This window comes from Dioscorea cayenensis, chromosome 6 (assembly GCF_009730915.1).
Source record: "Dioscorea cayenensis subsp. rotundata cultivar TDr96_F1 chromosome 6, TDr96_F1_v2_PseudoChromosome.rev07_lg8_w22 25.fasta, whole genome shotgun sequence".
Classification (NCBI taxonomy): domain Eukaryota; kingdom Viridiplantae; phylum Streptophyta; class Magnoliopsida; order Dioscoreales; family Dioscoreaceae; genus Dioscorea; species Dioscorea cayenensis.
The window spans coordinates 8258883-8330971 of record NC_052476.1 but is presented as its reverse complement, the minus strand read 5'-3'; the positions used below and the strand labels follow the sequence as shown (position 1 = coordinate 8330971).

General features: G+C 32.8%; 5 protein-coding genes across 10 annotated transcripts; 2 read left to right on the top strand and 3 right to left on the bottom strand.

The window, feature by feature from the left end:
* Positions 1 to 33509: 33509 nt before the first annotated feature.
* Positions 33510 to 39264, bottom strand: LOC120263920 (zinc finger protein 830). 2 transcript variants are annotated; one of them, XM_039271901.1, is made up of 8 exons: positions 39025 to 39264; positions 38319 to 38418; positions 35652 to 35802; positions 35100 to 35191; positions 34774 to 35033; positions 34051 to 34126; positions 33901 to 33947; positions 33510 to 33803 (listed from the first exon to the last, which is right to left on the bottom strand). In XM_039271901.1, exons 1-8 carry the CDS (start codon positions 39117 to 39119, stop codon positions 33602 to 33604), a joined length of 1023 nt encoding a protein of 340 aa, XP_039127835.1. In that variant the 5' UTR covers positions 39120 to 39264; the 3' UTR covers positions 33510 to 33601. The 2 variants fall into 2 exon arrangements, with proteins under 2 accessions (XP_039127835.1, XP_039127834.1); XM_039271900.1 differs by having other exon boundaries at positions 34774 to 35191.
* Positions 39265 to 40196: 932 nt separating this feature from the next.
* LOC120263640 (elongation factor 1-beta-like) lies at positions 40197 to 44089 on the top strand. Its single transcript, XM_039271607.1, has 6 exons — positions 40197 to 40369; positions 40554 to 40670; positions 41313 to 41394; positions 43143 to 43257; positions 43407 to 43520; positions 43609 to 44089. The coding sequence occupies exons 1-6, from the start codon at positions 40284 to 40286 to the stop codon at positions 43770 to 43772; spliced, it is 678 nt and encodes a 225-aa protein (XP_039127541.1). The 5' UTR covers positions 40197 to 40283; the 3' UTR covers positions 43773 to 44089.
* Positions 44090 to 46916: 2827 nt separating this feature from the next.
* Positions 46917 to 48752, top strand: LOC120263902 (probable E3 ubiquitin-protein ligase RHC1A). Its single transcript, XM_039271880.1, has 2 exons — positions 46917 to 47066; positions 47417 to 48752. The coding sequence occupies exon 2, from the start codon at positions 47542 to 47544 to the stop codon at positions 48511 to 48513; it is 972 nt and encodes a 323-aa protein (XP_039127814.1). The 5' UTR covers positions 46917 to 47066; positions 47417 to 47541; the 3' UTR covers positions 48514 to 48752.
* A 2103-nt stretch (positions 48753 to 50855) lies between these two features.
* On the bottom strand, positions 50856 to 54177 carry LOC120263698 (nascent polypeptide-associated complex subunit alpha-like protein 1). The gene is made up of 4 exons (XM_039271664.1): positions 54029 to 54177; positions 52485 to 52569; positions 51457 to 51587; positions 50856 to 51376 (listed from the first exon to the last, which is right to left on the bottom strand). Exons 1-4 carry the CDS (start codon positions 54086 to 54088, stop codon positions 51047 to 51049), a joined length of 606 nt encoding a protein of 201 aa, XP_039127598.1. The 5' UTR covers positions 54089 to 54177; the 3' UTR covers positions 50856 to 51046.
* Positions 54178 to 55218: 1041 nt separating this feature from the next.
* LOC120262852 (KHG/KDPG aldolase-like) lies at positions 55219 to 61105 on the bottom strand. 5 transcript variants are annotated; one of them, XR_005537003.1, is made up of 11 exons: positions 60793 to 61105; positions 59790 to 59844; positions 59665 to 59700; positions 59528 to 59572; positions 59102 to 59185; positions 58111 to 58176; positions 57925 to 57963; positions 57006 to 57105; positions 55915 to 56076; positions 55457 to 55566; positions 55219 to 55346 (listed from the first exon to the last, which is right to left on the bottom strand). XR_005537003.1 is itself a non-coding variant. In XM_039270753.1 (10 exons), exons 1-10 carry the CDS (start codon positions 60996 to 60998, stop codon positions 55567 to 55569), a joined length of 861 nt encoding a protein of 286 aa, XP_039126687.1. In that variant the 5' UTR covers positions 60999 to 61105; the 3' UTR covers positions 55219 to 55566. The 5 variants fall into 5 exon arrangements, 4 of the variants coding, with proteins under 4 accessions (XP_039126687.1, XP_039126689.1, XP_039126688.1 ...); XM_039270753.1 differs by having other exon boundaries at positions 55219 to 55634; XM_039270755.1 differs by having other exon boundaries at positions 55219 to 55582.
* Between the last annotated feature and the right edge of the window lie 10984 nt (positions 61106 to 72089).

Below are 72089 nucleotides of genomic sequence, written 5' to 3'. Positions count from 1 at the left end.
AAAGAAAAGAAAGGATTAGTTTTTTGATTGAAAAATAGGAGACATACCAAAAACAAAACATAGCTTAGGGTTTTGATTCAAAACTGATAAATAGGAGACATTAAAAAAAGAAAACATAGGATTCGGGTTTTGATTGAAATATAGAAGACATTATAAAAAGAAGACATAGGATTATGGTTTTGATTAAAAAATATGAGACATTACTATAAGAAAACATAAGATTAGGATTTTAATTCAAAAGTAATTGCCATTGCGAAAAGAAAAACATAGGACAACGGTTTTCATTGAAAAATATGAGACATTTCCAAAAATACATAGGATTAGAGTTTTGATGAAAAAGTTGGAGACATTACTATAAGAAAATATAGGATTACGGTTTTGATTAAAAACCGACAAATAGGGGACATTCCCAAGATTAAAATATAGGATTAAGATTTTGATTCAAAAGTAATAGCCACTATGAAAAAAAAACTTAGGATTACAGTTTTGATTGAAAAATATGAGACATTACAAAAAAGAAAACATATGATTATTGTTTTGATTAAAATATAACAGACATTTCGAAAAGAAAACATAAGATTAGGGTTTTGATTCAAAAATTGGAGGCATTCCAAAAAGAAAACAAAGGATTAAGAATTTATTCAAAAATAGGAGGCATTACGAGTAGAAAACATATGATTAGGGTTTTCATTAAAAAAATTAGCATAGATTCCATAAATAAAAGATAGGATTAGGATTTTGATTCAAACAAATGAGAAATTCCAAAAAGAAAACAAAGATTTAGGGTTTTGATTCAAAACTAAAAAATAGGACACATTCTGAAAAGAAAACATAGGATTATGGTTTTCATTCAAAAAACTGACATTCCAAAAACAAAAGAAAGGATTAGGTTTTTTATTGAAAATAAAAGACATTGCGAAAAGAAAACGTAGGTTAGGGTTTTAATTTAAAACTGATAAATAGGTGACATTAAGAAAAGAAAACACAGGATTCTCGTTTTGGTTAGATAGGAGACATTGTGAAGAGAAAGCGTAAGATTAGGGTTTTGATTCAAATAGAGTAGACATTTCAAAAAGAAAACATAGGGTTAAGGTTTTGATTCCAAATTAAAAATAAGTATCCATTACCATAAGAAAACACAGGATGAGGTTTTTGATTCAAAAATAGTAGACATTCTATGAAGAAAAATATTGATTAGGGTTTTTATTCAAAATTGAAAAATAGGACACATTACTATAAGCTAAAATAGGATTAGGTTTTTTAATTCAAAAATTGTAGATATTTTGAAAAGAAAGAATAGGATTATGGTTTTGATTAAAAAATAACAGACATTCCCAAAAGAAAACATGAGATTAGGGTTTTGATTCAAAATAGGAGGCATTCCGAAAGGAAAATATAGGATAAGGGTTTCATTGAAAAATATGAGATATGTAAAGAAAAAATAGGAATATTGTTTTGATTAAAAAAAACATAAATTCTAAAAAGAAAAGAAAGGATTAGGTTTTTGAATCAAATCGTTAAATAAGATACATTAAGAAAAGAAAATATAGGATTCGCGTTATGATTGAAAGGTTAGAGACATTACTAAAACAAAACATAAGATTAAATTTTTATTCAAAAATAGGAGGCATTTTGAAAAGAAAACTTAGGGTTCAGGTTTTGATAAAAAAAATTACAAGAGATTACCATAACAAAAGATCGGACTAGGGTTTTGATTAAAAAAAATGAGACATTTCGAAAAGAAAATATAGTATTAGGGTTTTTGATTAAAAATAGTAGACATTCCAAAAATAAAACATAGGATTAGAGTTTTGATTCAAAAACAGGAACCATTCCAAACAAAAATATAGGATTTAGGCTTTGACTGAAAAATATAAGACATTACGAAAAGAAACATATGATTATTGCTTTGGCTCAAAAATAGCGGGCATTCCGAAAAGAAAATAAAATATTAGGTTTTTATATTAAAACTAACAAATATGAGACATTGTGAAAAAAAAACATAGGATTCGGGTTTTGATTAAAACTTAAGAGACATTCTGAAAAAAAAACAAAGGATTATTTTGATTCAAAAATCATAGGCTTAGGATTATGGTTTTGATTAAAAAAAAGAGAAATTTGGAAAAGAAAACATAAAATTAGGGTTTTGATTGAAAATATAGACATTGCTATAAGGAAACATAAGATTAGGCTTTTGATTAAAACCAAAAATAGGGAACATTTTCAAAGGAAAACATAGGATTAGGGTTTTGACTCAAAAAATAGGATCCATTAAGAAAAGAAAATATAGGATTAAGGTTCGATTTAAAAATAGGAGACATTCTGAAAGCAAAAGATAGGATTAGGGTTTTAATTGAAAAATAGGTGACATTAAGAAAATAAAATATAGGATTAGCATGTAGATAGAAAACCAATAAATAGGAGACATTCCAAAAAATCATAGAATTAGTGTTTTGATTTAAAAAGAGGAGACATTGCAAAAGAAAAACATGTGATTAGGGTTTTAATTCAAAAATAAGAGACATTCTAGAAATAAAATATAGAATTAGGGTTTTGATTCAAATATTGTAGGCATTTTGAATAGAAAACATTGGATGACATTAATATAAGAAAACTTAGGATTAAAGTTTTGATTAAAAAATAGGAGACATTACTAAGAAAACATAGGATTAGGGTTTTGATTGAAAAATATAAGATATTAAGAACGGAAAATATATGATTAGTGGTTTGGTTGAAAAATAATAGATATTACTATAATAAAACATAGGTTAGGGTTTTGATTAAAACCCGAAAAGTAGGGAGCATTTCCAAAAGAAAAACATAATATTATATTTTTATTGAAAAATAGGTGACATTCCAAAAAGGAAAGAAAGTATTAGGTGTTTGATTGAAAAATAGGAGACATTCCGAAAAAAAAACATATATTAGGGGTTTGGTTCAAAACTGATAAATTGGAGTCATTAAAAACAAAACATAGGATTCGGGTTTTGATTGAAAGATAGCAAACATTCTGAAAAGAAAATATAGGATTAGGGTTTTGATTCAAATATAGTAGCCGTTTCAAAAATAAAACATAGGATTATTGTTTTGATTTAAAAATTAAAAACACTAGGACACATTACTATCAATAAAATGTAGGATTACGATTTTGATTTAAAAATAGTAGACATTCCGAAAGGAAAACATAAGTTTAGGGTTTTCATGATAAAATAGCATACATTCTTAAAACAAAAACATACAATTAGTGTTTTGATTCAAAAATAGGAGTCATTCAGAAATAAAAATATAGGATTAGTGTTTTGATTGAAAAATATGACATTGAGAAAAAACATAGGATTATTATTTTGATTCAAAAATCGCAGATATTCTGAAAAGAAAATAAAGTATCAGGTTTTTTTTATTCAAAATTGATAAATATGAGGCATTAAGAAAAGAAAACATAGGAATCAAATTTTGATTGAAAGATAGGAGACATTCTAAAAAGAAAATATAGGTTGATGGTTGTTATTAAAAAATATGAGGCATTACAATAAAAATATAAGATTAGGATTTTGATTAAAAATTAGCAGAGATTCCCAAAACAAAAGATAGGATTAGGTTTTAATTAAAAAAATGAGACATCACTAAAAGAAAACAAAGGAATAGGGTTTTGATTCAAAATTGAAAAATATGACACAATAAGAGATATTAAGAAAAGAAAACATATAAATCGGGTTTTAATTGAAAGATAAGAGACATTATGAAAAGAGAACATATGATTAGGATTTTTATTCAAAAATGGGAGGCATTACGAAAAAGCAAAACATAGGATTTGGGTTACGATTAAAAAAAATGAGAAATTCCAAAAACAAAATATAGGATTATGATTTTGATTAAAAAAATTAGGACACATTGCTATAAGGAAACATAGGATTAGGGTTTTGATTAAAAACAAAAAATAGGGGGCATTTTCAAAAGAAAACATAGGATTAGAGTTTTATTCAAAGATAGTAGACATTCCCAAAACAAAATATAGGGTTAAGGGTTTTGATTCAAGAATAGGAGCCATTCCATAAAGAAAACATAGGATAAAGGTTTCGATTAAAAAATAGGAGACATTCTAAAAAGAAAACATAGAATTAGGGTTATAATGTAAAAATAGGAGACATTTCAAAAATAAAACATAGAATTAAGTTTTTGATTGAAAACCGATAAATAGGAGACAGAATGTAAAGAAAAAATAGAATTAGTGTTTTGATTGAAAATAGGAGACATTGTAGAAAATAAGACATAAGATAAGGTTTTTAATGCAAACATAGGAGACATTAAGAAAAAGAAAACATAGGATTATGGTTTTGATTCAAATATAGTAGGCATTCCACAAAAAAAAAAAAATAGGATTATGGTTTTGATGGAAAAATTTGAGACACTACTATAAGAAAACATAGTATTAGGCATTTGATTGAAAAATATGAGGCATTACTATAAGAAAACATAGGATTAATGTTCTGAATGAAAAATGGGAGACATTCCAAAAAGAAAACATAGAATTAGTTGTTGGATTGAAAAATTGGAGACATTACTATAATAAAATATAGGATTAGGGTTTTTGATTAAAAACAAAAAATAGGAAGCATTTCCAAAAGAAAATATAGGTTTATGGTTTTTATTAAAAAATAAGAGATATTAAGAAAATATAGGATTAAGATTTTGATTAAAAAATAGGAGACATTACTATAAGAAAATATAGGATTAGAGTTTTGATTCAAAAGGATGAGACATTAAGAAAACAACACAAAGGATTATAGTTTTGATTAAAAAATAGCAGACATTCCCAAAAATAATATAAGATTAGGGTTTTGATTAAAAAATATGAGAAATTACAAACAAAAAACATATGATTAGAGTTTTGATCGAAAAATATAACACATTTTGAAAAGAAAAAATAGGATCAATGTTTTGATTGAAAATAGGATACATTACTATGAGAAAACATAGGATATGGGTTTTGATTAAAAAATGATAAATAGTAGATATTCGAAAATGAAAACATTGGATTTGGGTTTTGATTCAAATATAGCAGATATTCCCAAAATAAAACATATGATTATTGTTTTAATAAAAAATATGAGGCATTCAAAAAAAACTTAGGATTAGGGTTTTTATTAAAAAAATATGAGACATTACAAAAAGAAAACATAAGATTATAGTTTTGATTTAAAAATAACAGACATTCCCAAAAGAAAACATACAATTAAAGTTTTGATTAAAAAATAGGAGGCATTCGCAAAAGAAATGATAGGTTAAGTTTTTGATTCAAAACAGATAAATAGGAAATATTAACAAAAGAAAATATAGGATTCAGGTTTTGATTGAAAGATTTGAGACATTCCGAAAAGAAAACATAAGATTAGGGTTTTGATTCAAATATAGGAGGCATTCCGAAAAGAATACATAGGATTAGGGTTTTGATTCAAAAATAGCAGACATTTTAAAAAAACGAACAAATTAGGGTTTTCATTCAAAATAGGAGTCATTCAAAAAACAGGATTTGGGTTTTGATAGAAAAACATGAGACATTACAAAAAAGAAACATAGCATTAGGGTTTTCATTCAAGAAAAAAGAGTCATTCTAAAAACAAAACATAGGATTAGGGTTTTGATTGAAAAATATAAAACATTACAAAAAAGAAACATAGGATTATTGTTTTGACTAAAAACTATCAGACAATCTGAAAAGAAAAATAAAAGATTAGGTTTTTTTAATCAAAACTAATAAATAGAAGAGATTATGAAAATAAAACATAGGATTCAACTTTTGATTGAAAGATCAGAGACATTCCTAAAAGAAAACATAGGATTAGAATTTTTATTCAAAAATAGAAGGCATTCTAAAAAGAAAAAATATAGGATTAGTGTTTTGATAAAAAACTAGTTGAGATTCCCAAACCAAAATATACAATTAGGGTTTTGATTAAATAAAATGAGTTACTCCTAGAAGAAAACAAAGGATTAGGGTTTTGATTCAAAACTAAAAGATAGGACATATTTAGAAAAGAAAACATAAGATTAGTGTTTTAATGCCAAAAATGAAAGACATTCTAAAAAGAAAAGAAAGGATTAGGTTTTTGGTTAAAATATAGGAGATGCCCCGAAAAGATAACATAGGTTTGGGTTTTCATTCAAAACTGATAAATAGAAGCTCATTAAGAAAAGAAAACCTTGGATTCAGGTTTTGATTGAAAGATAGGAGACATTTTGAAAAGATAAGCATTCTGATTTGTTTCAAGACCCAAAAAATACTTCATCAATACCAAATCTATCATCTCAAACTCCCCTCTTCATAGCCTCTTTAAATTCATTGACAACTATTGCTGATGATCCCAAGCAAATGAGATCATCCACATATACACACACCAGTAACACCTCAGAATGACTTCCCAACTTCTTGTACAATGTTTGTTCTATCAAACTTTTATGAAAACCTTGTGAATTAAACCAAGTGTCCAACCTAGCATACCAGGCAATTGGAGCTTGCTTTAGTCCATATAGGGCTTTGATTAGTCTATAAACCTGACCTCCTTCCCTTGCACTTCAAAGCCTCTTGGCTTAGAAATATATACTTCTTCCTTAAGCATTCCATTTAAGAATGTAGATTTCACATCCAATTGATAAATTGGTCAATTTCTCTAAGCTTTAATAGCTAAAATCATCGTAACTGTATCCATCCTTGCCACTACAGCAAACACCTCATCATAATCAATTCCATACTCTTGGAAGTATCCTTTTGCAACAAGCCTGGCTTTATACCTCTCAACTTCACTATTGAGCTTCAATTTTGTTTTGTACACCCATTTTACACCTATTTCCTTTTTCCCTACTAGTAACTCACAAAGCCTCCAAGTATCATTCTTTTGAATTGATTCAATCTCATCTATCATTGTCTACCTCCAATGTTTTGATTTGTCTGCCTCTTCGAAGCTTCTAGGATCTGTGACATTTAGGGCAAAAGAATAGCTTTCATATAAATCTTTTAGAGTTCTAACTTTCAGTGTTGGTGACTCATCAATACTAGAACCACCTACTGACTTCACTTGACCCATAGGAGAGTTATTTCCACTACTGCTGCTAGCTTTCTAACTCAGACCCATTTAATTCTCTACTTCCATAATTTCGTATCTACCCTCCTTTCTCGTAATACTACTGTTTTAGATGAAGCTTCATTCACTGTTGTCCATTGCCAATTCTCTGATTCAACAAACTTCACATCTCTACTAATCAAAACCTTCTCAGATTCAGGTAAATAAATTGTGTATACTTTTGCATCTGAACAATACCCAATGAAAATTCCCTTCACAGTTATATCATCCAATTTTTGTAAATTTTGCACATGCATATGAACCAAAGCCACACAACTAAATACCCTTAGATGTGTCACATTTGGTTTCACTCTAAACCTGACCTCATGTGGTGTTTACTGCCAAACAGCATAAGTTGGAGAGATATTAGACCATAGACAGCAGTTGCAATTGCCACTACCCAGAAATTCTTTGGCAATTCACTAGATTTTAGCATACTCTTGGTCTTCTCTACTAAGGTTCTATTCTTCCTCTCAGCAACTCCATTCTATTGAGGAGTAAAAGGGGCTATTAATTCATACATACTTCACTCCTCTTTGCTCATAGATTTACTAACATTCTCTAGACAAGAATTCACCACCTACTATCGGTTCTGATAATCTTCAATTGATTTCATGATTTATCTTTCCACCAATGACACAAATTTCTAAAAACAACTGAACACTTCATGCTTGAACTTCAATATATATACCCACCACATCCCTTGAAAAGTCATCTATAAACAAAAAAATACTTACCACCTCCATGAGATTCAGTCTGCATAGGTCCACACACATAAGCATGGACCAACTGAAGCTTCTGTCTTGCTCTCCAAGACCTTCCAGATTGAAATGAAAACCTTGCCAACTTTCCAAATACACATTCTTCACAATGATTTAATTTCTCAATATCAAGCAAACCTACAACAATATTCTTCTGTGCCAACACCTTCAAACCTTAAAAATTTAAATGCCCATACCTTTTATGCCATAGTGCTGCCAAATCTTCTTTCTTCATTGCTAAATTCATTTGCTCTTCACTAGAAAACTCAATTGGGAATAAATTACTACCATTTTTTTTAACCTTCAAGAGAATTCTGCCAGTGTCTACAGCTTGAATTACACACCCATACTTACTAAAATTCACATCATAACCTCCTTCATTGAGATGCCCTACACTGAGTAGATTATGTGCTAAAAATGGCACATACTAAACCCCATGAATCAACTTCACCCCCAAAAACTTTGATAGATACGGAACCTCTTCCACACACATCAACCTATTTGTTGTTACCTAATCTGACTTTATGTCTCAGTGTTTCATCCAACTTATGAAATAAGTCTTTTCTTCCAGTCATGTTACTAGATGCACCACTGTCTAGTAACCAAATAGAAGAATTGTGAACTACCTCTCCATTATGGACCATCAACAAGCTACCATACTCACTTAAACTTGGAGTATTAGAGGAGCCTCCCCATTCATTTGAAGTTTCATCTTAAGAAGACTAGCAGTGTGATTGATAATGCCCATATCTCTTACATCTGTAACACTAAACATTTTGTAAGTCACCTCTACTAGTCCTCTGCCCAAACTGTCTCTGGCCCCTTCCAAATCTCCCAAATGGCCTTAGACCACTTATGCTACCCTCATTTAAATACTGCTGCCTCTGCATACCTGATCTCCTTTGATCACTTCAGTTAAAATTTTTTTATAACGACATCACGCCTATGCCAACTATACCACCTATGAATAATAATACTTCAGCTTGTATAGAAGAGGAAGTATATCAACTACCAATTACACAAACCTGAGCTAAACAAATCCAAAACCAGGTGAACGCTAACTTAATCTTATTTTTAAATTATATTGATATGGTGGTGTTTCCAATTTCTTCTACCTTAGTTGTACTTAGGTGTACCGGAAGTAAGGACATAATTCCAGACTTTGTCAAACAAGAGGATAGCAAGAGAGAAGCATTTGGAGCTACGCCACATATGGGCCTCACACTCACATGCACGTCCAACAAGAAAACTATGCCTATCTTCATTGGCCCCACGCAAACAAAGGGAGATGTTTTCTTTATTGACAAATCAGGCCAAAATATCTCTTTCCTAAATCAACTCAATTTCTAAAAGGAAACAAAATCAAATCCCAATCAATCTAGAAATCAAATATTTCAAGATTAAGAGTGGAGAGATTCACCTGCCATCTTCACGTGCTACAATACCCGCGGGATACTATTCCCATATTCTGATTGATTTTTTTAACAATTTTTTTCTATTTTTAGATTATTTTCCTAGCAATTTTTCATTTTCTATTTTTAGATTGATTCCCTAGCCAATTTTAATAAGATAGTTTTTTTGTATCCCAAGTTTATGTCGGCTATAAATAGCCTTGTACCTTCTCTTTTGAAAGATAGAACTTTGATTATTATTCATGAAATAAGAATTATCTTACTACCATTGTTCTTGTGAGTTCTCCCGAATTCGCGAGAGGAAAGTTTCGGCTTTCTCCTAATTCGTGCTCTATGCTTCCAGCCGTTTTGTGTGGATTAGTTTTTGGTTTGTGGTTAATGTGTTCTCCGCAAGTGCACGGGTTGCACACAAGTAATATAGTGGTACCCCAAGAGGGGTAGGGTTGTCGAACCTCAGGGGTTGAACTAAAAATACTCGCTTAATACTGATCTCTAGTGAGGAATAAATTGGTGATAGGATTAATTCAAAGAAAAGGAAAAATCAAGAAGTAAAAGAAAAAGGAAACAGGTGAAGATAATAGGCAATTGGGTTGAGTGTCAACAACAAGAGAACAATGCCCCGGGATGATTCCTAAGCACTTAGTGATGCTTACTCTCTTTCAAGGTTTACCAGGTACATTCTTAGATTCTAATGTGTGCTCAAAAGCAATATTGCAACTAAGGCTCTCAATTACGTCGAGTTTTGCAAAGATAACTATGGATTCAAGCTCACCAAGTTATGCCATTACCCAGGGTAACAACAGCTGTGACAATCCACCATCAAGTTTTACCTAAGCAACTATGCAAATCAAGCACATAAGGTTTTGCAATACAAAATTTAACACAAGAACCAAAAAAACTCCGTAAATCAAGAGAAGTACAAGTGTTTAAAGTATACAAAGTGACAAAGTTCCTACCCCAGGGCATCGTGGCCGGCTAGCCCCTCATGGGTGGGTACAACATGGAGGAGATAACAGTAGATCTAAAGAAAGAAGACATGACTCCCTTCTCTTTGAGATTTGCCTCCAATGTCGATCTCCGTGTGCTAGCACCACTTCCCTTATGCCTCTGACTCTCTCCTTGATGTCCTATAAGGTGTGGATAAGCTTGATCTTCGCTCTCATCAATGTCCTCCCGGTGGAGAAGAAGATCCCTGAACAAAGATGATACGAAAACCCTAAAAACTGGAGTTAAGAAGGGTAGATTCGAGATCGACACGGTCTCCGCACGAGTGTGTCCAGACCGTGTCATATCGGGAAAGACTGAGTGAAATGGCATGCCCCTGCCTGGAAGATTCAATAGAAGGAACACGGTCATATCTTGACCGTGCAATGGTGTGACACGAGTGTATCAAGAGCAACCAGCGATGTCACCTATTCTTAAATAAAATTGCGTTCGGCCTGATCTTTTCAGTGGCATGGGCACGATCGTGTCCTGATTGTGTCAAGCTTGAGAACACCCTTCTACTAAAGATTTCATGCTATATCAACATTAGGCTGAGATATTCAGTGGCCATAACATGAGCGTGTCCAGCTTGAGTACTTGAACTCTTTTTAAGTATTTACTCATTTTCTTCCCGATTTCACTCTAAATTGCATCGAGCCCCTAATTCCTGGACATATAACAAAAATACCCATAATAGCACTACTCATGTATAATAGTGAACTTGAGAACAAGTAAAATGAAAGATTTAGGGCATGAAAACATATATACAAAGTGCACTCATTAGTGGTTTCTGTGATTGTTCGGGCAACGGATCGGAGTTCTTAAAAGCTTCATATCGTCTTTCCCCAAAGTACGGGTCACATCCATCCCCAACTATTCGGAGCTAGTTATCCCTCAACCTAGATCCTATGTCGTGAATATTGGGCCATCATCGAGACCTCCTTCTTCTACCAAGTTGGAGCCTATTAATTTTCTCTTCCTCTGGTTCTGAAAGTCCTACCTCTTCCTCTTCCACCATACCTGCCATCTCTTAAATCTCCTTGCACTACTAATGTCCGTTCATCATTCCTCTCAGAGAATCGATTGAATCTAGCTTCATGAGCTTGTAATGAGCCACTTAACTCATCTAATGACACCTTGGACATATCTCTTGCTTCTTCAATTGAAGTCACAGCATGCACAAATCTTGAAGACAAACTCCTCATTACTTTTAACACTACTTCAGCATCCTTTAGCTCTCACTTCCCATTCCTCGAATCTGATTAACCACAGCCAGCACCCTAGTAATGTAGTGTTGGATTGTCTCTTCTATTTTCATCTGCAACAAATCAAACCTTTGTCTCAATGTTGCTGTCTCACTGAAACCATCCTTGAAGTACCTTGATTTTCATTGTTAATGTGATTCCATGCTTCCTTTGCTGAGTCAAACCTGGCAATCCTATGAAGAATTATTTCATCCACAACCTGCTGCAGCAAAAACAAGGCTTTTGCATCATCTTCAAGTTCTTTTTCTGTTGGTTTATCTTTACTTATACCCTCTTCAACAACTTTCCACAATCTCTAAGATCAAAAAAGGTCTTCATCCTGTAATTCCAGTTCTCATAGAATTCTCCTTTGAAGATAGGTAACAAGGAATGTGAAATATTAGGTGTTGATGCAGATGATGAACTTGAGGCCATCTCTTTAGTAAATTTTAATTCCTCCTTACTCATACGCAACCATTAAAACACCTTTCTCAAGACACCACACCTCTCAAGAACAAACCCTAATTTTCATCACATATCAGTCACCAAGTCTTCACCACATGACACAAACATCTCCACCAACTCACACAACACCACAATTCAGTAAAAAACCATATACATCATGGAAAACTCACCACAAAACTCTGATACCACTGATAAACACTAGATAGGTACTAGATGACATAAGAAACAATTTTTGTATAACTCTAGCATAAGCAACATTTCTATTGTGCAGGATAATTCTTACAAAGGTGAAGAACCAAAGAAAAGCACAGAAAAACTCTCATTAACTAACTGCAAAGAAAGACATTTTATACTATACATGAACTTTGGTAACCAAATAGAAACAGACTCGCTAAGTCACTCTACTATGTGGTGAGCTCTGGTGCACCCAACCGCTTAACCTGATTGCCTCAAAGTTATGCTTATCCATCTAATGATGCAATCCTGATCATTCATATAAAGCACAATCTCAGCTGTGCCTCAAACTTAAACAACTCCTCTTGATGAGATCAATCCCAGTTGTTCACCTTTCCCCTCTCAACCTTCAACTGAATCAACTAACTTTCAAACATTTGAAAAGTCAAAGTTGCCCTTTCATCAAAAACTAATTACACCAGGACACCCTCTGCAACTCAAATTCACTTTACAATACAGTCAGCTTCAATCATTCTCAACAAGAAATCCTTGTTCAATCATCGTAACTATGAGTTGATTCTTTAGGCTTTCAAACCAAATATTAATTATGTTGTTTACCTTTGGTAACTAATTCCTATTGTGCCATATGGAGGAGCTACATCTATTAAAGGTCACACCTTAGCTCCTTATGGAGGTGTATGCATTGACTTGATATTAATGAAAGTAAGCAATACATCTTTATATGTTGATCTTGTGTAGGAGTGAAAATGTGACACAGATTTGAACTAGTTTTTCTATATGATTGTTACTCGATATCGCAAACTATTTGCATATTGTAAGGTATTGAAGTATTTATAATCAATTTAATAATTTAAAGATATTTGGATATGAAGTTTTAAGTTCTATCAATTTAAATTGGTGCATTTAGGTAGAATGCAATTTTGGAGCCACTTAAAGTCCTAAACTATAGAACTTCTTAGGTCATCATGCCTTGGAAGAATAGGAGAGAAATGAAGCTAGCAACTAAGCTTTTATTTTTGCAAATTCTAATGATTCTATATTGGCAATTCTTTCTATTAGAAAGTGTATTATTTAATTTGTCACTTTGCCAGTTTATATTTATTTTTGAGCATTCAGCTTGCTGTGGCATATTTACCTCTTACCCATTATCCTCACCAATGTCTAGTTTTATATTCCTTACATATGCTACTCATTTAATTGGTTTTAGCTTCTCAGAAAATCAAAGCATTACATGCTAGAGGCATGGATGTCATTATGGAGCCTGGAATAGGGTGGATTGAACTTAATGAGTATTTGAAGCCTTATGGTCTTTTCTTTCCACTTGATCCAGGTTAGTAAATGTCAAAATCATACTTCTCTATGGAGAACTTAATCTGTTTCCCATTTCAATCTTGCATCTGTTGCATATATGTATATATTTTCATATAAACATTTTCCAGAGTAATCATCTAAAATTTTTTAAATTGAGGCTTTCAGTTTTATTGGATTCTCTTTTTACAAGATGTGATAGTTTATAAGAAATGCATCAGAGTTTATGATGATTTCTTGCAAATGTTTGCTTTTCTTTCATTTCTATTTTAGCCATCTTTTCACCACCTGAATTTATGCGAAGGCATTTTGTTTTTGATGATGTTTTCTCAAGTTGTATTGGCAGACAAACTGAATTATGTTAAAATAGCTGTTAAAAACCTTTGATGGTGACAATATTTAATTTAAGTTAATTGATTTGATGGGCTTCAAAAACACCTAATATAGGATGCTAGAGAGTGAGTCATCTGACATTATACTTTAATTTTTTCATTGCATGTAAAAATTTATAATTTTTGAATTTTTTTATAAATCACACAGAAGTGAGAAGGGTCTCAGTTTGAGAAAGTCTTGTGAATAATCTGCCTTCAATTTACTAGATTCCAATTGTCATACAGTTCTTGTTATTTGTTTATTAGCTGCATCAAAAACTTAAATTTATTATAAGGGAAGAGCAGCAAAACCAAACTGTTAGCTATCATGGTTATCTGTTCATGGTATATTTTATTAGAATATAATTGCACATACTATCAAGGGTTGTTGATTTCTAAATTTCCTATCTGGTATTGTGAATGTGATTCCTATTCATTTACCATTTACCTCAACAGTCAGGGCCTGGTGTTACTATTGGAGGCATGTGTACAACTCGTTGTTCTGGTTCCTTGGCTGTTAAGTACTGTTGGCAATGGTTTTCTGTCACACCCACCCCTTCTACCGAGGTAAATGTGGCACCCATCAGTTAAAAATTCCTTTTAATCGGAAAACCCGACACCTCTCGAAACCAAACCGACTTACTAAAATTACAATTTACAACTTTACACCAACTCGTAGGATTCAAATACGTAAATACAACAAATATAATAACTCAAATTTGTGGGTACAAACCGCTACTAAGATCACGATACCAAACAAATATAAAAGAAAAGTATGGGACCCATGCAGTCTTGGACTTAACTCCCGACTAGCTCTAAACTTGAACAGTAATCTAGGGTCTTGCTCCCCGCAGTGATGCATAAGACATTCATTGGCTCAGTAGTGGCTTAATAATTTCAAATACTCAAATACAGTGATATATAAAAATATATAAATACCAACTTCTCAAAATAATTTTTCCAACTTTTCCAAAAATACCGTAATTCTAGCAAAAATACATTTTTAAAAGAACTTTTGAAACATAAATTCATCACAAAATCAATATCAAATCAATTTTCTAAGAAAATCCAAATTGTTGTGAGAGATCGCCCTCCCAAGAGCGGCAATGCGGGCTTCGCCCTCATCACAACCCAAAAATAACAAGTAATATAAAAATCCATTCTCAATTCCCATGTACTGAAAAACTCTCCCCACTTAGCCGCCGTCGCGACTTTGGAGTTGGGAGCCGCAAGGTCTTCATAACTCGACGCTGTGGCTCCACCGGTCCCGTGCTGGTGACTCCGGGATCCGATGTATCATCCAATCAGGGCTCTACGCTCCCACCTGATCTGGACAAATCAACACTCAGGTCCACCACGCCACCTCTAAAGGCCGGCCCTGTGGGACCCACTATGCGATGAGTCGGGCTTTAGCCCGCGTCACCATCCAAACCAACATGTAAATGCGAGCAACAATACAAATCAGATAAATCATATCACATGGTCCTTATCCGGGACATTCAGCGGTGACGATACATGCATAATATCAGTAAAATCCAAATACAAAATACCATTCCTATGCCAGGAATGAAAACCAGTCCCACAAATATTGTCGATAAAACATTTTAATACACGCACATGATTTCACAAATCATTCCAAATCAAAGCATATATAACCATCCAAAAATAAATTCATGAACCGAATAATTAAATCACATATACATGTATTTTCACTATTCACAAATACGTATAATTATACGAAAACTGATGTATCAATACGATTGTCAGGAACATCAACAGCAAGTAAATATACATTATACCTCAACATTATACGCCAATTAAACATGATAAAAAGAAATACTTAAACAATTATTTTCAAAATACTAGCCATTAAATAATTATTTCAAAAATAATAATAATTAATCAATTATTTAAAAATAATAGCCACTACTAACTCACCCGGTGTCCTCGGTTCCCTTCCTAGACACGAAACTCCCTCCCAAGGCTCAATAACACCTAACAAGAATAATATAATAAAAATAAATATCACATTTAAACCCAAAATAAAATACAATAAACAACAATAGACTCTCTATTGGGCCCACTCACTCCAATCGGTTAAAACCCGACCTTGCATTATCCAAGCTGGCTTTCAATTGCACTTAAACCAACTCAATTTAGACTCAAACACGGTTAAACCAATCGAACCAATCTCAATTCCATCAACTGAGTCTCAATTGCATGAACCAAGCGTTTTAACTTGCACCCGAACCAAAACTCAATCAAACTGAACCAACATGAACCAACTCAATTCTTATTCAAAATCCATTGAACCAACTTGGTTCAGCCCAAAAACCCTAAGCCCAAATCAACTGAACCCAAACCCAAAACCGATCTCAACTTGATTTGATCAAGCCCAACTTAACCAAATCAATTCAACTCAACCAAATCAATTTCAACTTGGTTTGATCCAACCAAATCAATTTGGTTAAACCCAACAAATCAATTCAACCATCTTCATTAACACCTTAATCATCATCATCATCAACTCAATTAATCAAACCAAACCCTAATCTCGGTGCTATCAGAATGGTGCTACAGTAATTCCATGACCTCATCTCCATTTCAAGCGATTTTTCAACTCGAATACTAGGTTTTCAAAACAATTTCATACACTCATCATCTACAATAATTAAACATGCTTTTTCAACCCAAATAAATCATTTTTCTTCATCAAATCCACCAAATACACACACACATACATTCAAGTATACCAATAAATAAATCATCACAATACTTTACCAAACAATACTTCATCCTATTCTCACTCCATCGCACAAAAGCTCCATCACTCCCATCTTTCTTTTGTTTTTAACTCACGGTTTCTCGTGAGTGAGAAAGAATGGTATGAGATGCAAGAAGCATGAACACTCAAGAGTCTAGATTTTTCTCCCAATGAAGTTTTCAGCCAAAATTTACATTTAGTCCCTCAAAACTTAACTTCTTACAAGTCAGTCCCTGCAAAACTCACAAATGGTCCCTGAATTATGAAATAGTATTCTCAAAAGGTCCTTTGGAAACTATCAAATGGTCCCTGAAGTATAACACAATATTTCAAAAGGTCCCTACCGCCTTACCTTTCAGTCCTTGGTTTCCAGAAATATTTTATATCAATCCTTTTTCTATTACTCTTTAACCCAAAATCTTTTAAAAACTTTTACACTTAAGTCCTTGTTCTGTCCACTTGGGGTTTCTCAACAAGATTACTGCAGAGAAAATTTTATCTGCAATCTGTAGTAATACCACTCAATATATTTTCCAATGATATATGTAAAAGGTGTTCAGTAGTATTACATTTTCCATCTAGCAATGAGTGCTTTCTTGTTGGATACATCTACAACATTGGCTTTTAGAACCAACTTCAACTAGCATTTTTCCATCTATTTATTGATTAGTCTACTATTAATTGCTGATTCACTTGTTATTATTTTTTATATATGGAACTATGCGAGAGAATGTCGTCAATCTTCAAGTATTTCATCACTCATATCTTTGGTATAAAACTTTTAGCTGCCTTAACCTCATGATCATATTAGAGAGGAACACCAACTAGTAAATATTTATACTATTGACAAGGTATGGTCTTCTCCTACAAATGATTTGTGGATAAGAAGTATTGCTTGTGGTAATTTTTACTGCTTCAGCTCTCTCCTGTAAGGATATAAGTTAATTTGCATTTTAAAAATTATGTATCACAAATTTTATCTGATGGTGTGTCATGTGAAAGACAAGAGTCACAAGACTAATGAACACAAAGCATAGAATAATTTTCCCATGTAGCTAGATATGTGGTATAATTAAGGATATGGCTACAGATAATGAATAACTATAAATGCATATTATGGAAAATATATTAGATTGGGTGAAAAAAATTGCATGCGTCTCATTATAAAAACAAATCTTCTAATGGGAATAGCCCTACCTACAAGAGCTTCCCCTTGCTCCATGTTTCAGGGGGGATGTTTAAAATCTTAATGATGTAGTATGGTATACTGCCCTTGAGGGAGTAATGATTGTGACATAAGTCTCAACGAGCAAGTGTGGAGAGAATGGAAGAGAATGGGGAAATATATGAAGTTTATTGAAATAAAAGACATGCGCCTGCGTAAGAAGCTTAAGAATCTTAGCACCTCACCTGAGACTACTTTACAGCCTACAACCTAGAATTGTCCAAATAGAGTGCACCTAACTCCGATACTTTTAATTTTAATATTTCTTTATAAAAAAATTATACTTTTATCAAATTATAATAATTTTAAGAAAACATAGGATTAGGGGTTTGTTTCAAAAATAGTAGACATTCCAAAAAGAAAATATAGGATTAGGGTTTTGATTGAAATATAGTTGGCATTCCAAAAAGAAAACATCGGATTATTGTTTTGATTGAAAAATAGTAGACATGACTATAAGAAAAGATAGTATTAGTGTTTTGATTCAAAAATAATAGACATTCCTAAAAGAAAACATAGGATTAGGGTTTTTATTGAAAAATATGAGACATTACAAAAAGAAAACATCGGATTATTGTTTTGATTAAAAAATAGTAGACATGACTATAAGAAAAGATAGTATTAGTGTTTTGATTCAAAAATAATAGACATTCCTAAAAGAAAACATAGGATTAGGGTTTTTATTGAAAAATATGAGACATTACAAAAAGAAAACATAGGAATATTGTTTTGATCCAAAAATAGCAAATATTCCCAAAAGAAAACATTAGATTAGGGTTTTGATTAAAAAAATATGAGGGATTCCTAAAAAAATATAGGATTATAATTTTGATTCAAAACTAGAAGATATTCTGAGAAGAAATATTAGGATTAAGTTTTTCATTGAAAACCGAAATTAAGTGACATTCCGAAAAGAAAACATAGGATTAGGTTTTTAGTTGAAAAATAGGAGAGATATCAAAAAGAAAACATAGGATTAGGGTTTAGATTAAAAAATATGAGACATTCCGAAAAGACAGCAATAGATTAGGGTTTTAATTCAAAACTAAAAAATAGGTGACATTCCGAAAAGAAAACAAAGAATTAGGGTTCGATTAAAAAATAGGAGATATTTTGAAAAGAAAACATACGATTAGGGGTTTGATTGAAAATCAGTGACATTCCAAAAATATAGGATTAGGGTTTTGATTCTAAAAATAGGAGACATTACGAAAAGAAAACATAGGATTTGGGTTTTAATCGAAAAAGAAGAGACATTCCGAAAAGAAAACATTGGATTGAGATTTTTATTCAAAAATAGAAGACATTTCGAAGAGAAAACATACGATTAGGGTTTTGATTAAAAATAGCAGACATTCCCAAAACAAAAGATAGGATTAGGGTTTAGATTCAAAAAATATGACATTCCGAAAAGAAAACAAAAGATTAGGGTTTTGATTCAAACCTTAAAAATATTACACGTTAAAAAAACATAGGATTTGGGTTTCGTTTCAAAAATAGCAGATATTTCAAGAAGAAAAGAAAGTATTAGGTTCTTTTATTGAAAAGTAGGAGACATTTCGAAAAGAAAAAAATAGGATTAGGATTTTGATTCAAATATACTAGGCATTCCGAAGAGAAAACATAGGATTAGAGTTTTGATTGAAAAGTGGGAGACGTTACTATAAGAAAAAAATATGATTAGGGTTTTGATTCAAAAATATTAGACATTCCAAAAAGAAAACATAGGATTAGGTCCTTTCATTGAAAAATATGAGACATTTCAAAAATAAAACATTGAATTAGGGTTTTGAGTAAAAAAAAATGAAACACTCATTTCGAAAATAAAACATTGATTTAGGGTTTTGAGTAAAAAAAATGAGACATTCTAAAAAAAACATAGAATTAGGGTTTTGATTCAAAAATAAGAGGCATTCTAAACTAAAGATAGGATTAGGGTTTTGATTAAAAAAAAATGAGACATTCCAAAATGAATACAAAGGATTAGGGTTTTGATTCAAAAATGAAAAGTATGACACATTCCGAAAAGAAAACATAGGATTCAAGTTTTGATTCAAAACTGAAAAGTAGGGACACATTTCGAAAAGAAAACATAGGATTAGAGTTTTGATTCAAAACTGAAAGTAGGACACATTCCGAAAGGAAAACATAGGATTAGATTTTTGATTCAAAATAGCAGACATTCCAAAAAGAAAAGAAAATATTAGGTTTTTTATTGAAAAATAGGAGACATTCCGGAAAAAAAATATATAGGTTAAGGTTTTGATTCAAAAGTGATAAATAACAAGCATTATGAAAAGAAAACAAAGGATTCTAATTTTGATTGAAAGATAGGAGGCATTCGGAAAAGAAAAACATAGGATTAGCATCTTGATTCAAATACTGGAGGCATTTCGAAAAGAAAATATAGGATTATGATTTTGATTGAAAAATAAGAGACAATACTCTAACAAAACATAGGATTAGTGGTTTGAGTCAAAAACAGGAGACATTACTATAAAAAAACCATAGGATTAGGATTTTGATTGAAAAATAAGAGACATTACTCTAACAAAATATAGGATTAGGGGTTTGAGTCAAAAACATGAGACATTACTATAAGAAAACATAGGATTAGAGGTTTGAGTCAAAAACAGGAGACATTACTATAAGAAAACATAGGATTAGGATTTTGAATGAAAAATAGGATGCATAACTATAAGAAAGCATAGGATTATTGTTTTGATTAAAAATAGTAGAGCTTTCAAAAAGAAAACCTAGGATTATGGTTTTGATTAAAAAATATTAATATGAGGCATTTCGAAAAAAACATAGGATTAGGGTTTTGATTGAAAAATAGGAGACATTACTATAATAAAACATTGGATTAGGGTTTTTATTATAGATCAAAAAATATGGGACATTTCCAAAAGAAAACATAGGATTAGGGTTTTTTTTCAAAAATAGGTGAAATTCAAAAAAGAAAATATAGAATTAGTCGTATGATTGAAAATTTGGAGGCATTCCAAAAAAACATAGGATTAGGGTTTTGATTGAAATATAGTAGGCGTTCAGAAAATAAAATATTGGTTTATGGTTTTCATTGAAAAATATGGGACATTACTATAAGAAAACATAGGATTAGGATTTTCAATAAAAAATACGAGACATTACCATGAGAAAATGTAGGATTAGGGTTTTGTTTCAAAAATAGTAGACATTCCAAAAAGAAAATATAGGATTAGGGTTTTGATTGAAATATAGTTGCAATTCCAAAAAGAAAACATAGGATTATTGTTTTAATTGAAAAATAGTAGACATTACTATAAGAAAGGATATAATTAGGGTTTGATTCAAAAATAATAGACATTCCAAAAAGAAAACATAGGATTAGGGTTTTTATTGAAAAATATGAGACATTACGAAAAGAAAACACAATATTATTAGTTTTGATTAAAAAATAGCAGATATTCTCAAAAGAAAACATAAGATTAGCGTTTTAATTATAAAGAGGGATTCCCAAAAATTATATATATATATATATATAGTATTAGGATTTTGATTCAAAACTAGAAGACATTCTGAGGAGAAATATTAGGATTAAGTTTTTGATTGAAAACCGAAATTTAGGTTTAGGTGACATTCCAAAAAGAAAATATAGGATTAGGTTTTTAGTTGAAAAATAGGAGACATTTCAAAATGAAAATATGAAATTAGTGTTTAGATTAAAAAAATAGGAGACATTCTGAAAAGAAAGCAAAGGATTAGGATTCAATTCAAAAATATGAGATATTCTGAAAAGAAAATATAGAATTAGGGTTTTGATTGAAAATCAGAGACATCCCAAAAATAAGACATAAGATTAGGGTTTTGATTTAAAAATCGGAGGCATTGCAAAAAGAAAACATGGGATTTGGGTTTTAATTATAAGAGACATTTAGAAAAGAAAACATAGGATAAGGATTTTTATTAAAAAATAGAAGACATTTCAAAAAGAAAACATACGATTAGGGTTTCGATTCAAAAATAGCAGACATTACCAAAACAAAAGATAGGATTAGGGTTTTGATTCAAAAAAATGTGACATTCTGAAACTAAAACAAAGGATTAGGGTTTTGATTCAAACCTTAAAATATTATACATTCTAAAAACATAGGATTAGGGTTTTGTTTCAAACCTTAAAAATATTATACATTCTAAAAAAAAACATAGGATTAGGGTTTTGTTTCAAAAATAGCAGGCATTTTGAGAAGAAAAGAAAGAATTAGGTTTTTTTGTTGAAAAGTAGGAGACATTTCGAAAAGAAAACATAGGATTAGGGTTTTGATTCAAATATACTAGGCATCCAGAAAAAGAAACATAGGATTAGAGTTTTGATTGAAAAGTAAGATACATTACAATAATAAAAAATAGGATTAGGGTTTTGATTCAAAAATGGTAGACATTCAAAAAAGAAAACTTATGATTATGGTTTTGATTGAAAAATATGAGACATTTCAAAAATAAAATATTGAATTAGGGTTTTGATTAAAAAAAGAGAAATTCCGAAAAGAACACATTGGATTATGGTTTTGATTTCAAAAATAGGAGGCATTTCGAAAAGAAAATATAGGATTAGGGTTTTAATTAAAAAAATGATACATGCCGAAATGAATATAAAGGATTAGGGTTTTGATTCAAAATAGAAAAATAGGACACATTTCGAAAAGAAAACAAAGGATTAGAGTTTTGATTAAAAATAACAGACATTCCAAAAAAAAAAAAAAGAAAGTATTAGGATTTTTATTGAAAAATAGGAGACATTCTGAAAAGAAAATATAGGTTAGAGTTTTGATTCAAAAATGATTAATAGCAGACATTACGAAAAGAAACAAAGGATTCTGGTTTTGACTGAAAGATAGGTGGCATTCGGAAAAGAAAATATAGGATTAGCGTCTTGATTCAAATATTGGAGGCATTCCGAAAAGAAAATTAGGATTAGGTTTTTGATTGAAAAATAAGAGACATTACTATATAAAAAAAAAAAAGATTAGGGTTTTAAGTCCAAAACAAGAGACATTACTATAAGAAAACATAGGATTGGTATTTTGAATGAAAAATACGATACACTAATATAAGAAAGCATATGATTATGGTTTTCATTAAAAATAGAAGACATTTTTAAAAAATAACCTAGAATTGGGGTTTTGATTGAAAAATATGAGATTAAAAAAAACATAGGATTAGGGTTTTGATTGAAAAATAGGAGACATTAAGATTATAAAACATAGATTAGGGTTTTGATTATAAACCAAATAATATGGGATATTTTCAAAAAAAAACATAAGATTAGGGTTTTTATTCAAAAATAGGTGACATTCAAAAAAAATATATAGAATTAGTGTTTTGATTAAAAAAAAAATAGGAGGCATTCCGAAAAGTAAACATAAGATTATTGTTTTGATTGAAAAATAGTAGACATTACTATAAGAAAGGATATGATTAGTGTTTTAATTCAAAAATAATAGACATTCCAAAAATAAAACATACGATTAGGGTTTTGATTGAGATATAGTTGATATTATGAAAAGAAAACATAGGATTATTGTTTTGATTGAAAATAGTATTATTATAGGAAAGGATAGGATTAGGATTTTAATTCGAAAATATTAGACAATTCATATAAGATTATGGTTTTTATTGAAAAATATAAGACATTACGAAATGAAAACATAGGATTATTGTTTTGATTCAAAAATAGCAAATATTCCCAAAAAGAAAACATAAGAGCGGAATTTGGGTGATCTGTGAAATGAGTAACTTTTGAATGGGTGTTGTGGAGCTTTGAAATCAGTGAACAATTGTTTGTATTAATTGAAAACAAATATTTTATTTTCTTTTAAATTGATTATCAACATTTGATTTTTGTCGTTGTATTATTGATTTATTAATTGTGTTATTAATGATCATCTCAATGTGTTCACTTAATTAATGAATTAGTAGATATAAAAGGGGGTGGGAGGGGAAGATGGTTGAGAAGGTAAAGGAAGGGGGAGGGGGAAATGGAAAGAAGGGTGTGTATTTGTTTTTGCTTTGAGGGAAAGGTTGGGATGACATGGAAGAATAAAGGATTAAGTAACTTTTATTCTAAGTAAAGCATTAGAAAAGGGAGGGAGATGAGAGTGAAACTATTTACCACTCTCAATGTGAAGAATAAAATATCTTTTATTAGTTCTTTGGATTTATAATGAAATGACAATGTGATCACTTAATCTCCACCATTCATTTACCACCCCCAATCCCAACCCTTTATAAAAAGGCAAGGCAGGTAGGGTGGTGTTCAATTCAATTTACTTTCTTGGGTTTTGAAGTTCCATGGTTAGTATATCTTCTTTTCCATTACTAGTTGTGTGTATTTGAGTTGTTTTTTATTATTATTATTATTATTTGTATTTGGGCATGTGGATTTATTTATTGGTTAGAGAGAAGTGAAGTGAAGTGAAGGGATTTGGGGATGATGTGGTATCTGGAGGAGAAGCTTCCATGGGTTTGGTATTCAGTCTTCTTTTAAAATGACGTGGATGATGTGTTGTGAGGAGATGAGGGGCTCGAAGTGGACCACCCGCAAGAGATGACGTGTTGTGACTGGAGGAGATTTATTGTTGGATGTTCTTCGGATTTGGGGTTTTATATATTGGTTAGAAAAGTGATGCGGATGATTTAATGTGTTTGATATGTCTGGAGACGTGTTTATTGGATGAGGTGATGTGTTTAATTTATTAGGAAACAGTGAAAGGGTTCTGATTTAAGAATTAATTTTAAGGAGGTGAAGGGATGAGTAGTGTTGTTGGGTATGTTAACAACGGCAGACAGACATCGGTGGTTGGTTTCTAGTTGTTGGTTGGAGTTTCACGAGCTATGTCAGTCAATTCATTCATCATCCTCTTATTTCCCATCCCCTGACGCCTTCATCCCCATAGCATTCTTAGCATTGTTTGCATCCCAAGGATCATCTCTGGTTCTCAAACCGTGAATCATCTAGTAATTCGAGTAAAAGATAATGTTGTTTGTTATTATTATTTTTCCAATTTTTGTTACTTAATTTTCACTTATTTCTGAAGCTATATATGTTTTTGATTTTGCATTGTGATTTACTATTGATTGTTCCAAAGCCAGTACAAAGATTTTTTATTTGTAAACTGGGGATGGAGATAGTATTGTGGAGTTACTTGTAAATCTAATAACCAAAATCAGAGGTTTTATATGTGGTAAATTAAATAGAATTACAATTTGGAGATCCCATGTCTTATTGTGCCCCAATTATAGAGTGCTTTTCATTTTTATCAGACGATGGTTGGTTCCTCCAAAATACACGGTATTAGCAAGAAAGAAAAAAAAACATGAATTTGAACAGGTTTAATTGTCGTACAGGTCCCTATAATTGTGTACTTTATGTCTTTTTAGTCCTTCTAATATTTTTAGGTACAATTAAGTCCTCATATTTGGTCGAGTTGGGTTGTTCTAGTCCACTCTAATATTTTTAGGTACAATTAAATCCTTACAATTTACACTTGCCCATTTACACTACAGACTAGAATGACCCAACTCGAGTAAATATGAGGACTTAATTGTACCTAAAAATATTGCAATGACTAAAAGGGCAGAAAGTACACAATTACAGGGACTTGTACATTAATTAAACCATTTGAACATGCAATCTTATCTTTTTCATTCATTTACTTATTTCATGGAGTATTTTGTTACACAAATTCATCTTGCTATTTACAGGAATGGTTTACTGGTTTTGCTGCAAATGGATTCTACTAAATCCTGAATAACAAATTCATATTTTGAAATCCATGTGTTTCTTAATATTACATTATGTCCACTCTGTTATAATTACATGGCCCATGGATTTAAAGGCTTATATACTCAAGCAGGATATATACCCATTGCAAGATGAATCTTCTCAGAATTTTTTGTTGTGGGATTCGTTCCATTTCAATAACAGGTTAACATTTATTAAACTCAAGTTGTTTTGTTGTGGCTTACAGGTTGCTAAACTCAATGATGCAAGGAAGTGGAGAAGTGGGCTCATAGTTCGTTTATCGCATAGATGAATGGTATGCAATACATTTCTCAATGTTCCTTACAAGACTATATTTTAATACACTTCATATGCAGCTCATCTACTTTCCTCTTTGGAAGCATGCTTTATCATTCCTCATATTTGTCACATCCTCTTATTTGCTAGACAAGTATTGAAACCTACGAGATATCATTTTTTATGTTGTATGCTTAGTTGGTTATGATTTCACCAGTTTGTTTTCTTGACTATGTTATATCAAATCTTGGAACTAATTCTGTTATCTTATGGTTTGCTTCCAGTTTCTCTAAATATATAATTAGAATCTGATGTTGGTGTCTTCCTCTATTTTTATGTTTCTATCTTTATTCTAATCAAGTATATAGTTCTGAACTGTCTGGTTTTTTGTTTGATCAGTTCCCTATCATCCTTGTAATATTTGGTTTGAGAACGTGTCTATATTATAGAATTCCTTTTGTTTTAACTAGATTATTATACATGTAGCAATGTGTTTTATGCTAAGGAGCCTTTGAAGAAATTAAAACATCAACGTATTTCACCAGCCAAAGTGATTGGGTGATACAGGTGGTTAAATGCTATTTTAATATTTGTTTGTTGGAAACTTATATTGTCCGTCTTTTTTCACTTTACCTTGTAGCATATGTGCTTTGAAGTTACTTTTTGGTTTCACAATATAGTTTCTCCACCAGAGGGCTTCTTCTAATTCGATGAGAAATTTTTTACTTTCATTAATGTAACTAATTCAAAAAACAATCTTTTGGAGCAAGTACCATTATCCCTTTTCGCTTGCAAGAACACAGACCATGCTAATTAGCTCAAAATAATCAGACTTCTGCTTTCTAAAGCATATATTGTATAAACTCTATCATTGTGATCAACAAGTTTTATTTCATTTCCATCTCAAAATATTCAAATCTATAAGATACAAAAGCATGCTAGCACAAGGAGATCAATATTACTCTTCTGGATTTTTTCAGCATGGAAAATGCTATAAAGAGAGCCAATTAAGCTATTTTAATTTTCTATTACATTGGCCTGTGATCAGTTTCCATTGGACTGAAAAGAAGATTATGGTGGAAATTACTGTTATTAGTTTTTTTGGAATACAGACTTTTCTGCAATCATCAAATACACACCCAAAGAAATAGAGAGATTGATTGTTCTTTGTTTATTTATTTATTTATTTATTTATTTTGTGGTCAAATTATGTGATTTATGATGGCAAATGTATTTTTTGCCCAGGGGTATCTGCAAGAGTAGCTCTACCTCTTTATTCTTCTCCTGGATTAGGAAGATTCCTTCATAGCACTAATGTAATTTCAAAAAAGTTTCCTGCTTATAGTGCTAGGGGCCATTTTTAGAATGTCAAGCAAGTTCAAAAAACTTTCCTGCTTATGGTGCGAGGAGGCCATTTTTAGCATGTCTAGCAAGTTCCAACAGCCATACAAGGAACCATGATTTCTCAAGGCAAAACAAAGGCATCTCTAAAGGCAGGGATGGAGGGGGGGGAGGGAGGAGGAGTTCCAAGGTTAAGATAGTTCTCAGAACGGTGAAGATAGTGATGTACTATCCTCCAAAAAGGGGAACTAATTTCTCTTTCTGGCAACCAAAGGTATCAAGCTATTGCTACTCTAGGTAAAAGGGATAGGGAGATTGTTGAGCTCTTCAGAAAAATCCAAGCGCAGTTACGTGAATGAGCAGCCATCAAAGAAGAGAAGAGAATTGATGCTACACAGCAAGGTCAAAGTGAGAGAGGGACTGTAGATTCCCTTCTCAAGTTATTGAGGAAGCACTCAGTTGATCAAGACAGAAAGACTTCTGAAGAAGAAGATGATGATAATGATCTTATAGACAAAAGCAATCCATTTGAGGATGAGCGAGTTCCAAGATTCTTTGATGCTAATAATATCAACATAGAAGTTAATGCACCAGAACCTGCTCCAAACCGCAGGACATCTTCAAATTTCAGGCGAAGATCTCCTACTCCAAGGGTGAAATTTTAACCAGTATTAGCAACAGATGAAGACATCAACTCGGAATGACCTGATCGAGTGTTTTAACAGTTCTAATTCATTCAAGACTATATTCCAGATTGTGGGAGTGCAGCAGGTGAACAATGAAAGGATGAGTGTTGGGACTGCAGGTTCTGATTTCCAGATTGGCAGATTTACGATTTTGATTTCCTTCAAGTATGTTTGGAATAATTATTTTATTTTACATCATGCATGTTAACAACACATCAGTTTCTTTCTAGTTGGTCAGTCCAGAACAAGTATAATTTGCAAAACAATACAAATCATGTCATAGTTATAAGTTTGGTTCGAATCCAAATCAAGAAGTGACAATTTGTAACCTTTTTTTCTGCATCCATGTTGCGGGTAGTTACAGCTGCTTAAGCTTGAAAGCACAATGAGAAAAAGGGAAAGCTATGGTGATTCTCTAATTATTGATCCATGGGGAAAAGTTATATAGGTTGATTACCTAGTGAGTTTCTGAATCTTTTTCTTCTAGTGGTGCAGTGTGATTATGTTTTTACAATGCTAATTTAATGGTGTGGCTCACAAATACAATTATAAATGTATCCAGAAAGAAACTTGACAATGCTACATGCTAAGTTTGTTGTCTTGAGGACAAATTCTTACTTCTTGGCTTTCCCTTCAAGATGAAAATTTAAAAGTTAGACCAATTAGATTACAACATTTGTCCTTTTTTTTTGAGATAGTTAATTAGATAGTAAAGTGAGAGTTGTATTTGAGTTGTAGGTTGGATTGATTTTTCTTCTATTGTAAATTAGAAAACTGAGTTTTGAAGTTTGGATTAAATATTGTCTATCTACTGCATATAATTGAGCATTTATTTTAATTAGTGTATATATGATCTAGATAATTTGTGTTTATGAAGGATTTTTTTGCTGCTATTATGGTTTTAATCCAATGTGATTGTGAAGTTAATCTTTCTTTGATGAGCTTCTGAGTTTTTTTTTCTTTTCTTTTCTAGGTTTGAGGTATTACTCCCTCCATTCCTTTTTATCTGTCGTGGTTAACAGAATCTCACATACTAAGAAACTTTTTTATTTCACAAAATTTTTAAAAAAATTAGATATTTTTCTAAAATTACCCCTAATTTATATCTTCACATTTCTCTCTCATATTTAATTCCAAGAAGAGAATCCAATAGAGTGTTAAGGGTAATTTTAGAAAAAAAAAATAATAAATGCTTCTTGATGTTAGAAAATGACAGATAAAAAGGAACATGGATTTGTGACAGATAAAAAGGAACAGAGGGAGTATATGATTTGGAGATCATATTATGCAAATTAGCCCACTGGTTTTACAATGTGATAATTTTAGTTATATTTGCCTGTTTATGTTAGCTATATTTGCATGATTAATTTTGTTTAGTTTATTGTTGGTATTTTGGAACTTCATGGTTGTGGCCAAATGCATGGCCAAAATCAGTCCATAGGGTTGATTACTACTAAAAAATGGTTATATGCCACTAAACAAAAGATGGTTTCATGATAAGTTGTTTTCTTGTTTTGGTTTATTTATTTTTTGTATTTTCAATTTTCCTATTTGTAGTTATCAATAAATCAGAACTAGGTGAACTAAAGCTCTGGAAGAGTCTTTTCTTGTTCCAAAGGGGTTTTGATATCACTACAAAACATTGAGTTCATTTCAGTGATTAATTTTTTTATTATGATATGTATTTTGTTGCCATTGAGTTCATCTCTATATTGTTGTCTATGAGGCAAAAGTTTGTTTCTGGAGCTTGTGTTCTATTAGCATGGAAGGTTTCTTAGTTCTACAGTTTAGTGTCTTCTAAGGGGGGTTTTATATCGCTAAGCAAAATTCCATTTTGCTGTGCTTGACTTTTTTTATTTTGATGTATTAATCATTGTTGGTATTTTGGAGTTCAGGAATCTAGTTTTGTCCTTTGCAGAATGTTGGCTTTAGGTGTAAAACTATTACTTGGAAAGCAATATGACCCGATTAAGTGAAGCTGATAGATATGATACTGGGACAACTTTGATTAAAATCTAGCGGATTTAACAAAAATGTGATCACCTCTCATTGTATGCTAGTACCAATCAAACCTGTTTAGCATCTGAATACCAACAACTTCCTTTTCATATACAAATTGTCTCAAAATAAAAATAAATGGTTTCCTTATGTGTCTTTTTTGTTGTCATGATGAAACCATGTGCCATGAATTTTTTTTGTTGTTGATGAGATAGTTGCATCTGTTGTAAGTATATCTCATAGCATTTTCTGATCAGTTATTTTTCATGTGAAGGGCAATTATTGTTATGAACCATATTTAGTTTAGCTCTTTGAAGTTCAAAATATTTCTTCTTGTAAACTGATTACCAATGTGAAGGGAAATTGGAATTGGTTTTCATTATTCCAGTGGCTTGAGAGAAGAGATAGCCTCTCAACTAAATCAAACATTTTCATGTGTCCTGTATCAGGAGGGGATTAGTATGTTAGGAAATGATTAACTTTGATCTTATTTGAAGTTCGTACTCAGCCTATTTTTACTGTTGTGCATGATTGATTACTAGTTGTATTTTATTTGATCTGGGTAGTTGTTTGTGTCTAAATAGTTTGTTGATATTACTTTGTGTTTACTACTGAAGGTAGTTGAGCTTGTCAGCAAATATAAGGCCCAAGATCAAAGTGCAGTGCTTTGGTCATTGGGATGATTAGTTTTTTGTTTTGTAATACTTCTGTTCATTGATTTCTTATGATTATGTCATCCTGCGTTATCTTCTGAAGGGCCTTTTTTCATTGATTCTTGTGATAATGTCATTCTGAGTTATTATCTTCTAAAGGGTCTACTATGATACAATTTCAGCTATTATATCACATCCAAGCTGTTTTTGTATTTTGATCTACGTATTATGAACTGTTGAACTTCAAGCTTTTTGCCACCAAAGGATTCAGAAGTTCGGTGTGTTGATGGATCTTGTGCTTTCTCAGAATTTGTTGGTTTTCCTTTTCCCATGTTAGTATAGTTTAAAGAGGGTTTCATATTATACTATTCAGAATATCACTGAAATTACTTATATATTTTTATTTATGTATTGTATTGTGAACTTCATAAAGTGGTTGATGGATTTTGTGCTTTTTTAGGCTTGGATTACTCTGTGTGTGTGTGTGTTTGAATCACTATTCACTAAAAAAATACCATCACGGAAATTGTTGTTGTATTTTGATTTATTTTTGTATTTGTGAACTTCGAGCTTGTGCTCTATCAAAATTTATTGAGCCTTCTTTCTTCAAAGCCGTTGTCCTTTCGATTTCTGTAAATATTTATTGTTAACGGTAGATGGCTTTGCAAGTTTTTTTTATGTCCCTAAATCATTAACTGCTTTATTTTATTTTATTTTTTTTATTCCTTAAATCCTTAGTTGCTTGATTTATCTTCTGGAATATTCAGTTGGATGCTGTTAATATAGTTGATACTCTCTCCGTTCTTTTTTATCTATCACAAATCCATATTCCTTTTTATCTGTCATTTCTAACATCAAGAAGCATTTATTAATTTTTTTCCCAAAATTACCCTTAATACTCTATTCAATTCTCTTCTTGAAATTAAATATGAGAAAGAAATGTGAAGATATAAATTAGGGGTAATTTTGGAAAGAATACAAAAGAATACTAATTTTGTATAAAATTTTGTGAAATAACTAAGTTTTTTGGTATGTGAGATTCTGTTAACCACGACTGATAAAAAGGAACGGAGGGAGTATCATAGTTTGATAGATGATTTTGATTTGATCAATTGCAACATTTGCTCATTGTTCTTAAATGAATTTCGTAGTTCCTATTGGAGGTTTGGGGCTATTTGCAGAATGATTTTTTGATACAAAGGGTGTATAAAACCATATATTTGTCTGATTTGCATTTGTATTTGGAATAATTCATTTCATTTTTTTCATAAGCAAGAGGATTATGAAAATTGGGGACAAGTGATTTTTTTTTAAGTGCATTGACAATTGCATGTTTGGATTTACTTTTAGGGAATTTTTTATATCATATTGATTCTTGCATCTTCCAGTTTTGAGTCCTTATTTCTGTTTCCCTAGCTAATGATGCGATAATTTGCTTTGCAGCAAAATTTGTCTTTGATGCATTATTAAAATGATCGTTATCAGAAAGAGATTCAGCTTGGCGTGTTGGGGAAGATGTGTGTGTGTGTGTGCCATGTCAAAAATTGAGGTTTGTTATCTTTAGAAAGAAAGTGGGTTTTGTATCATTGATCAAAGCATGATTTTAAATCCAAGCAGAGTTGATCTATTTATTTGTTGTATTTTTTTTATCTTCGGGCTTTGGATCTTGTGTTCCATCAAAATGGTGGAAATGGTTATGGCGGCCTAATTATTTCAGTAAATTAATTTATTTGAATGAATTTATTATTGATCTGTGATATTTGTACCTTATGAATCAAGTTTTCCTTTGGATAATTGTTTCAGCTTGTCCTGCCTTGCCGTCGCAGAGAACTGATATTTCAGAATTTGATTTCGAGGGGCAATTAAAATATTACCATAGAAGAGGCTGATTCTTCGGTGAGGAGCCTGTACTTGATTGAGCTTTTTGGAACTCAGGAGGCTCAGCATCTTGATTATTTACTTATTTATTTGTGAGTTGTTGCAGTACATTGCACGGGATTAAAAGTTGTAAGTTTGATTTTGTTATAAGGAAGCTATTGTTAACCTGAAGAATGGTTTGAATTGGAAAAATTCCAACGATTAATTAAGTATTTACTGGTGATGTTTTGGTCGGAATTTATTTTGCAACATGGGTTTTCAGCTGCTGAGAAGGTTAAGAGCTTCAGTATTCAGAAAATTTTCATTAAAAAAGCCAACTAATGCATGTTTCAACTCCAAAGATTACAATGATTTTATGAGAAGTGACAGAAAGAAATATTCATATAGAGAATGACATTTCTTCTAAGTTATATGAATGATAATAGGAACAACAGGCAATCTACATCAACCAACGAAAAAGAACATATACTTGAGTATGTTGTGGGAAAAAAGATTGTTACTTATTCAGTCTACATTTGGTATAGATAAGTATCAATGACATGCATAAGCAAATTTTTTTTTTTCTTTTTGCTTCAAAGAATGCCAGTCAGCAAGAAATGTTATTCATATTGATCGGTGAATAAAGGGGCTGAGATGATATTTTGGTATATTCCTAATAATAATAATAATAATAATAATCATAACAACAACTAATATTCATATAGAGAATGACATTTCTTCTAAGTTATATGAATGATAATAGGAACAACAGGCAATCTACATCAACCAACGAAAAAGAACATATACTTGAGTATGTTGTGGGAAAAAAGATTGTTACTTATTCAGTCTACATTTGGTATAGATAAGTATCAATGACATGCATAAGCAAATTTTTTTTTTTCTTTTTGCTTCAAAGAATGCCAGTCAGCAAGAAATGTTATTCATATTGATCGGTGAATAAAGGGGCTGAGATGATATTTTGGTATATTCCTAATAATAATAATAATAATAATAATAATCATAACAACAACTAATAACAATAACAAAGAAACATAATAATAATAATTCAAGATTCACAAGTTAGGATGTTTCTATCTTTTTATATTTTGATCACAGAATACCAAATAGAGAAGATAAAATTCTTAAGTAAAATCTTCTTACAAGTGTTGTGCTCTCCAATCCACAGAAAAATTGTCATCATCCTCCTCATCACCATCATCTTCTCCTTCACCAGAGGAATCGTCACTTGAATCCTTCTTGTCCATGGCAAAAGCTTGACGTTCTTGCTCCCTGGAACTATGTGCAGCTTTCGCCCTCAAGACCTGTATCTTCACCTTTTCTATTTGTTCCCTGTACGCCCTGGTATTTTTTCGATAATAGCAAAACAGTGCAAGAGTTCAAATACACAGAGATAATTAGACAGAACAGTAAATCATCAAAACACTCTGGAACTCACTGTTGCTCCAGTGACTCGATCTCTTCCCGAACATCAGCAGCATCAATCTGCAGAATTATGTTTTGCAATGTCAAAACCATTCATCAAGGTGAACTTCAAATAACCATGCATGATTATGAATGAAGACATGAAGTATATAATCACTGTTACCTCTTCCTCTTCAAGACGATCATCCACTTCTTGCAAATTGTCTTGGATTTCCTTCTCAAATTCTTTGTAGGCGTCACTGGATGCAAAAAAGGGGAATATAAATAAATAAATTCAGTCACAAATTGGAACTTCACCATTCAAGGTTGTGATAAATGTCGATTCAAGTACATGCAGCAGGGAATTAATTTATTCTGCCACCTCGAGCATTACTAGAAATTCCCTGGATTGTGTAGAGTGGCAATATGTATCTTGAACTCATGGCATCAATTAAAACACATGGCAAAGTTGTGCTTAATTTAATGCTTCAAATGAACCCCACCATACAACAGGCAAAATCTTCTATTCAGAGTCTAGTCAACTTTAAATCAGTATGTCATTGAGGCCTAAGGTGTATTTGAATATGACCTCTTACACACAAAACTAAATTTGGCACAAGAAATCTGTTGGCAGAGTTCTTTTCAAGTCACAAATTAATGAAGCTTTCTCATTCCTTGTAAAAACACTAAGTTCCAAAATTGAAACAAAATCATAGTGAGCTAAAAATTGGCCAATATTTTCCACGTGATATTATTTTTTGTCCATGTTCAGTAAAACCACCAGTGTTGAGTTAACTGATGTTCGGGCACCATAGAACAAATAAGCTGTAGTTAGTTTTCATCTAGGCTGACTAAAAGTTGCTCAAATCATACAGAGATAGTATGAAATAAATATGCACAGACTTACTCTATGTCAACCTTGACTGGTTCAATGCCACGAGCACGGAGGTCTGCATCCTTATTATCAAAGAATCCTTCAGGAAGGACTCCCATAACTTGTTTGGATTCAGCACCACCTCCTACACTTTTTGATGATTTGATAAGTTGGTTCGAGTGATCAGCGACACTCCTTCCTGTGCTTTCAAAGAAATCAACAGGAAGAGCTTTTTCTGTCTGCTTGATTTGCGTGTGGACAACATTGCCGGAAACCAGATCATCACTTCCTCCCTTGCTATCAAAGAAATTTTCAGAAAGGCCACCTTGTTTATTTGTCCCTGTCAAGAGATTAGATACCTTACTTGAGTTCTTGCCTGATTCTGGAACTTGTGCAACATGTACAGCAGGGAGACCTTCCTTGTTCCCATCGTCAACTGGTTTGCTTTCGTCTGAAATTTTGCATGTTTTCAAATTGGAGCAATGCAACAAAAAATGAAGAATGTTCCCAAGAAAATTTATATGACAGGGAACACATCTCAAGCTAAAAATACAGTAAGAAATGGAGAGGAATGCAATAATATGATTGGTGAGACAAATCAAAAACTTAGGGCACTAAGATAGAGCCTACACAACTAAACATGCAATCATAAGAAGCTGTCTGTCAACAAATTTAAGTGCCACGGAATAAACTTGCTCTTTAACTGGTTTCTTAGACCTAATATAACAAGCTCTTCAAATTTGTTCTCATAAATACCAGCCTAAGAAATTGTTTCTACAGGCTTGGACTCTTGAGTGTTTATGCTTTACACTCTACAGATGGTTAAGATATCAGTGAGTTTGGGAAGAATATAATTGTCTAGAGAACTAACATAAGTCGAACATGCTCAAGCAGAAATAAACAATTCTTACCCTTCTTTTGCTTCTTTGTCTGTTGATTATCAAAAAAATCAGCTGGAAGTGTTGATGATGCTCGAGCATTATGTTTTTCAACCGGTGGCTCAATGTTTGAACTTTTAGCACGGTTCACACCAGCAGCAGTAGCTTTGAAAATTTCAATAGCCTAAGAAAACATGGTCAAATAACTGACAGGACCTTCAGTGACATAAGCAGTACACATATACTGCATAAAAAGCTAACAAGCAAAATTGGGGCATATCGAGTGTAAAATGTGGAAATTTTATTTAGAAGAAATAATAATTACTAACCATAAAGATTATTGCACAATCATTCCAACATTTTAGGAAGTAAACAATTCTCATCCCCCAATATCTTTGTGATATCATTGATAAATTCAGAATTAAGTCCAAAAGAGGAAATTTTAACCAAGAACAGGCAACCATAAAGAATTCATGCCAGAAAATAATGGTGGTCATGAAGGTCAACAATTAACTTTCAAGAATTTTAAAAAGTACACCCAAAATGAAAGCATAATTATTTCTATTTAAAGTCAAGATCACTAAGCAAAACACTGAAGACCTGTCAGGCTATAATCCAAAGCAATATATTTAAACCTTGCTAACATCAAATACATAACCAACAGTGACTCTAGGTCACCCATGCAGCTATGCTAGTGCTATACATGTCAGGCATGTATGCATATATACATTTGAAAAGCCCAAGATAAAGTTCTTACGAGCTAAATAAGAAGAACATGCATGACAAAACATATAATAACTTTAGAAATATGTGAATAACTGTGGGAACGGATGCATAAACCTTGTATTCCCTATATAACTTTTTGGCCAGACTACCTAACCTCATGAATGAGTTATGAAAAGCATAAACATAGTATATCATGCTAAACTAGATAGGCAAACATCTATAATTTGGTCAACCTAACATAAAAAGCTAGTGTTGTACTATATGACATTGAAATACATAATCGCACCACAAAAGTTGGTAGAGGACTTCTTCATCAACCATGATCACTTTCATTTTGTTTAGAATATCATCAGAAAAACTATTCAAGGATGAAGTCATCTGTCCCAATTAACATAACAAATCTTAAGGCACTTATCTGTTCCAACATTTAATAATACATGATGAATTGATCATTATGTACTTGACATATGGAATCCCTCATCGATCCTACCAGATGGTTAATTTTATAGAGTGGTTTTTGACTGACTTTCTGAATTAATGATAGTTGGGGCACATTTGGGTTGACATATTTCCTGTTTTGACTGACTTTCTAAATTAATTATCCTTGGGGCACATTTGGATTGACATTTTTCTAGTTAGAAGCACTTACTTTATAAGTTACGCATTTCAAAACCTATTTTTTAGTATTTGAATTGCTTAGGGAAAACAACATAAGTAATGAAAACAGTGTTCTTTTTTTAACAAAAGATATTGGGCTAGCACTTTTGAAATGCACACCTTTAAAGGTCTAAAATAAACACTTGGATTACTTTTCTATGACAATAACTGTACGAAGTGCTTTTATAGTAAATCACACCAAAAAAGCTTAACTTAGAAAAGCTCTTAAGCAAGAAACACTCCCAAAAAACTTTAAATAAGCGTTTTTTCACAAGTCAACCAAACAATCCCTTTATATCACTACTATTCCCAAATCTTGATATTATCCACCTTTATCCTCATTATCTAGCCCACATAACACTCCTCACTTGAATTCCAACTTCCCCTAATGCCACAACAACAATCAAGCACCTTATACTTAATAGATATAATCCCTGTCAGTTAGCCTTCAAAATACATTTGCACTTCGCCAGCCAAACTATCTTCATCTCATGTATAGACAACAAGGTCACTTGAAACCAATAATCATTTAATTTAATCAAGCATTAGATACTTGATAATGACAAACCTAACTTCTTTTCTTTTAGAAGGAAAACAAAAGGATAAATTTCATTGTCAATGTAACGCCAATGGATAGCTAAATCAAGCCAATCTCGTCCAGCCTGCATCTAAGAATCTTTAACCCATCCTACAAAGAAATCTACATATCAATAGTTCAGTAGAATGTAAGGCTTCTAGTTTGACTGCTTCTAGTTTGACTGCTTCAAATAAAATTTCTTTTAATGATGATCATTTTAAGATTCATGGTACAAATCTTTAGCAACTAGACCATTTGCATAACTCAGCATACCCTACTACTATTTTACTATTACCATAGCAGATCTTTATATCTTAACTAAAATTGTCATTATGTGGACCAACAAGCATAAATCACTTAAAAATTTAAGCTTTGTTTTTTCTTTTTTCTTTAGTGAAAATTTCACTTTTTTTGGGGTCTTATGGGATAGTTGTTATTCTTTTAAAACATACTGACTTATATGTATACCACATGGTTTGCGAATTTGCTAGAACTCTAAGGAAAAGAAAGAAGTTCAGATAATCAACAATGGAAAATTCCAAATATTATATGCATAAATATGAAAACAAAGTGTGTGTAAAAAGTAATTCAAACTTTAGCCTATCTGGAAGATCAAACCATCCATAAATCGAAAAAATACATATAATATCAAGCTTTGTGACATTTGTACAGCAGTCGAGATGAAAAACACTACAGTACAGGTGCAATAAACCTAACATTGAAGGAAAAGAGAAGGTTACCTCATGGTGCTTTCGAGAAGCCTCATGTGCAGGCCAAAACAATTCAGATTTCACAACAACATTGCATACTCTGCAAACAGCTTGGTCATTTTCATTGTACCTTTCACATTCAAAAAAAAATAAGTGCCAATTAGCATAGTTCTTTTAAATTATAAGACAATATGCAGACCTTGAAAGTTCCAAACCAAGCCACTTTTCACCAACAGGACTGGAAAAAAAAAGGCAGCACATTGAGCTACATACATCCAATAATGGGAGGTTGCTTGGTGGTTCAACGTACAGCCAAAAAATATCAATACAATGGCCAAGATTAAGTGTCTAAAGTACAACTTTGAATTTTGTTGTGCTTATGGTAATATACCAGTAAAATTCAGCTATCGATTTCAAACTATCTCGTGATCATTGTCATGAATTCTCTCATTAAAGAGTGATAAGACACCAACAATTTCCAAGTAAACAACATGGGTAGCTACTTTGATGCTATATAATTCCCCTCAAATTAAGCAAATAAGATTCTGTAAAACAAATATCACAAATAGAATCCATTCCATTCCATGATGCAAAACATAAATACTATGAATAATCAATGGCATCACCACCCAAATCCAGATAGATATCTCTTGCAAGCTAGTGATCAACCACTATTAGAAAAGAGAAGCTTTGATTCTTTGTTGCCCTAAACGATGAGAAAGGGAATGGAGTATACCTGACAAGCGGGGAATCAATGCGCTTCTCGCGCTTCTGCGAAGATTCCTTCAGCTTCGCACGGTACAAGGCCTTCTTCTGCGCCTTCGCATCCATCGCCTCCTCCTTCTTCTACTTCTCAAGCCCAGAACCTTTCTATAGTGCAAGCTTCCTCATTGAAACCCTAGGATTTGGGGATCTTCGATTCCATCTTCCCTTCTCCCAAACAACTCGATTCAAACCAATCCAATAAAACCCTAATAATCCAATTCCATCCGCATTAAAACCAAAAAAAAATAATAATAATTTATTTTCTGAAATTTTTATTTTCTTTATAGATTTTTATTTTAAAATAACTCTATTTTGGAGTAGTTAATATACTAATTTGATTGTATTAAAAAAATTCAATATAATAATAAAATAATAAATTATTAATAAAATTAAGCAAATATAGTTTGGAGGTCAAATTGACAATTTTTCAAGAGCACAATATTGAAAAAAAAGTCCTTTTTTTTTTAAATTATGCAGCATACATAAAATACTCTTTTCATAATGTATTTGAATTAACTTTCAACTATAGAAATATATATACCCAAATACTGAGCCCTTATCTAATATATGTATATAATTATATATTTTAATAAAAAAATTGAATGATTTAATTTTAAAATGAAAATAGAATATTTAAAATTGTTGTTAAAACAGCCTATAAAGTAAAATGGGACGCTCATATTAAACCCCTCACGTCTTCCGGTGTTTTATTCGTTTAATATATGTAAAAAAAAAGTTAAATTTTTTTTAATTTCAATGGTGTTAATGAAATAAATCCGTGAAATTACTCTATGGTATGTTTTTTCATAACTCATTTCATGTAATAAAAAATAAAAGTAAAATCATATTAAATTTTAGAATTAATATTTAATTGTCTGCAGTCTGCCTATGTATTATGATTAACCTAGATTATTTATTTATACTTTTTTATTAATAAAAGAAAAGGAGATAAGAGCACAAATTGCAACAAAGTATATTCTCCAAATATGCTTAGAGTTTTTACGTATAACCCCTCCTTCACCTAAAGAGTACATGTAGAGACCTAAAAAGAAAATAGTTAACTTTACAGGGTTTTATGTGCAAAATAATAAGCTAAGATTTTATAACTTTTTCATATTTCATATAAATAGTTAATACATTTCCGCACACTTCTCCTCTTTGCTCCGTTCTAGGGTTAGGGTTTTGCGCTGCCGTTTTCGACCTTTCGATCCCTTCCCTCCCTAGATCCTAATGGCGATCTCCTTTTCCGATCTCCACACTGAGGCTGGCCTCAAGGCCCTTGACGAGTTCCTTTCGGGGAAGACGTATATCTCCGGGTACATCTTTAGCTTTTTTTGGTTTTTTTAGAGAACAATGGATTGGTAATGGGTTTCAATTTTTTTTTTCGTATTTTTTAATGTATGATTGCTAGTTATAGTGTTCTGGTTTGATTGAATTGTTTTTAATTTTTTTTTTTGGATAAAAATTAGATCTTGTAATTGAAATCTTGGGGTAATTCAGGGAGGAGATCAGTAGGGATGATATCAAGGTCTTTGCGGCAGTGACGAATAATCCTGGAGCAGGGTTCCCAAATGTTGCACGTTGGTACGAGAGTGTTTCTTCGGTTGTTGCTGCAAGGTTTGTTGGATGCATGATTTCTTTTTGGAAATTTGCATACATCGTGGCTTGTTTGTTTGGAATTAGACTGATTTGTTCATTCGTTTCGTTGGTTTATGGAGTTGTTGAAACTTTGGTATTTTGCTTATTTATTGGCCTGGTATTGAGTCTTCAATGTTGAACACCGGATGAAAACTACTACTTTGTTGAATGTTTAACAGTGGAAATAGTACATGGATATGTAGAGTATTTATTTTTGTGGGAGTGTACTTTTTACATCTTTCTTGTTAATTGAGAGTCTTTGATGTGAACTAGAGAGAGCAAGGAGTTGTTTGCGTTGCTGTCAGTTCCCTGCTTCACTATATGTTATAGTTTCGTAGTTGGTTAGTGTTATTTTTTTATTTTACTTTTATTTTTAAGGCACTGTGCTGTGAGAGCAAGGAGATGTTGTCACTGCTGCCAGTGCCCTGCTTGACTACATGTTACAGTTTGGTAGTTGGTTGGTGATTTTGTTTTTTTGTTTTTTTTTTTTTGGTCAGATTGTAGGCGCTAGAGTTCTTGATTAGTCATAAACCAGATTATTCTCTGTTGAACTTGTTTCATGTATACGATGCTAGAGACATTGAGATTTAGTGTAAATAGTTGGTTAAAGGGTTTTCTCAGATTTCCTGGTAAAGCTGTTGGAGTGAAAATTGTGGGCCAAGCTGCATCTTCAACTCCAGAACCACCTGTTGAAGCAGCAAAGGTTTGTTATTCTTAGATTCTGTGGTTCAAATTTAATAAGAACTTGTAACTATGTTATCAACCAGTAGCTTTGTGCATGCTGTATTTACTTGACGTTTTTCACTTCAATATTTGGACAATAATTACTCTATTCCCTAAATAATTGAATTTTGTGGATGATTTAGGATTACCATAGGGTATCAATGTATTTTGCAGTCTGTTAGTCTCGAAGTATTGTTCTAGATACATTTGTAGTTTGCCAATAAGTTCATACATCAATTATTCTATACATATGTTAGTAGAATGTAGGTCCTTGCTGAGTTGCTTTCTTACCTTTTTCCTGTAGTAGTAAGATTTTCAAAATTCCCTGTTTTTCAATCTTCAGTTCGGGTTGTTTGGTTGTCTGTAAGTGAAATTACAGTGTGTAAGTGAAAATGCTACATTTCAATTAACATCATTTCTGTTTGGTTTGCTGTAACTGGAAATGCTGCATTATTTTTTATTTGTTTGATTTGATGTAAATTATAAGATATAGTCACCATATAAACGGAAGAGATGAAATTACTTCCGGTATCCAGTATTATTATTAATTATTTCAAAAAAAATAATTTAAACTAAAAAAATTAATTTAATTTAAGTTTTAAATTAATTAATTAATTGATTTAATAAAGTATTTATTACATTTAAAAATAATAATCAGAAACTTAAATAACTAAGCCGAATATTAATCAGAAACTTAAATAATTACGCACTAACTCAAAATAATTAATTTAACTCTTCCTATCTACTATTAACACTCATGTAAGAAAAATAATTAATTAATTAATTAATTTAATGATAATTTTATTAAATTAAATTATTTAATATTCTTTAATTTTATACTAAAAAATATTTTTGTAATTAAAATTAAATATAAATTGGTATATTTTAAATAAAAGATTAAATTTAATAAAACATAAATAAGTATAAGTTTAATTATGTTAACAATTGATTACCTTATAAGTTTTCATTTCCTTTTAATGCATAATGTGGAGAGTGAAGAATAGTGATTTTAATCCAAATGTTTTGCTGCATTTCAACCTACAGCAAAAATTTGTTATAAGTTGAAATGCTGTAAAATTACTACAAAATTGCAAAACTTTTTACATGTAAAACCGATTTCACAGCAAACCAAACAACTTTTTACATATAAAACCAGTTATATTATAACTACTTACAGCTAGTTGCAGGTAATCAAACAGCCCCATGAATGTTGTAGTTGTAACTGTTCCAATTAACTCTTTGTTCTAAATACCTACTTAATGAATTTGTTGTTGTTTAGCAAGCCTTCCTTTTGTTTTTGGAAAGCAAAAGTATCAGGATAATTTGTATGCCTTAGAAATTTAGAATCTAATCTTCACACCATAATGGCATGTGTACTGTATTTGAATATTTCAAGCTTCTAATTTATCAGATACCGTTAACCCTACTCTGCAATTTCTAGTGGTCCCTTTGAAATTGTATTATCCACCATGTGAATTGTGACTTCTGTCTTCTCTAGCAGATACAAAAATTTCAAACTTCCAAAAACATTACTGTGTAAAAAGATAACACGGCATACCTTTTGTGTACTGAGTGATGGATTTCTTACTTCCATGAATGTAGTATGCGACATCAGTTGTTTTCTCACTTGGGTTTTGACATTGAATGATATTGAATATAATCATCTAATGAGCTCCAAGAGTTCTGAATACAACATTCATACAACTAAAATTTCTCTGGTGCTCACAGGAGGCTGCAGGAGATGATGATGATGATCTGGATCTATTTGGTGAAGAAACTGAAGAGGATAAGAAAGCAGCGGAAGCGCGTGAAGCTGCTAAAGCATCTTCCAAAAAGAAAGAAAGTGTGTACAATATGAAATGATTTTTCTATTTTTCTATTTTTCCTGGAGTAAAATAATAGCCACTGCTATTTTTCTGTCAATATTATCAAGCCTATATTTCCTCATCTAGTTTGCTAGCAACTAGGTAATGTCTTATATGTGGTTACCAGGTGGGAAGTCCTCAGTTCTTATGGATGTTAAGCCATGGGATGATGAGACAGACATGAAGAAACTAGAGGAGGCTGTCCGCAATGTTAAAATGGATGGTCTTTTGTGGGGAGCATGTGAGTCATCCTTACCTTCTCTTGTGTAGTTTACTATTTTATATCTAAATTTCCTTATGAGATTTATTTCCATGTAACTGTTATGCAGCAAAGCTTGTTCCTGTTGGTTTTGGCATAAAGAAGCTGCAGATTATGCTAACCATTGTAGATGACCTAGTTTCTGTGGATGAGCTAATTGAGGATCATCTCACTGCTGAACCCGCCAATGAACACATTCAAAGCTGTGACATTGTGGCATTCAACAAAATCTAGATCTCCGATAATTTTACCACACCTGCTGTAGTGCAAGCGGAGTAAAGTGACCTTCAGGTATAACGCCACGAGGTTCATATTGTTTAAATCCTGTACTTGCAATACTTGTAGTTAGGGGTACCCTCAGTTGGTCACCTTAAGAGTTTCTTTCAGCAGGTAGCAGCAATTGTGTCCAAGTTTCTTCTATCTTGCTTTGCTTTGCTTTCAGGCATGTTTTGTGTTTATCTAGTTTGAGTGAGATAATCCAGTCTTAAGTTTATTCAACTCAGTTTTGAGACCAAAAAATTTTATATTCTATGCTACAACCACTTGTTTCTGATTGTGCTGTTCTTGTGTATGCTAGTTCGATTTACTTTTAAACTGAAGTGAACAATGCCGTTAATTGTTATAATTTGGATATAATATGCATGTGATTGAATGGGGCAATAAGCGCACAACATGGGACCTTTGATGCTGTAGAACTCTTGCATGATTAATCGTCTATTCTTGAAGACATTGTTCTTCATGTACTATGCCACACTAGTGAGTTTTACTAAAATGATGGATATGTAAAGGTTATAGGAGTTGGTGGAATTGATCTGATAATTTCACTTGCATTTATTTTATTTTATATTTTGGTTCAACCATATACATCAATGATCGTTTCATGTGTTTGAAATGTAGTGAAGAAAATTGGAATTATGTCATTATTGTCTCATACAAATAGTGTTACCAGTTAGGGTTAGAGAAGGGCTTTTATAAAAAAAAATAAAAAAAATTAGAGCCACAATTTATGGGTCTACTCCTTCTTGCAAGTTGGTAACAATATTAAATGACGTTATTGTTTGAAACAAAGTTTTTTTTATTTCCCACCTCTAAAATAGCAAAATTACTTGTTGCTCCTTTTTCGTTTCTTAAAATATTATTTTTGATAATGTAACTTGGGTAGAAGAGATTTTTCTTTTATTTGGCTAATACATATTTTTAAATATTAAATATGTAATTCATTTTAGTAATATATTCAGGGTTTTTTTAAAAAGTAAAGTAGTATATGTCAGCTGGAAAAGTTTGAAGTGCTGTTATTTATATTTAATTTCCAGTATATGTGTTTTACAAACTAAATTTTATATCTATCTCGGTTCTTATCTGTATTTGTATTTGTATTGAGAGATTAAGTCCATAATTATAATATAAATAATAATAAATAAATAAATTTAGATCCTTTAAAAATGATTTTTTTTAAAAAAAAATTATGTAGTGTTTTAATATAAAAGAGGAAAGGAATGAAAAGAAAGTTAAAAATAGGTTATGGAAAGAAGGGTTGAAATTTTGTTTGTATAACTAAATTTTAATGAAAGCAAGGTTGTTAGATAAATCTTAGGTTAAAAAGGGTATTGATAGAAAAAGATGTATAATAATATAATTCATCAATGATATTTTTTTTATAATATGAAATTATAAAAAAGAATTAAAGGTATTATGGTTTTTTTGTTTAAATAATTATTATTATTTTAAGGTTCGTTTTCTGCCATTTCAAATCCGAAAACTGGGATTTTAGAGGTCAAAGTTAACTTTTTTTTTTCGTTTATTAATTAAAAAAATTTATTTAGAAGGGATGGGTTTTTTTTTCCTCCATAAAATTTCTATTTAATCACACTACCAAATACCAATGTGCTGTGCCGAGTCAGATTGTTAGACAATAAAGCTATTTTGCCACCTACTCTTATTAATTGATCACCACCTCCTCCTTAGATCCAGGAATTCATTATGGATTGACTATTGTGATGAGACTAATAGATATATATTTATATAAGTTAGTGTCACATGGTGATGTGCTCATTGGATGGGATACATCTCACTGTCATAATGTCATTGACACATCTTGGTTGGCCAGAAATAACACACATCATGTGTGGCCAGGAAATTAGTCTGCCAACCACATAATTTGGGATAAAAGTCTTGTGAACCATATAATTTGGTATAAATTAATGTATTTAATACAGTTTTTTTTTATTTTTTTTTAATATTAGTTAGAGCTAAATTTTAGCCAACTCAAATAAGATTTTTTACCTAAGCCAACATTTTTTATCTCCCAAGTAAATATTTATATATTATTAATGATTTTTTAGTCTATTAATTTATAACATATTGTGTTTGGTGTTTGTATCTTTATTAAAGAAACATATTTAAATCTTAATTTACATAAAAGATAATATTTTTTTTATATTAGAATAGCATTGAAAAGACATACGTTGTGATTTACTATTTATAAAAAAAATATTTTTTTATTTTTCTTTTATAAAACATTGTTTTTGTAAAAACAATTCTAATAAGCACATAGAAGTTTTTATAAAAATAAAAATAATAAGTTTTTTAAAAACATTTTCATATAAACACCCTCTAAAACTTTGAGGATGCAAGAGTTTTTCTTTTCTATTTATATTACTTTTTAAATATTTTGATATTAAATATAAAAGCATAAATCATATAATTTTTTTTTTAAAATATGAATAAGTCATTAGTTATGCATAAATATGAATTCAGTGTGAATTAAACATGTATAAATATGATTCCGTATGAATAGACTAATAAATCATTGACAACTGTAAAAAAATATTTTAAAATAAAAAAATACTAATAAATTATGATTGGCGCATCTGCGTTTGCTAACAATACGGGGAAATTAATGAGTTATTTAATCCTATTTATTATGAATTATTTTCCTAACACATTCATAGAGATGCTTGCATAGTTGCGTTTGTGTGTATCCCACACCCACGTGCGACTGGTCCGAGGTACAACATGGGTCCCACTATAACATGGAAGGACCGGGAACACAAGCCCATATAATAACATGTTATTTTACATATTTACTCCCGTGTACATCTAAAATGACATATATACCCCCACATAATTTCTTATTCGTTAGATTATATATAATTTAATATAATTCATGGTCCAATTAACTGGTTTTATTTTTTAATAAACAAAATATAAAATTCTTTTTTAAGATCTTTAAGTTATTTTCTAAAATATTAAATTTATATATTTTTAGATAAATAAAAAGATTTTTTATAAAAAAATTAATTAAATATAATTATTTACAATTAAATAACCCGAGAAAAAAATATATATATATATCCTAGTTTACATTCCACTGGCTTGCACTTTATCTTCTTCTTGCCCTAACCCTGGCCTTAACTCTCGTCTAGGGTTAGGGTTTGTTGCCCACTTTTCCCAATTTCTCAGCCCTTTGATGTTATTTAATGATTTCTCTTTGTTATCTCTCATTGTTGCTCTGTTTACCAGCTCGAGGTAGCTTCCCCTTCTCCTTTCTGTCTTCAATTTGTTAAATTTATTAGTGATTTCATGTTTTTTTCATTGTTCTCCCTTTTTTTCTTGGTATCTTTTTAGCTGAGAGAGTTCTGTCTTGATTTGTTGTTTTTCTGATTAGTTTTTTGTGTTTACTGGTGAAATTTAGTTTCTTGTTGATGGATTTGGTGTGGTTTTGATTTTTCTTGTATTGTTTGGCTGAATTCTGTGAAATACTAGTCCAGATCTACAACTTCAGTGTGAAATTTAGGATTTTTAACTCTAGTTCTTGTGCTTAGATATGGTTTTCAACATGGATTTATGCTTTTGTGAATTGCCTGTGTGTTAATCAGATCAGTACTCTGCAAAGTTGAGGACTTTTGGTGCTTGAATTGAGGGATTGGTGGTGGTAATCTCAGTCTCTTTGCGGAGTTGGAAGGTTGGTGAGTGAGTGTCGGTGGAGTACTGGTAGTGGAAAATGTCAAGTGGTGGGACGCACTGGTGCCACCAGTGTCAGCAGACAATCCGTCCTCGTGATCGGAATTTGGTCTGCCCAAACTGTGATGGGGGTTTCATAGAAGAACTCAATGAGATGCATGGTATTGGGAGCACATTCGATCTCCCCAGAATGTTCATGGACAGACGTAGGGGTAATCCTGTGGGACTCATGGAAGCATTAACAACGTTTATGAGCCATGGTATGGGAGCTAGAAATCGCGAGGTTGATGTTCGGGGCCGGACCAATAGTTTCCCTGACCCGAGGATGGGGTTTGGGGATGGTCCTTGGCTGATTTTTCAGGGGCATCTTCCTTCTCGAATGGGTGATAATGGAGGGTTTGATTTCCTCATCAATGGAGGTCATGGTTTTGGTATGAGACGGGCTGATGCCGCTGACTACTTTCTTGGACCGGGGTTGGATGAATTGATTGAGCAGCTGAGCAGAAATAATCGTCATGGACCACCTCCAGCTTCAAGATCTGCTATTGATGCTTTGCCTACAATAAAAATTAGTCAGAAGCATCTTCGACGTGATTCACATTGCCCCGTTTGCAAAGAGCAGTTTGAGCTGGGTTCTGAAGCTCGGGTGATGCCTTGTAAACATATATATCACTCTGATTGTATTGTTCCCTGGTTGGTGCAGCACAATACTTGCCCTGTTTGCCGCCTTGAGTTGCTTCATCCGGGCTCTGCTCGCAACGCAGGCACAAGATCAAGTAATAGTTCAGCTGGCAGTGGGAGTAGCAGCAGTGGTTTAAGAGGTAATTCCATGGGAACAGAAAGTGATGGTGATAGGAATGGGAGGCGGAACCCGTTCTCGTTTCTTTGGCCCTTCCGTACGTCCAATTCTAATCCTGGTTCTCACCAACATGAGTCGGGAGGGAGCAATTCTGCTTCTGTTCCCGAGGACAATAACCATCCAATGACCTATTCTGGATGGCCCTTTGACTGAAAAGCTCATCCCTGAAGTCATCTATTGTCTGGCTTTTCTCCCTGTAATCATAGTTCAGTTTTCACTATTCCTGCTCAAATGTGCTTGCACTTTACTTAGTGGCATGTAAGTTTTTAAGAACCTCATTCAAAGTAACAAAATAATTGCATCCTGTTTGTCTCATCTCAAGTTTCTTGTAGACACATGTTTTGCTACTCTTAATCTCTGAGAAGCTATAAATACTTTGGAATGTTTGCATCTTTGTTTCAATTCTCGATGGTAGCACATTGTCTTCAGTGACTGATACTGAAAGCCAAATAGCCAATTGCTTTGCAAGTATTTTTCAGCTGCAATGTAGTGTTTTCTATGGTAGACGCCTTGTTGTTTTTGTAGTGTCTGCATGTCATTATAGTAATAATACAAAATGGGACTTTCAATTCTCATTTCTTATGCATTTGCTTGAGGCAAATAGCCAATTGCTTTGCAAGTATTTTTCAGCTGCAATGTAGTGTTTTCTATGGTAGACGCCTTGTTGTTTTTGTAGTGTCTGCATGTCATTATAGTAATAATACAAAATGGGACTTTCAATTCTCATTTCTTATGCATTTGCTTGAGGTAAATATAAGTTCTGTTTTGCAATGTACTTTTCTTCACACAAGTTTGTTTGATGGTTTGTGATTTTGGACATGATTACTTGTACATTCAGCTACAATTTCCATCGCCCTGGAAAATGTTCAAAGCTCAGGGAGTAATGAATGTGAGATGTGATTCTTAGCATCTAATTGACAATGACTCACACAGTGCATGAATATTTTTTTTTGTTATATGTCTTAATCTTGTTTTCATATTGTGACTTATTATATTGTAGCATATGACATCTTCGACTTTGTAATATAGGGAGGTAATCACTCATCATTTGTCTCATGTTGTCGTTGTTTTTCTAATAATTCTTACATTCTCCGTTTATATACTTCTCTTAATCAAATTTTACCGGTTTAGATGGCCAGACCATGATTCTCCATTGTTTCTCTGCAAACTATTCATTGATCAATTTTTGCATCGATGCATATATATATATATATATATATATTGGTTCTAAATTATTCATTGGTGCGTGGTCTTTCTTATGTCCCTTTTTAATGAGAGGCAATGAATACCTTTCTTGGTTTCCCAGTGTAGGAAGTTTGGAACAAGTCCAAATGTTTGAGGAACTTTTGGAGATTCTTTGCATGTGCATTGTGTACTCAATTGGTAGTATTTTTCTGTTGAAATGTGCTGGATTTATGGCTCTTTTTCTTTAGTAGCATGGGATGCGATTAAAAGGATTGTGAAATTAGTGTGTGATTGGTTTGTATTTTGATCGACAGGCAACTTAAGTCTTTCCCTTTTTCAGCAAATGAAGTTTGTTTTCATTCAGATCATGTGGAATGTGCATTGAGTGATTTATTGTCTTTGCTTTCTTTAGTTTTCTTGATTGGGGTGGGTTCTGTTAAAGAAACCGACTCTTTGTTTCTTTGTGTTTGTTTATTACGTTTTATTTTATTTTATTTTATTTAGTTTTTGAACCAAATTAATTTGGAGCTTGGTTGGATTTTATTTGGGTGATGCTATTTTATAAAATAAACAGCTTTAGTGTATTTTGTTTTCTTTCAACAGAAAGTTAAACTGGTTTCTAATCATCATCAGCAGCAGCATTACTTTTGCCACAAAATCAAATCAATCGTAGGAATGTAAATATATAATTATAATTGAGAAGAAAGCAAAAATTTAGCAAGAGAACAAAACTAAATAATATTTACCAATTATTTGACAAAATGTATCAGGAATGCATATTATTTGAGGATAATTGCTTGTATGCCATCAAAGTGCATAACTGCTAATATGCCTCTGTAGTAGCATGTGTACCTTCACAAAAACACTACTATTGTATTTTCCAGAAGAAGACAATTCTTTTTAAAAAAAATTTATCATTACTATTCCTTATTTATTTATTTATCTTAGATTAGAGAGTAAGAGTTATATGATAAATATTGTTGATATGGTGAGATGCATATAGACAAATATAGATTTTACAGTTGAATAAAAGTCTATTGATTTCGTTACACATTTTTTGACTTGAATCATTTTAAATCTTTTCATGTTCTTAGTTGACCTAATTCTTCAAACTTTTTTTTTTTTTAAATCCTCATGAACTATCTACTTCCCATCTATTGGTATGTATTGAAAAATAACCAAATTAACACTTTCTAGTCAGAAAAGGTAATTGTCGATTTTAACCTGTCATTCTCACTGAGGAAAAGAAACTCATCACAACATTGAGAAGGAGCAGAAGAAACTATAGAACTTTGATTCTCAAAAAATTTTGTTAGAGTTAACAGCAACCACATCTAAATTTTTAAAATCATCCGATCTTTTCTTCAATCTTAGTATGTATGACATCAAAATCAACTTGGTTGTCACCAAAACTCCAAGAATACTCCAAGTTGTTAAAAACATATTACTAGCAACCATGGTGATATGTGGTTCGTATTTTCTGTAGGATAAATCACTCTTATCAGTTAGTGAGCTCCATGATGGCGGAAACAATGTCGCCGTCTGCTGCTTTGAGAGCTTTGATAGCGTTAGACTTTGAAACCCCGGCCTGTGTCATTACCAACTCAATGTCCTTCGGCTCAACCCCCGTCTCATCAACATCCTCATTGTCCTCAGCCATGGATGATGTCTCAGGCTTCGAGATCACATGGCTCAAATCAGGAACCTTAAATTTTTCTGCCGCATTCTGCAGCTGAGAGCTCAGGTCCTCAATCTTCGCTTCCCCAATGACAACATAAGTGTCAGTTTCTGGGCTTGCATAAACTTCTGGGTTGGAGATAACGAATATTATCTGCAGAGCACACAAGATATCTTGTTGATGGAAAAGGAAATTTAGTTATTGAGGGAGAAAAATAAGACAGGCAGGCTTACACTCTTGCTCTTTCGCACAGTGACCTGCTTGATGCCAGCCATGGGAACCATTCCAAGTTTTAGCATGGCTCTCCGACTCTTCTTCTCACGTCTGTTCTGCTTTGACCTTTCACTCGCATCACCATGTTGTCCTACAGTGTTTAGTAAACAGAAAGTTAAGCAAATCCAGTCATTGTGACAGCCTCTTTATGATAATTATTCTTGAAGTGATACAATTGTCTACACCAGACAGCTATTTAGGGATCCACAAGCAGCATTTGTCAATGCTTTTGTAATAAAACCCAGAAATGATGAGGACATTGAAGATATTGAACCAATTTAAATTTTGGATTAAAACAATTAGTGGCCTCTAAAGTTTGGACTATTGCTACATTTGACAGAGGCCAAAATGAACATTTTACCTTTAGAGGCCACTGGTGGCTTTAACCTTAAATTTCAACTATCTATGAACATCAATGCATGAGATACGAAAGCATCTTTCAGAAAAACTATTTGAAACAAACCAAAGAAGACGGTTTGGATGGTATATTGAACTTTGAATCAGAACATTAACCAGACAACAATCAGTAAGGATAACAACTTCCTCTGGTGTTGAATGCAGAATAAATTTGAAAATAATGATGTTAACACATCATCCTAACTCCAAAAAGTTCTTAAGATGTACAAAAATTCTTTAAAATATCTTACTAGATGTTCTTGTCTGTAGAAAACCCTTTCTTTAAAACATATTTACTTGCTAGAATATAACCATTATTTGGGAAAATCAATGCAAGTAACAAGGCAGATCAAATTAGTACAAACAAAAAAAAATATCATACTTTGAACTACTCAATTTAATAGATGAAAATTATGCCTTAAAAAAAAATCAGATTATGACGATTTGTTTGAAATAAGACATTCAATGACTTACTTTCATTCCTAAAATCAATCCCATCGCTCTTGTGAAAATAGCCCTCAACCATCCAAATTGTGGGAACATGCTAAAATTTAGAATGATTTGTTTACTAAGAGCAAGGTTATTTGCGTACCTTCAACATCATCCTCATCTTTATCATCATCTTCATTGTCATCATCATCCTCAGCTTCGTCATCTTCAACTACAGGTTCATCTGGCTGCAGAGAGGAATAATTTTTTAAAAAGTAATTCATACCTAAGAAAATCATTAAAAACTTTTAACTTAAAAAATGAGCAAGGAAAAGTAAAAAAGAATAAATCAATTCAAATGATAATCACAAAATCAACATATCAGAAATGACATTAAGAAAATGCCTCTGCGGATTATGAGCTTACCAATAAGAATATATGCAAACATTAACTTATGAGATGGACAAGTAAACACTTTACTGTCTAACAACAATTAAGGAAAGTCAGATGATTCTGCATAAGCAACACCAGTTTACCCAAATACTTTGTAAACAAAGTAAGAATTTGTAGACATCCAAAATAAGTCCAAGCCTAACAAATGATCATTTTTTTAAGGTATGGGAAAGATCTATATATACATACATATATGTTTTACCACAGAGTTTCTTGCTTTTCCACTGTTGTAACATCAGTCCCATGCCAAAAAACTCAAAAATTTACACAGATGAAACTCAAGGCATTTGCGAAAGAATAAACATGAGTGGACTTGCCGATGAGAAGTTAACATATAGACCAGCCAACAGACCCTTTTACTTATCTACATATTTTAGCAAATCCTGAGGAATACATCCCTCATCACAAGCTTCATAGATTAAAATCACGTGAGGCATACTTTATAGATTAAAATCCTGCACTTTGAACTATGCTCAAATTTGACGTAGTTCAAAATTGATCAAATCCATAAACCATTATAGTTAAAAATCCCTTGACTTTTTTCAAATCCATCTAAACAAATAAAGGATTTTCAATGATTTTGTAATTCTAATTACATGAAATTCCAAATCCGGTGAAACAAACACCACCTAAATGTCATGGCCAAAAAATGGATTGAGTTATATATTTTTAAACTGGTAATCATTGAGAGTTGATCCAGAATGCATAAAACCTCAGGCACAACATTGCATAAAGGGTCTTTTCACAGTTTTATAAGTATATATTCCCAGCTACACTTATGCTACAACTTAAACTAGCTTGACCACAAGTCCCAACAAAGACGCAAATTCAACAAGAATAAACCTAATTACACAAACCTCAGGAGCACTTAAAATAGACCGAATCCTGAGCTCATGATCTTGTATGCTAACTATACAAGGAATGTCAAGGAATGAGTATCAGTAACATTTAAGCCATCAAAGGATGCACTTACCAATCAAATATGACAAAGTTAGAATATATTTTAAATAAAAATTACTCGTTGAAACTATTCACCAGAAATCCAATCCAAATCACTACCCCGGAGACAATTACACCAACTCATCAATCAAATTCTATGTAAAACTAGAAATTCAGAACCAAATACTTAAATTACAAGCACACAGAAACTCTAATAATCAACATAAAATCACTGCCAAAACATCGAAACAGTGAAGAAACAAGCGTTAGAATAACCAGATTCAGAGGAAGAAGAAAAGCAAAATACGAGCTCACATTGAGCTTTTGCTGCTCGAGATGCGCAGCGAGAAGCTCTTCTTGGGATTTCCCAGCCATGGCAGCGATGTAGAGATGAAGATCAACGAGAACGATGGGAGATCGAGAAGAAGCCTGGGATAAACCCTAGCAAAAACCTTCTTAGTCTTCAGAGGAACGATGTAGATGGAGTATTTATAGGAAACTGGAATCGGGTTTCGGGTACGAATGTTAGCGGGTTTGTAGAATTAGATCCGATATGTATGGGTTTAATTAATTAATTAATTTAAACAAAAGTTTATTTGTTTATATGGATTGGAATGTGTTTTATTTAGGGTTTTTTTTCAGTTTGTAAAATAGTTTTAAAATCATTAAAAATCTCTAGTTGGTTTTTGGCTTTTTTTTATTAAAAATTAAAGATAATGAAAAGCTGAAATAAAGTGAAATAGGGTTTTTCTATTAATAAAAAAAATTAATTGAAGTTTTAACAATAAATTTTCAAAAACTTGTGTTTAGAAAATTAAATTTTCTGAATTTTCTATTATTTTGGAAGAAAAAAACAGCTCACAAGTGCAGTATTCAATCTTTCAACTCAAAACAAATTCAGGAAAAATAAATAAACAATAATTGAACTATAAAATGTTAAGCAATTTTCCTTGCATATAATCATTTTTTTAATGACCAAACTGAATTCCTTGTAAATTTTCTTTATAAAAAATATATATATTAGAATATATATTGCAATACATCTTTTGTGTACGTTTGTAGAGCGTTCACATGTAAAACAGAAATAAAAAAGAGAAAACAAAAGAGATAAGCGCAAGAGTGAAGAAAGAGGATGACCGACAATAAATTAAAATAGTGGCTAAAATTATACTGGATTTGGAAATGAGTGGTCGGCTCAATTTAAAAAAATCTCATGTGTTATATGAGTTATTATTATGATGATCAGACAGTTCTAATTAAAGTACTATAGATCCCACCTTACACTGTGTAACTATTAATATTGTTCATCTCACGTGTCACTGTTTCTGTTTATAATACTAAGTACTGTTCATGATACCTGTTGAATTGACTGTTCATCGGATTTAAATCTGATGGCTGAGAAACGGGCATCCATAAAATCCTTATCTAATGACGTTCGTAGAAAACTCACCCTCTTTCTCTCTATATATACCCTTACAACATTGACGGAACATCAACAAAACATATAACCTAATGTTCGAAATCATCCAACTTCTTTAAGATCAAACAATTCCATCGAATTGAGTATTATACACGCCATTTTTACAGACAAATACTGACATCAGTAACGGTATAAGAACAATTTAATTGTCGACTGTGACATTGAGCTCATTCACCAAAAGACCAGAGATACACAATCAGATCTTCATTAATTGGCCAATGAAACATGTGGTTATATAATACTATGGATAACAACTGGCAAACCTTTTGGTTTCTTTCCTCTGTGTGCTCATTTGTTAAGCTCTTTCAAGACGCTCAAGATTGCAGCAACTCTCGCCAAGATGAATGTTCAAATTCCTTTTTTAACTTCAAATCTACTCCAAGATGCAGCTTGAATTTGTTTTCATTAGCATAACAAGTAACTCATCATAGATGAATATATCTATTAAAACAAAAAATAAAAGGCCAGGATTCTTATTCAGAATTTTACATTTGAGTGCAGGAATAATCCGTATACTATGAAAAAAAAATAACAATTTTTCGTTTTCAAAGATCAAAATGAGATGTTAGGTATACCTTGAATGAAGAATGCCGAATTAAATAAGATCAATGAGCAAATGAAGGAAATTTGTATGTAGGAGTGTTTTTAATTCTGCTTGCTTCTTTTTATGTTGTTGTAAACACATTGTAAGTGATTTGATGAGGAAAGGGAAGTAAAATACCTTGGCCTTGATGTTTTCCAGCTCCAAGTCCTTGAAAAGAGGCAAGGCGAGCAAGTCTCTGTATTTCGTCAAAGTTTCTTTGCCTCATTGCTTCTTTCTCAAATATTGCATCCGACAACACCACCGCAGATGCTCCTTCCTGAATGTATCTCCCAATAGAATCTGTAGATAATCAAGAGCGAAAGCTTAAATACACCCCAAAATAACCCCTTAAAACTGATACAAGGTTATGCTTCAGGTCAATCCATGAAGATATATTTGTAATTCGTGCAAGTTCATAGTTTAGAATATGCAATGGACAGCAAAGGCTACAGGTCCACTAAGAAATTATCTATTTAAAACAATGAAAAATTAAATGACATATATACCACAATAATATGGTCAAAGAGACAATGGGAGAGAATTGTTAAATATCCTGCCATTGTCTAATCAGACAAGGAAACACAAGTCTTGAAAAGAAGCATTAGGAAACTTCTTATTGAATGAGCTTGCCTCAAACAAAAACATGCACATTATGTGCGCTTAAAATATTACAAAACGGTACTGCCTAAATCACCATCATGATTCACTCACCAATCATGGTATATCTTATACTTACCATTTGTTAATTAAACATCATCTATCATAATATTTCAACATGTATGGCACAACAAGTGATGTAAAATGCAGACAATTCATAAAAGTATTGATGGTAGATAATTCGACAATAATATTCTCACGAACATCAGGCAAATTAAGGTATATCTTATAATTTACATTTGTTAATAAAACATTATCTATCATAAAATTTCAACAGGTATGGCACAACAAGTGATGTATATAATGCAGAAAAAAAGGGATGAAGCAGGACGGAACACAATACTCTGGCAGAATGTCACCAATTGTGATGTAACATGACCAATGAGGAGAAGTCCGGTTCAACTGATATATTACCAATTAAATCATGTGATAGTTTCGTATACCGTCATATAGATAGAAGGATGAATGCTCACAAGAGGTGTAGCTGGAGTGATTAAAAGTTAACTTAGTTACGATTTATGGGCTAATACCAAATATTACCAAAGAAGTGTTCTTCATTTAAGATTCCGTACCCATTGCAATCCCTTGTGAAGCAACCATTGGAATATGAGGAAATGGTTTCTTGAGAGCTGATATGTATTTATGACCACCCAAAATGGAAACTGGATAAACCTAGAAAAGAGAAATAAAACATGAACAAGCAGATAAAACCAGAAAGCATGTTGGCGCTCAAGACAAAATATTCAGAAGTAGAATTCCCCCAATCCATGTGAAAACCATCGAGAAAGCAATGAACAACATCATAGATGACAATCACAATTATTTTCCAGAATGGCTAATGAGATCGCTGAATCATAATCTAGATGGCACACACATCTTGCTTACAAAAGCCTCAAAATTCATTATGTTATAGAAGGTTGAATATACAATATATAGGAAAGTTTACCAGTAACTTTATGCAACTGCATAAAAGAATTAAGCACACCCAGGAAGTCTAGCATTAATGGAATGTTGAATTCTCTCAAAATAGGCAAACGACAAGCAGTAGCTTTCTAAACATTACATTCTTCTACATCAAGTTTTTCTTCATTTGTTTTAACAGGCCAAGCAGAAATAAAAAGTCTATTTGTATGGCTTTTGTTTGGTTTGAAGATTGAATAAGTGGTCAGCCAGTGCTTAAATGACAGCATTCCAAGAAGCAACTTCCTATGGCATGGGATGGTCCCCTGTGATCTCATATATTTCATTTTTCCGACATCTTAGTTTATTTCCTCCTCACCTTTTAGGAAAAAACCTATGAGATTCATGATTGGCTTGACTATTTTCCCTCAGCAGCTTTATCTCATCATCTATGTTTCATGTCATTCGATAAAAATTAAAAATAAAATAAAATGATTCCTGCCAACATTCCAATATTGTCTGCATGCTAATAACATCATTTTCACAAAAATAAAAATTACTCAAGCAGAAACTATAAGTGATGGGGCTGACCTTGACAATTCTAGCACCTGATTTATAAGCAGATAATACCTGAAATTCCATCAGAAGGCTTCTATTAACTCAAGGGTTTGAGAGAGATCGGATAATCTTCCAAACAAAATAAAGAAATAGCATTTCATAAAACTGGATAAAACATCAACAGTAATTGAAAGAAATTAGTATAAAACTTATACATACTTCAGTAGGTGTCATTACTCCTGGAATATAAAGAACTTCATCATCTTGAACATCAAATAAGATATCCTAAATGAAGAAACACAAGTAAATAATTAATGGAGGCTCTTTGCAACAAAATGGTCATGTTTCTGCTATTTCAAGTAAATTTGATACAAAAACATGGATGACTACTGAAGAAACACCAAAACCAACCAATAAATTCACAACGATAATACTAAGAGGACTTGCTTTTGACTAGGGGTTATTTAAAAATCCATTTCCTATAACAAATCATAGCACAGCACATATAAATACAATCAGAGGCATATGATAACACCCTCCCATTATACTATAGAACTTTTCACTTGCTATTAATTAAAAAAAAAACCCTTGTGCATAAACAATTATATAAGAAATTAATAAAACATTCAGAAAAAATAGCTGAGCCACAGATACAATATGATGATTGATGCATATATATTTGACAGAAGAAGTGTAAATGTAGAATATATTTTATTTTCTAAAACTAAATGTTAATGTGCTATTACATGTGGTTTAATTTTATTAAGGAAAAAGCTAAAAAGGGAATTAATATTATATGTAGTCCAGAATTCTACTATGATTTTTTCTATTTCAAACAATAACTGCAAAATTTGAACTTTTTGCCGAAAAGAAATCTTCACATAGCAAGCGCTTCAGAATTTCATGATTTAGTATCTAACAAAGCATAACGAACATGATATAAAGTAATACGACTATTCAAATATCAAAATAAGTCATTAGGTTTAACAGAGTGGCATGCTTATTAAATTACCCAATTAAACATCAGATAAAAGAGAGAAATGCCCCAATGATGAAGAAAACTTAAGTGTTGATAACTTTTCTACAATAAATACTCCAACTTTGAGGGCAAAAGAGAATCAAGATCAAGAAAAGTGCCACTAACATAGACCAAATCAACATACAAAACACTATCAAGAAAAAGAAACAAATCTGAAGCAACCCAACATACCATCACTGTACATGGATTCATCAGGAACTTGGCACCAACATTTATTGCTTTCCTTGCGTCGGCAGCATCTAGCACTGTTCCGACCTACGTGATAAGAACAAGGTAAGCCTAACACTTGAAACAACCCATCATATATTATAAAAAGATTTAAAAATGAGCTCCCCATGCATCTTAAATATTACCATCAATTTAAAAGAATATACTATCATGTTGATAGTCTTAACATTCAATCCTCCATGTAGGACAGGTGTTTCCTTTATGTCAACTTAATATTTATATTTCATAAAATAATCATATCAGAATTAGGACAGTAATTACAACAAATAATACCAAGTTACTATTTCAGAAAGTCCCAGCCTCCCAAGTAATCTTCAAAAATAATCATCCAATTTATCATGAATTATAGGAACGTTTAATTTGCATTACCCCAATAACTGATGAAGGATGCTCATCGACAAGCTCCTTGATCACCTACAAAGATATTTGACTTTGTAAGTTCAGAGAAAACACCTAAAGTCCTAACTACGCACAATGCAGTAAGTTAATGCACAGATTAAGACAACCTCTAACACACCTGGAGTAGACATCACAATCTCAACCTATACAGAGGGACGAAAAAGAACAATCAGAAACACTCATCAATTTTTTACCAAATATACCAAGAGAAAATTAGGTGAATACTACTTACAACAGAGACACCACCTCTGAGAGCAGCCCGAGAAGCTTCCAATGCCAGTTGTCCTCTACAAAATAGAAACCATGCAATTCAAGTTCATCAACCAAAACTTAATAAAACAACAGCTTCCAAAAAATAAGTTGGCTGCACAAGCTAGCAATACAGACTAAACCAAACGACTCTCAACTAATCAACCAAAACAATAAACATAAGAAGGATATCATGATCAGCTGAGCAAATGCTTAAATCTGTACTTAACCCAATAAACAAGTAAAAGATATAAAAACAAACAAACAAACAAATTATTTCATCAATAAATGAGGAATCTCCAACTAGGTTCACCAAGCTGGACATGGAAATAGTTCCCCAACTCATCCAATGAATAAGAAAACTAAATATTCCAAATCCCAACAGAAAATACGAACATAATTCGTAACCTAGCAATGGCACCCATTGCAACGAATAAGAAATCAAGAAAACAGTCATAAGCAGAGACTCTAAACCTATTGAACACAGAGGAAGGCATCAAAACTATTTCCATGTGTCTACATTGCAATCATTCATGTAAATTCAAGGATTAATTTAAAAAATTTGAAATAAAATTTCAAGATGGAAAATTCCATCCCGAGCACAATTCAGCCGCCAAACTCGTATCAAAACCTAAACCATTTAAATACCACCCATCCCAACACGCACTAACCACAATAGCAAAAACGCAACACTAAATCACTAGAAACATGCATAAAACTCTTCTATTTTTCCCCTAAAATCAAACACAACGAGAAAAACCTAAATCATAACAACCAGCCATGACAATGCACAAACTGTACACTACCAAAAACAAGCATCAAAATCATTTCCATTCAAACAGATATTGGCCATGATTCTCAGTAAAACAAATCTATCTGACTTTCAACATCATCAACCAATAAAAACCCAAAATCCACATCAAGAGTACAACAAGGGAAATCCAAAGAACAAAAAGTATATGCGAAGCCGAAAATCATGGAATTACTCTGAGGTGCGGAGGCAGGCGATGATGCGAGACCTCTGGATCTCCAAGAGGGCTCTGGGAGGGGGAGGAGGAGGTGAAGAGCAAGGAGGATGAGAGGAGGGAGGAAGGGGACTGCTGAGAGAGAGCATGGTTGCCGCCATTGGAGAAGCGGGAGAAAAAGAGATGGATAAACACAGCGCGTGGTTTTTGTTGGGTATTCTGAGCATGAGTCTAGTTTAGGAATGTCAGTGGGGGTGGGGAATTCCCGTTTCCTGTGGGCGGGGAGCGGAGAAATATTTCCTCCCCGTCTAGCGGGGCGGGGGCGGAGAATGGTCTCCCCTCCTCACGGGGCACGGAATTCACCGTTCCCAAAATATATATTATATATTTTTAATATATTTATTAAAAATTATTTTAACATTAACATAATATTATATATATAATCAATAAATATTTATTTGTTAATATTTTTAGTTATTATTATAGAACTCACAATCATTTCATACACCTTATTAACTATTTAAATTTATATATTTCATTAAAACATATTTATTTAATAAAATCTTAAATTATTTTATTAAAATCATTATATAATATATTTACAAAATTAAAATTCAAACTTCTAATTTTTCAAATTTCTAATATTCATAAAAACTAATTATTTATCTTTAAAATAATCCCGATGGTTGTAACCCCGATGTTGTAACCCACATGTTATGTTTTGGACATAGCGGGGATTCCCCATGGAGCGGGGATCTCCGCGGGGGAGTTAGCGAGGGGGCTTTTTCCCCGCGGGGAATTTTAACCGGGGAATCCTTGCCCCGTGGAGAGCGGGGATGGGGACGGGGATCCCATTCCCCGCCCCGCCCCACCCCACTGACATTCCTAGTCTAGTTCGCGTCCATTTGGAGTTTGATTAAGTCTAGTTGGACCCGGTTAGCTTTTGTTTGTTTTTTTTCTTAGATTTAATTATTTAGTAGTGAAAGGAACCATTTTATGAAAAGTGGGATATACAGTATTTTAATCTGAACCATTTAATCAATCTCAGCACAGTCACTAGAACAAGCCACCAACCCAATTGACAGAAGTACCATGGTTGGGCATTGTTCACTGTACTGTTCATCAACCAAATTATCTCTATCTCTCTCCTCTCAACCCTCTCTCTCTTCCTTTATATTCTCTGGGGACGTTCCAAAGAACACTTTCTCACATATACATATATATATATATATATAAAGCATTAATCCTTAACAAATATGAATGTTAGCATTAATCCTTAACAAATATGAATGTTCTATGAATGTTCAACCCTATTTCTACTAGACCTATAGCAAATTTTTAAAAAAGAAAACCTAACTAATGGACCTAAACTAAACCTTAATCAACCCTCATTTGTGTATTGTACTCAACTACATTCGACAAATGTCCGCAATTGACATATTCATATATATATATATATATATAAATGGGAGAAGAATAATTTTTTTCGCAAAAGAAAAATAAATAAATTTGACCAACGAGGTTGGTCCAAGTTGTAAATGCTTGTGTTATTTTTTTAATTATATTTTTATGTATGTTAAAAAAACACATGTTTGAAAAATCTGCACTGTTATAGATCTCCCAGTATCCCTCTTTAATGGAATGATCAAAATAAATAAACAAATTTCAATGTAATTGGGTAACAACATTGGATAGAATGACGGAGTTTTTTTAAAAAAAATTTTAAATTCAATATATAATTTTTGAATATTTTAAATTCCATGAATTAATTAAGAAAATGGTTTGATTTTTTTAATTTACACATTCAAATTTTAATTGGCAAATGGTTAGGATGATAGGTGGAATTCGGTTTTATGATAAATGGAACGTGATCTTTAATATTTGGGTTTGAGCTTACTTTGTTTTTATTGAAATATTTCAATAAATATTAAATAAAACAATATTAACAATATAGGTAAATTGTTAAGGATATTTTCCAGGGAACGTAGGCTTACGGCAAGGTGATCTCGTTTCACCAATGTTATTTGTTCTGTGTATGGAATACTTAACTAGGCAATTCAACAAAATGAACATGAATGGATTCAAATATCATAGAAGGTGTGAGGAGCTTAAGTTGAATCATTTGTGTTTTGCTGCTGATTTATTTGTTTTTCCAATGGAGATATAAATTCTGTTGAGAAGGTTCACATAGCTTTGAAGTGCTTTCAAGAAGTATTAGGGCTGCAGCCTAATCTACAGAAAAGTGCAGTGTTTTTTTTCTGGGGTGGAACAAAATGTTAAAATGCATATCATAAAAAAACTGGGATTTGTAGAAGGAATATTACCTGTCAAATACTTGGGCCTCCCTTTAATTTTGACAAAGTTGAAGAAGGAGCATTGTCAAGACTTAATATCAAAGATAACTGCAAGAATCTCAGCATGGACTACAAAAACACTCTCCTATGCAAGCATATTATAATTGATTAATGCAGTTTTGTCAAGTATGCAATTCTATTGGTGCTCTGTCTTTATCATACCAAAGGTGGTTATCTATGAGATAGAAAGGAAATGCATGAATTTTTTGTGGCATGGATCTAAAGGGTAAAAAAAAGGTGGCCTAGTAGCTTAGGAATTAGTATGCAAATAGAAAGCCACAGGTGGTTTAGGAGTAAAGCCAATAGAAATGTGGAACCAGTCAGCACAGATAAAACATATATGGGAATTAATCCAAGAAAAACAAACACTGTGGGCTAAGTGGGTGGCAAGTACCAAATTGAAACGACTCAGTTTTTGGGGGATCACTAAAGCTACAGATAACAGTTGGAATTTGAAGAATTTATTGAAATTGAGGAAGACAGCAAAGCCATTGGTTAGTTATCAGCTTTGGGATGGGCAAAGCTTTTCTTTTTGGTTTGACCAACGGTGCAATGGCAAGTCTATAACTGATATCTTCCCTGATGTCAATTTTAGATAGCCATATATGTATAAATATGCTGTTGTGTATGACTTTTGGAGGAATAACTATTGGGTGATGCCAGCTAGATGGGACTATATAAGAATCTCTGAGTTCTTTAATGAACATTATGCTGTAAATGAGAGTAAGCAGGATTCCATTACTTGGAAAGTGGGAAAGCAAGGAATCTACAACATTAAGAGTGCTTTGAATATTTTAATTCAAACCCAATTGAAGGTCTGTTGGACTAAATTGGTGTGATCGGCAACAAATATTCCTAGATATGCTTTTGTATTATGGCTAACTTTGCAGAAGAGATTGCTCACAAAAGACAAATTGATGAAAAGGAACATTGTTAACTCAGATGTTTGTGTTTTCTGTAATATAGAAAGAGAACAGGTGGAACATTTATTTTTTGACTGCAAATTTTCTTGTGAAGTGTGGAATAAGGTGCTAGGTGTAATCAAGATGAGAAGGAAGCAGTTACTATGGGCGAGAGAAATTAGTTGGTTTATTCAAAAAGAGGGTGGGAAATCTTTATTAGCAAAGGTTAGAAGAACATCTTTGGCTGCTAGTGTTTACATCATTTGGAGAGCAAGGAATTGCCTCATTTTTCAGGGAAAAGAATTACTGTTGAAGAAGCTTTTGGACAAGTCAAGGAGATTGTGATGTTCAAATATAAAAAATATTTTTTGAAAGAATTATGTAGAACGGGGCAGCTGAACAAAGGTATATATATGAAGAATTAAGTGAAAAGCTGTGATAAAGAATAAATGATGAAAATGAAGGGCTTTAGTGGAGGTTGTTATAACGACCAAAGCAAGTGTATTGGCTGGTGGAAAAAAAGTGACTAGTGAGAAGTATAGTGGGATGCATGTATCATGAATGAGATTACCTTGTTTTAAAATATAGATGAGTTGGAAAGAATGATCTGGTTGGTTTAGGAAGTTTGATGTTTCAGGAAAATAAGAAATAGGTGGAGTTAAATATATATATATAGGTAAATTGAACCAAAATGAGTCTCCACATGTGATGACAAAAATAAGGATTAAAACATCAAAAAAAAAATCGGTGATTTTGAAATTGTTACAAAGAATAATAAATTTAAGGAAAATTTAATTTTTAGTCCCTGTAACTTTTTCGGTTTACCAAATAGTCCTTCTGACAAATTCAGTCTCCAAGATATCCCTCCTTTTTGAAACGTTTACTTCTTCGTCCCTGCTATTAAGAGCTCACGTTAAGTTTTTTCAAAATACCAGAAGTGCCCTTCAACATGGAGGGAAAGTTGGCGCCATATCACATCATTCTTTCGGCCGATCAAGATGTATATGTACGGAAACGTGCAGGAGAAGCAAGTACCATATATTTTTTTGTCTCTTCTCATGCTTTTCTCCTTGTTGCTGTCCACCTTGTTCGTCTAGCTTGAAGGAGAGAGATCAATTAAGGAGTTCATTTGAAGGCGAAGGAGAAGCTCTATTAGAGTTGGCCGACGTTTGTCATCTCAGGTTTACAACCTTTGCTTGGCATATTTAGGTTTCATGGTGTTTGTAATGAGTGACTTATGCATGCAAATGACGTAGTTATCTAAATGAGTTTGAATGTATGACTGACTCAGGTTTACATGTGCCGAAATGTATCACCTATTTTGCAGGGTGTGGATGGATTCTCTTCATTGCATCGTGAGGTATAAAGAATAGGGTTGTGTGTTGGACTTTTCTGTATTGTAGGGGTAGGAAGCAGTGATAGATGAGGTATGAAAGCGTTGTGGTCTTGAAGCTGATAATTTGATTTTAAAATATTTAATTCGGACGGGCATAAGACGATTTCTTGTATTGGATCACAAAATGATTTCCAACGAATGTGTAATATACACTAGATGTTCAAGAAAAATGTCATCACGATGATAGTGGATGTCACTATTAACATGGTAGAGGCAGAGGGTCCATTTGATTCTTCCATTGGCCCATACGTAACTTATGTGCTTATTATGCCATTTGTTGTCAGTTGTGACCTATATTCAAGTTTCATGTTTAATATCTTGCATTTGTTATTGTTATATATAGTTAATAATTAATAAGCAGTATTACCGTTTAATATTTAGCTTTTCTATTCAAATTTTGGAATAACTCTTTATTTCTTTCCCCATATGCAGGGATTCATTATCGCAAACAGTTTCCTTTGACCCATACCCCATGCTACCTTCAGGGTTATCTGGGGGGTCTTAGCAATATCAAGCTCTTCAACAAATATTGATGCAGAAATCACTACAATTGGTAGACATTATGATAGTGCACAACACTTTAAAGAAGCATTATGTGATTTGGCGATCAAACGCAACTTAGATTTTTATTTCATTAAAAATGATACACAAAGGGTTACTGTTAGATGCGCCAAATCTAGTTGTCAGTGGCGTGTTCATGCTTCAAGAGAAGGTAAGCTTCCCACTTTCAAAAATCAAAACTGCTAATGGAACACACACTTGCGGTGGTGGTATTGGCACGACATTTCATCTAAAGGCTTCAAAAAAATGGGTCAGTAGACAAGTAATTCAGAAACTCCGTGATCGTCCTTTTATATCGTGTAGTTGATATACAATGAGATATATTATGTGATTATGGTGTTCATTTGCCCTACAAACAAGCTTGGATGGGCAAAGAGTACACAAGAGAGATTCTTCATGAGTGTGATGTGGCAAGCTATGACTTACTTATATGGTACACTAATAAAGTGTCTATAACCAACTTCGGCAGTATTTTCATTATCGACAGAGACGGCGAGCATTTTAGGCTTGGGTTTTTTTGTTTTCATGCATCTCTTGAAGGGTTTAAGAGGGGTTGCAAAACTTTACTATTCTTTGGTGGGACTCATTTATTAGGGAGATATGGTGGAATCTTATTAGGTGCAACTGGAAAAGATGGTAATGAAGGTTTCTTTCATTTAGCTTTCGCAATTGTCGACAATGAGACGGAGGAAAATTGGACTTGGTTCATGTTGACATTGGGTGATGCACTGTATGGCAAAGATGACTATGACAAGATTATAACATTCATTTCAAATAGATCCAAGGGGCTTGTAAACGCAGTTATGAAGGTGTTTCCTTCATCACCACATGCGTATTGCTTACGGCATCTGCAGGCAAACTTTTACAAAATTGGTAGCGGCCTAGGGTAAGCATTGAAAGATGAATGCTGGTCTTTGATTGTCAAGGTTGCATATTACACATCCGCAGAGTATGAAGATGTTGTGCATGCACTTTCATTTGCATTAGTTTAGGCGCATAACTGGTTATTTCATAAATTAGACATGGCCCACTGGTGCAATTATTTGTTTAAAGGACCAAGATGGGGTGAGATGTATTCTAACGTTGCCGAGTCATTCAATGCTTGGGTGAAGGATGCACGCCATCTTCCGGTGTCTAACATGGTAGACTCCATTAGGTACAAGATTTTGGAACGAAACATTATATTTCATAACTAATTCTTTATTTTTTGGTGCACCTGTTCAATTAACACTTTATGTGATGTTGATAAGGTCTACCAATTTAGGTTCCCTCTTTCATGTTCGAGATTCTTAGTTCACATTTAACATTCGTGTCAATTGTTTCAGGATTGTTATTTATTAGTGTTATTTGTTAATAATCAATTACTTTCTTCTACTTGTGTTCAACATTAATCATTTAAGTTTAAAATGTTACATTACCACCTAATATTTACGATTTGTACTTATGTTCGAACACACACTTGTATCATGTTCAAATTGATGAATATGATGTATGATCGATGTGAACGCTGTAAAAAGTGGGAAACACATCTATGTCCTGAGATCCACAAAGTCCTCGAGGAAACAGTAGAGGAGAGCGGTCTTTAGTTGTTGGCCGCTCAGACGGGGAATGGTTTGAAGTGCTTGACCATCAAAGTTATTCTGTCAACCTACCTAGGAGAACATGTTCCTGTAGGCGCTGGGAGGTATCCGGCCTCCCATGTAAACATGCGTGTGCAACAATTATGCAACATGATACCAATGCCCATCGGTATGCAGATAACTACCACACTGTTGATTTTTATAGAGCAACTTACGCAGATCCTATATTTCTCATCCCTGATGATGATAAGCTGATGGACATCTCTCGCATTCTCCGTATACGATAGCCCATTACAAAGAAAAGACCAAGTCGGCCTAGACGAACACGAATTGAGTTACAAGCATTTGGTGTGCGAGATATTCACTGTACTCGTTGTCATAACATTGGACACAATCGGGTAACTTGTAATGCTGTGATTGAGGATTGATTTGGATGTTATCTATACAAACTATAGTTTTTGAATGAAGTTGTTCTTGAAAAGTTTTGCAATTATTAAGATGCAAACATTTTATTTAGATCGTAAACTGCTAAGGGAAATACTGAACCGGAAGTAGTAAACATACAAAGGAAATTGAAATTATATGTACATATGTTCACTCAATACTTTGCTCAATTACATCCTAACTCGCAGTCAAATTTTTTAAACATTGAACATTGGATATAAATAGTATTGTATGAAATGGCACATATATGATAGATGTTAATACGCAAACATGTTCTTTAAATGGCAATTCAAAAACGTAAAGTGAAAACTTCAATAGTAACCGGCAAAGGCCAGACATGTAACGTATTACAGATATTAGCACAAATATAGTAGATTTTAATTCCCAAAAAGAGTTTTTAACCAATTATCCGACAACGTAAACTAAAAACTGCAAAATAAAGGCAGATTGTCTATTTGATAACTGCACATGCAGCATAAAAGAAAATCATGCAAGAGTATCAACTGGGTCTTCATTTGATGATGCTAGAGGCACAGCTACCGTGGTCTCCGGTTTGGGAGCGGCACATTCTTCTGTTGGGGGTTTAGGAGCCTCACCTTGCTCCACCACAACTTTATCAGCAACAACTTGGTTTTTTCTCGTACGACGGCCATTTGCTTTGTGGTGTTGGGGGTTTTGTGGAGGCCATCTGTATATATTTTGTTAGCATACACTAAACGCAACCATGGGACATCAATTTCAGGCAAATGGAGTTGTTCTCCATTCAGGATTTGTTCTAAAAATAGCATTACGTATATTGAACAATCGACACTGTCTATCTTCTGTTGTGGACAATCTCGAACATGTGTTAATGGGTATCCACTCGTCTCACTAACATCAAGTTTACCTTTCGAGATACTTCTCCAACACTTTCCACTGTTAAAAAAAATGACATGATGGTAGTTAGTTCCAATTTCCAACTTCAACCCATAAAAACATATGAACTTACCATCTTATTTGCAGCTACGTCGTGTAAGGGGCTTGACATCGAGCTATAATGCAGGTACTCTTTCTTATCTTTCTCTAAAACAAGCAGGTGGTAGTGGTTGTTCATTATTACCCGCATAAGTATGACTTCCACCATGGAGTACTCATCGAGACAGGGGCCTAATAGGTTGTCTAACCCATCTGCAGAACGGGGCTTCCTGGATAGTGCAAGCGCCATTGGCCTAACAATACTCGCAGACCTTTAAACTCACATGGAGACTTCTTCATATCTTCTCTCAATATGAGGACATACACATCCATGACGTCATCCGGCACTAAGCTCTTTCCATCAACCAATGCATACAAGTGATCACGTGTTGTGTAACCCCATTCACTAGTCCATACTCTTGTGCTGTGAATATATAGCATAATTGAACAATAACTACTAATGTCAAGTACGACATTTAGATCATGAATAACAGGATTAGTTTATGAATATTTAAACAAGACTATAAACTATAACTTCTAATCTTAATCGTAAACATGAAATTGATGATCAAAAGTATTAAATACGCAGTATTATATGAGGTCTTTAAACAAGTAAGACACTTACTTATCTATACGGAGGTTCAAAAACACTAAGAGTGAAAACTGCTGCATGTTGTCTAGCCATGCAAACCCGGGTGGTTGTTTTTTGTTTGGGATGAAGTTTGTTTGAGACTTGCGAACATTGGAAACTTTGTTTAATGTGTCTTGGATAGCAACAACATCAACTGGTAATATTGGCTCTGTGCACTCATTCAAGTTCATCGGTACAAAGGTCTCCAGGCTTCATCGATGTCAGAGACTCAATTGCACGGCTGACATCCTCTAATGTTTTCAGCTCGACAACTCCCATCTCTGATGGGATGTTACAATTTTTTTTTCCTTTCCTTGGAGCTCTATGCTTGCCATTAGGAACCGCTGCAATCCCTAAGGTTAACACTTTTGTGGCGGTTGTGGCAGCAAAGGTAACTGGTTTCTCGTAGTTACTCTCTTGGGAGGGCAGATCCTACGTCGACATCTGATGCTTTCGTGCCTTCACTGCAACCATCTTCGTCTTTTTCGGTGCAGGTACTGTGGCTTCATGTTCAGGTAAGTCACAAATTGTGTCCTTTTTTTGGCAACAAATGTGTTTCTTTCTCCTCAAGTGCATATATCCTCCCCTGAAGTATAACAACCTCTGATCTGAGTGAGTGCTCTTATCTCGTCCCACAATTTATCATATTTTTCATCACCGCCACGATCTTTATCAGAGATGGAAGATGATGATTCCTTGCTATGTTTTTCCCTCACAACCATTTTGGTCGGACGACTCTTCTTTGTTGGTGGCCTTCAATCTTTTTCCTTAAATCAACTTTTGTTCTTACAAATTTCGATGAGTGCACTGCAAGGGATGTCTCAACGGCACCCTTCCATGTGTTCCTACCTTCAACTGTTGTAGAACCAAGTAGATCCACTTCGTATTGGTTCACAGGGTTCAAATTGGCAAACTGGTTCAGGGGAAACAAAAATTTAAACAAAGCAATAATTAGTGATTGAGTAATATGATAAACAATTAACACATGTTTGTAAACAGAAGAAACATAATATGAATTGTTTTGCCTTGTATGGAAGTGTTTGCCATAATACAAGTGCGTTACACCTAATTGTGAACAATAAAGCATAATATTAACAAGTCAACAATGTATCATGAATGACAGCCAAAATAGACTTACCTCTTTTCCTTCGAGGGAATCAATCAGAGTAGCAACAGAGCCTTGCTTTTTATAACTATATTCACCATAGCATAGAATCCTTGGTCTTCTTCCAAAGTGGGCTTTCCTCCCTGTCTTGGTTACCTCATAAAACCAAAGATTTAACACAACTGTACATCCCCTTAAATACCCTATGCTTACTTCTTTCCCTGCACATCTATCATTTACTCTAGTGGCAACACCTGGTATTGAATCCATGATCCATTTATGTACAGCTTGAGCCCACGCATATTTATCCAATGATGACAAGTCATCAACATATACAGCCAACCATAGTGGTGTTAAACACGATGTGTTTGTAAACAACAATGACCCTAAGAGATAAATCAGTAACAACTTCACAAAGTTTTCCTCACTGTCCGTTTTATTCTTCTCTACTAAACTAAATAATGTCTTGCTCAAACCATCTCTGTTTCAGTCTATTGCTTTCTGAAGAAAGTTTTTCTCTAATGCAATTTTCTCCCGTTTGCTCTCAAAGTCTATAGCATCACCATCACATCGCAAACCCAGTAGAAGTGACATATCCTCAGGCCTAAATTGAAGATAACTTTCACCAAACTTGAATCCATTGCTTTTCTCATCAAACAACTGCATCAGAGCATCAAGCACAACCCTTTCTTGGATTATGGGCTTTACATCCATGAGATGGCCAAATGGTGTTCGTCCCAAGATCTCCCAATGCTGCCTTGTCATCTTGTTTTTTAATTCCTGCAGGGTGGAGACAACTGGTGCTCAGTAGCACCATCTATTTACAAGATTCCGATTGTTGTTTGCCATATTCTGCGTCTGCTTTACAACATTTACAAAGAAATAAATTCATTACGAAACAGGGTGGCATACATCTTCAGTAGAAAAATTAAACAGAAAGTCATCGCGTTGAAGACATAAATAATACTTTAACAATGAAAACTAAAAAATGAAATGCAATTTCAAGAAGAACAATGCATAAGTTAAATGCCACAAATACATATCGAACAAATAATGTTCTAAACACGAAATACACATGCAGAAGATGGCTATTCACGGATTTAAGGGAATTAATATTGCCATACTTCTTAGATATTACATAAACCCTAAAATTGAAATTGGGATCATAACCAACCTTAAGCTCTGCCTAGTACGATGCGGTCGCAAGTGGTTATTCACGGATTTTGAAATTGGGATCATAACCAACCTTAAGGTCTTTTCACCCCGCTGTTAAGTCCGTCAACCAGGTTGCGGAAGTTAAGGGTATATGAATTGAAAACGAAGAGTATTGTGAGAATATGAAAAAGTTGAGGATTGTTTCATTTCAACCCACAAAAATATGGGAACCTCCA

Bases quoted from the DNA above. Each gene is read 5' to 3' on its own strand.
- LOC120263902 (XM_039271880.1), top strand. From the start codon at position 47,542: ATGTCAAGTGGTGGGACGCACTGGTGCCACCAGTGTCAGCAGACAATC.
- LOC120263698 (XM_039271664.1), bottom strand. From the start codon at position 54,088: ATGGCTGGGAAATCCCAAGAAGAGCTTCTCGCTGCGCATCTCGAGCAG. The intron at 52,570-54,028 runs GTGAGCTCGTAT...TCCTCTCTGCAG, and splicing joins TCGAGCAGCAAAAGCTCAAT to CCAGATGAACCTGTAGTTGA. The intron at 51,588-52,484 runs GTACGCAAATAA...TAAACACTGTAG, and splicing joins AGATGAGGATGATGTTGAAG to GACAACATGGTGATGCGAGT.
- LOC120263920 (XM_039271900.1), bottom strand. From the start codon at position 39,119: ATGGATGCGAAGGCGCAGAAGAAGGCCTTGTACCGTGCGAAGCTGAAG. The intron at 35,803-38,318 runs GTAACCTTCTCT...ATGTTTTCTTAG, and splicing joins CTTCTCGAAAGCACCATGAG to GCTATTGAAATTTTCAAAGC. The intron at 35,192-35,651 runs GTAAGAATTGTT...GCAAAATTTCAG, and splicing joins GACAAAGAAGCAAAAGAAGG to ACGAAAGCAAACCAGTTGAC.
- LOC120263640 (XM_039271607.1), top strand. From the start codon at position 40,284: ATGGCGATCTCCTTTTCCGATCTCCACACTGAGGCTGGCCTCAAGGCC. The intron at 41,395-43,142 runs GTTTGTTATTCT...TGGTGCTCACAG, and splicing joins CACCTGTTGAAGCAGCAAAG to GAGGCTGCAGGAGATGATGA. The intron at 43,258-43,406 runs GTGTGTACAATA...TGTGGTTACCAG, and splicing joins ATCTTCCAAAAAGAAAGAAA to GTGGGAAGTCCTCAGTTCTT.
- LOC120262852 (XM_039270753.1), bottom strand. From the start codon at position 60,998: ATGCTCAGAATACCCAACAAAAACCACGCGCTGTGTTTATCCATCTCT. The intron at 59,573-59,664 runs GTTGTCTTAATC...ATATCTTTGTAG, and splicing joins CTACTCCAGGTGTGTTAGAG to GTGATCAAGGAGCTTGTCGA. The intron at 55,635-55,914 runs GTATTTTACTTC...TTGTTTTAATAG, and splicing joins TGGAAAACATCAAGGCCAAG to ATATATTCATCTATGATGAG.